The 64,673-nt window shown below is 41.0% G+C and overlaps 1 protein-coding gene across 18 annotated transcripts; it reads right to left on the reverse strand.

Annotated features, from left to right (window-relative positions):
- Positions 1-3,307: 3,307 nt before the first annotated feature.
- Positions 3,308-53,246, reverse strand: LOC102054640 (melanopsin-like). 18 transcript variants are annotated; one of them, XM_055715942.1, is made up of 16 exons: positions 51,755-53,246; positions 50,192-50,257; positions 49,481-49,694; positions 47,953-48,076; positions 46,238-46,324; positions 45,080-45,187; positions 29,150-29,292; positions 26,689-26,822; positions 24,947-25,150; positions 24,363-24,534; positions 22,456-22,611; positions 21,221-21,328; positions 16,049-16,223; positions 13,859-13,945; positions 12,008-12,157; positions 3,308-6,763 (listed from the first exon to the last, which is right to left on the reverse strand). In XM_055715942.1, the coding sequence occupies exons 6-16, from the start codon at positions 45,101-45,103 to the stop codon at positions 6,374-6,376; spliced, it is 1,743 nt and encodes a 580-aa protein (XP_055571917.1). In that variant the 5' UTR covers positions 45,104-45,187; positions 46,238-46,324; positions 47,953-48,076; positions 49,481-49,694; positions 50,192-50,257; positions 51,755-53,246; the 3' UTR covers positions 3,308-6,373. The 18 variants fall into 18 exon arrangements, 14 of the variants coding, with proteins under 14 accessions (XP_055571917.1, XP_055571924.1, XP_055571932.1 ...); XM_055715949.1 differs by lacking the exon at positions 50,192-50,257; XM_055715957.1 differs by lacking the exon at positions 49,481-49,694.
- Between the last annotated feature and the right edge of the window lie 11,427 nt (positions 53,247-64,673).

Raw genomic sequence — 64,673 nt, forward strand, 5'->3', positions numbered from 1 at the left:
GCAAAAGAAGGTCTTAAGCTACACTGCAATTGTAAACATAATTTGGGAGCAGGAGGAGAAGGTCAAACCAAGTCAGCTCCCAGCCTTAGAAAACCATGTGGGTTTTCGGCAGCATGACAGCAAAGAGGGAAATAAAACAAAACGCAGGCTTGTCCTTTCCAGGCTGCTGAAGCTCAAGTTACTTTCACATTACAAAATACCTTAGGGGACAGGCAATTTTCTGCTAAATTTTTCAAAAAGGATGACAGAGATCCTACTGGTCACTCAGCAATTTTTCCCCTCAGCAAATCGGAAGCGGTTATTTGCTCGATGGCTGTACATCATCAAGAAATGTGCTGCATTTCTCCAGTGCGACTCCTGCCTTGTACGCTCTCCTGATGGTCACCTGTGCACTGAAACTCAAAACAAGCTCAGCCTACTTAAAACCACAAACAAACTGGTCATCTCAAGACATTTGTAATACCAGGATTTGATTTTTGTGGGTATTTGGACTTTAAAAAAAATAAAAAAATATTACTTTACTGAAGCAATTGGTGTCTGAGACTGGCTGCTGATGGTTGCCACTGGGGCTACAGCTGGCTATATGTCATCACTTGTACGAGGCTTGAGCTCGGTATAAAACACAGTTGTTCCTTTTGTGTCTAAAATGCATATGCCCCAGGCTCAAAAAAAAAACCAACCAAAACAACCCAACACTTAAAACCCCATATAATTTTCAGAATACACTAATTCAGACAGTTTATGCTAACTTATTACTGTGCCAAAACTGACACCTCACTTGAACAGCCTCTTTTCCTCCCTAGACACGTGTAAAGATAGCAGTCATATCCCCCTCAGTCTTTTTCTGCTGAGCTTAACAAGGCAAATTAAGTTTGCTCTTGCAGATAAAAAAAAATTTTTATCCCCCTTTCCTCCACATGCTTGTGCCCAGATGGTTGAGTCTGGTGACAGTGACCCAAACGTGGCAAAGCTGCTGGTGGCTCCAAGTTAATTTCTGTTGGGTTATCCGTAGATGGAGTTAGACAAAAACACTTGGATGCATTAATTGGTTGGATACAGCTTTTTACATCTGTTATGAAGATGGAGTTGGCCATTTTGCTGCACTCCTGGTGGCTCCACAATTTCCACTATAAGCTGCTGTTTTCATTGACTGCTTACCCAAGTCAAATGCGTTCAGTCTCACATTTTCCACACTTGTAGTCTGCTCTGGGCTGGATTTTTTTTCTTCATCTCAGGAAATAGGGATCATTTGTTTCCAAGAGCACACCCGTGGAAAATTAGTTGTTAACGTTAAATACATCCATCTGTTCCTTTGAAGAGCTTTACCACCTGCTTACAGTGGAAAGGAACCTGAAATTTGCCAAGGAGAAACTCTAGGGAGGCATCTTCTGCTGTCCCTATGAAAATCTATCCACTCTTAGTTCCCTATAAATTTCTGGAAAATACCATTTTCATGTGCACCCACTAGCACATGTGTCTTACTGTTCCATAGGGATCAGACCAGCCCCTCAGCACGGATGGAAAGGGCTGGAGTGCATCACCCTAAGGGAACATGCACTGCTGGTAATGGCAGCAGTCCATCTCCTCACATGTTATTGCCTCTGTGTCTGGCTCATTCAGTCCAGCACAAGGTCCTGAAGATGACAAGGGTCTTCTGAAGCTTTGCTTTAAGGTGAAGAACACATCTGCCTTTTTAAGTAAAAATGCCTACAGATACATAACCACAAATAAAGAGTAAAAATGTTTCAGAATAAAAATGTATATGTCAATGTATTGTACAAGACTCTATGCCCTACAAAAATTTTCTCTCAGAAAAATTTACCACGAAGTATTGGCACTAGGATTGCTGGCACACAGATATAATCCCATACTGGCACACAGGAGAATTAGTAACGATGGATTTACTCCTGACGGACATTTTGCAGTCAGCTTTTCATGTCTTGCTACCACCTGTAGCACCAACAAGTGCAACCAGAGTGCAGACATGAGTGCAAGCCAGACACATCCTAAAGGAAGTAAAATATATGGACAGACATCCGAATTCTTAGTAAGCTATAGTGTATGTTAATACACAAGTAAATGTGACATGCACAGCAAAGGTGTCCCGGCACCAAACTCTCCACTTAAATACTTGTCTATTCAAGGTGTGCAGGCAGAACATTGATGTGTAGACTGAGGTTATGGATGAGGTGCAAAGCAAGAAATAATTATCAGCTTGTGTTGAGATGACCCAGGAGGGACAGTTGCATCTCAGCTCCTTCTGCCTTGTCTGACTTCACCCTGCAGTTACCTAGTACATGCACTTGCTGAATCGATACCGATGCACTGTGGTCAGTTTTGATCTACTTCTATGCGAGAAAGGAGTCCATGCTTAAAACACTGCATAATACACACCTAAGTTTCCAGTTCCCCACTAGCTTGCACAGATTTCACCTATTTGTGAAAGAACCAGACAAAAAAAATACCAAGCATAACCTACACAGGGAATCAGTGAAGAGCAGATGTAAAAAAAGAAAAGTGAGGGGTGGAGACATTTAAGGAAATTAAAAAGAAGGGTATTTGCCTCCCAGTATTTTCCAGTTTTGCTCATCACAACATAAATGTTTTTCAGGCAGCAGAGTGGAAACATTTTCTTGTTCAGGGGTATCTCCTGAAAGGAGGTAAATGGATGGATGTCTGGAAACTGAATGAGCTTTCTAGAAAAAAAGTGGTATTAGGTCCGTCCTTTAACCCAAGGCAGCAAGATTCATTAAGATTCAAGTAAGTAATTTTTTTCTTCTTATTTGAAACCTTTATCAAACCATTGATTTAACTATTAAAAAAAATTCTTTGTCCATTATAAAAGAAAACGTTTACATTTATGGTCTGAAATTTCTGTTACTCATCAAAATAGGAGCATATCCTATAAGTGTGTTATACAAAGATTTAGCAGAAAGAAACCATTTCTGGTTAACAGTCATTCAGATTTAGGAAAAAGATCAAAGATTGCTGTCACAGTTCAAATGTATTGACTGTGGTTAGTTTTTAAAACTTTTGTTTGCCTGATTCCTGACATCCAAGTTGAGGTCATCATATTTCAAAAGTTGCTGAGCAACTTCAGATTTTACCAGGTCGGCAGACTCTAATTTTAGATGCTCTGCACTCAAGTAGGCAAGTGCTTGGTTGCATGTGAGCAGTCTATATGACTTGAAAATAAAGTTATATGTGTACCTTACTGTTCACTGGATCAGAGCACAGGTTTCAAAAGCTTTGACTCAACCTTTTCATTCCTGAAATTAATGACTGAATAAAAAAAACAAACAATGGATAGTTTAGTTTAACTCCTAAGAATTTTTATTCCATTTCAGTGAACCAGTACATTCCTTTGTGAAATGGGAAGCAACAGTTAATATTGTACATTTTTATGTGCCCTCTATTCTAATGTGGCAGCAAAGAAGTTTATGAAGTTTTTCTGCATTGTGGTAGTCAATTTAAGACTCTTCTACTCTGTGACTGATGTTTCTGCAAAAATCTCACAATGAACGTAGTAAGTCTAACTGGTATTTCATACAACTTTATGTTTTATCTCTCTACCGCTATGTCATTTGGCATTCTAGCGTACATCAGTTGAAGTAAACAGTAAACTTGACATTAGCTTCAGAAGCAGTGGTACTAATTGTATATGACATTAACAGTGTACAAGTGAAACACTTCCTCGCATGTACCTCAAGCCCACTAGTTTTCTGAGACACTTTTTTAGTACCAGCACATATGCAAGAGATCACTGGAAAGTCATCTTGTAGACTAAGTAGAATGCAAAACTTTGTCTGGGTAAAGAGGAGTTTGTTGGCTGTTACTTTGGGTCTTACTTTCTTCATCCCATCAGAAACTACGGCAATATCCTGCCTACAGCCTCACCAGTACAAGTCTGTCAACATCTTGAGTGCAAAATCTGCTCTAGGGCATGTTTTTATATCTTGGAACAGCAAATACATTTTCTTATTGTTATTTGGAGTAATTACAACAGTAAAAGTCAGGTATAAGCCTTATAAGAACACTTGCTAAGCAACATCTGGCTCAAGAAGAAAGGAGATACAGCAGCTGAGGATATTACAAGCAAGAAGGTTGGTCACTGCACAGCTGACATAGGAAAAAAAACCCACCAAATCAGACAGGACAGGTTCAGCAACAAAATGAAAAGAATCAGAGATGACAGGACAGTATGCTTACCCTGGGATTAAGCCTCTTTCATTTTCTATGAACTTTGCATTTAATTAACATTTTATTACTCATTGTGGCCAAAACCCCACACAGGATGAACACCTGGCACCAAGGAGCTGCAGGCGAGCACATCCCCATCGCAGTCCCCAGCAGCTGCCCCCCGCTGCCTGCTCACTGTGCCAGTCCTCAAATGCAGGAATTACCTTTGGAAGTGCTGAACTGATTGCAGCTGACCTCGGCGTGATTCCTGACCCGGCACCTGATGGGCACAGCTTTCGGCAACTCAGCCAAAGGTACTGCAGCGCGGTGCTGCCCTGGCCCCGTGCACCAGGGCTGCGTGCAGACGACTACACACATGATGTGGCTCCACCACCCTTTTCCCCTCTTCTCTACAAGGTAAGGAATGTTGGTATGTTGGCCACATTTCTGATGAGGGTCTCTAGACAGCAGAGTACCTCAAATAATAGCAGCATTAAGAGTGCTAGCATTGCAATAGGCAGCCTGTCTCAGCAATCACCTCTGTAACCCAGCAGTGGATTTTTTTTCCCTAGAAAGAGCACAGCCTGTACCAAAAGCAAGTGTCTCGGACCTCTTGACGGTCTGCTGTGCTGACACCCTGCAAAGCCTCGGGTCTGCAAGTTTGGAGGCATTGGATTTCAGTTTGTTCTTCAGTGGTGTTCCTGTCTAGCTAGCGGCAAACAAGATTTGTGCTGTCTTATTTTTTAACAAAGAAATTGTTTTAAAAAATACTGCTATGCTTTCCATCTGTTTTTTTGCATCAGAAGAACAGGAAAAGAGAAATTACCTTTCAAGACCAGCCAGTGCATACACAAAACTTGGAAATGCTCTCAGTGGTCTCTGTGTGATCTAGGATACAGTCAAGGGAATAAACTGAGACTCTGAACATAAACTCTCCCTCTCGTGGATGTCTGAAAGCTACTAGACTCGCTGGATCAAACATTTGCACTATTATATCCAGAGAAATGCCTGCTTTCTACTAAGCTATACTGATATTATGTGGAGAACAACATAGTTTAAGTTATCTACAGTTAAAGTCAGAGACTGAAAGGGAGGATGTGGAGAACACAGGAAAATGAGTAACAAAAGGAGGAATGCAGTTGGGAATAAAATGCTATGAGAGTCTTGTGAACCTGACCCATAATGTGAAGCACAGATAAAATAAACACAATCAGTAACCACAGGTAACGATGTGAGCACAAATCCTGTAGCAAACACCACAGTACTGTGGAGTTGTCTCCTGGATATGATGTTTTACCTGCTCTGAAGGCCTCTGGTAAATGACCTGTAGAAGACATCTGCTGGGTCGTTTTAGAGAAGAGAAGAATCTCCTCTGGAGAGACAAGTGATACGTAGCAGCCAAGGCTTTATTTTTATCAATGACTTGTCAAGCCAGCTGTGAACATTCACCCTTTAAATCACAGACTCATTAGGATACACCCATATTTAGTCAAGATTGTAACTCTGAAGGTGCTCTAACTGCTTCTACAAGTAGTAGTGTATGTTTTAGGGTATAGCACCTTGCCTTTGGACATTCAGGTGATCATGCTAACACTGAAGTAAAATCCAGACTTCTAGCACTAAATTTTAAAGGCAAGCAGTCACTTCCCAGTTATACCATCAATTTATTTATGTCTAGCAAGCTGCCTATTTAAAAAACCAAAACACAACAAAAGCAATGCTGAAAATAATTTGATTAAAAAACAGTTCACATCATCTAGCCATTTGCATTACTGCTGGGGCTGGTGGAAGCAGTGGTCTTGTGGGGCTTCCTATCACCACCCAGAAGAGAGCTGCACAGGTAGCAGAAACATTCAGTAGCTGCCCCTGCTCCTGCTCAGTCATTTTTCCTTCTGCTGGCACCTCTCTCTGTGGTTACAAATCAGGGCCCCACCAAAGCAGGCGGCCAACTTGACCGATGCCACTCAATCTTGCTGCCAGATCTTCCACTGCTCATTTCCTGCAGCACAATCTGAAAGCCTGTTTCCACGCCTGAACTGGTCTGGACAAAGATAAATCTGAAGGCTGCCTAGTGACTACTGTATAAACATACAAAAAGCCTGATGATCTAACCTACAAGGCTTTGGTTATTTGGTATAATTAAGTGGAGAAGATGCCAAGAAAATAATTACCGGAAAGTTTTCTTCTGACAAACTTACGATAGAAATTTCTCAACAGCTTCAAGGAACTCCATGGATGAGCTAAGCCCTTCCAAGTCCAGCAGATTTCCCTTTTTGTTATGAAACTGGAATAATTCAGTCTCTTCCTCTTCCAGTTCCTCTTGAAATAGGTTGGTCTCTGAGGTAGGAATGATGATGATGCGGGGGACTATATTGCTAATGATAGAGCCCAGGACTCCATTAACTTGACTTTCTTGAGTGGCCAGATGTGAAGTGCCTGAGTCTCCTCCTCTGCTGACACTGCTGCTATTCAAATGGACAGGCAGAGAAGCTGTTCTTAGGCAGCTGTTCATGAGTGTTGCAGAGGGACTGTGTAGGACTGGCTGCCCAAACACCTTCTCCAAACAGCTGGAGGAGAGTGAAACCTGGAGTGGAGACATAAGCTTTAGTGTTGTCATGCAGCATATGACTGTGGAAACCAGTATTTAAAAATCTTCATTACCGCCAGTCGCTATTTGAGTTACCAGTCATATTTTCTAAACACACTAATTATTGACTAGAACGAGGGAAATTCATGATGTGTTAACATCTACAGCTTGGAAAGCAGGATGTTAAATGAAGCAAAAGACTACATGTTCAAATATCAGCAGAGATCAAAGAGAAAAAAAAAAACCAAACAAACAAAACAAGAAAAGAAAAGCCCATTCTATACCTGATTTATTTTATGTTTTAAAAAAATACATTTCTCCATTTTTTATACATCTCAAAGTACTGGATAATTGTACATATCTCTTTCTCATGGAAGACATCTCAGATAAGACCCAAGTACACTGTAATCTTTATTTGCCTAATGTTTCATCATCCTTGTGACAATCTCTATCATGGTGTCCCCAAATGGCTCTGGTACTGCCTCGGAGCAGTCGGGGGGTTTGCATTCATCTATTGGACAGTACTTCCACCAACAAAGAAGGGAGAAACAGCAGCTGTGATTTTGCTTTGCTAACCATTCCCCATCTGCCTATTTTGAGAGCACGCTAATTTCTAAATTGGCCCGGATGACAACTCCCCTGTGACCTTTCCATAACTCTTCGTGAATAGTATGCAAATCCAGAGTAAACTAAGTAAGCTTTGAAAGTGTCAGTTAATATTTAAATACACTAGCAACAGTAGGCATGAGTGATCAGGTTTGGCTTGCTTTAAAAAATGACTGTTAAGGTTATAAAATCACTGTGCCAGATACAGCGAGAAGTTAGAAGTCCCTTCTTCCTGGGGAAAAATCAACATTTAAAGTAAAACACAGTTTTTACTTCATTACTATGTGAATTCCCATGAAGGTAATAAAATTCATAGTATGACTAAGCTTTACTTAGATTGCTATAAAGCCCCTTTCAGAGTTATAGTTCTATTTGTTTTTCTTAATGCAGTTGTAAAGCATATTAACTAGCTATACCAAGTCTCTCTCTAGCTTGAGCTTCCCATAATCATAGAATCATAGAATGGATTGGATTAGAAGGGACGTTAAAGATCATCTAATTCCAACACCCCTGCCATGGGCATGGACACCTTCCAGCGGACCAGGTTGCTCAAAGCCCCATCCAACCTGGCCTTGAACGCTTCCAGGGATGGATCATCCACAACTTCCCTGGGCAACCTGCTCCCATACCTCACCACCCTCACAATAAAGAATTTCTTCCTAATATCTAATCTAAATCTACCCTCTTTCAGTTCAAAGCCATTACTCCTTGTCCTATTGCTACAGGCACTTGTTAAAAGTCCCTCTCCAGCTTTCTTGTAGGCCACCTTTACGTATTGGAAGGCTACTATAAAGTCTCCCTGGAGCTTTCTCTTCTGCAAACTGAACAACCCCAACTCTCTCAGCCTGTCCTGTCTTCACAGAAGTGCTCCAGCCCACTGATCATCTTTGTGACACTCCTCTGGACTCACTCGCAGCTCCACATTCTTCTTATGTTGGGGGCCCCAGAGCTGAAGGCAGTGCACCAGGTGGGGTCTCACTAGAGTGGAGTAGAGAAGGAGAATCACTTCCCTCAACCTGCTGGTCACACTTCTTTTGATCCAGCCCAGCATACTTTCTGGGCTGCAGGCACACATTGCCAGGCCATGTTGAGCTTCCCATCCACCAACACCCTCAAGTCTTTCTGCTCAGGGCTGCTCTCAATCTATTCACTGCCCTGCCTGTACCTGTGCTTGGGATTGGCTCAACCCTCATGCAAGACCTTGCACTTGGCCTTGTTGAACTTCATGAGGATCGCATGGGCCCACCTCTCAAGCCTGTCAAGGTCCCTCTGGATGGCATCCCTTCCCTCCAGCGTGTCAACCACACCACACAGCTTGTGGTGTTGTCAACACATTTGCTGAGGGGGCACTCAATCCCAGTGCCCATGTCACTGACAAAAATCTTACACAGCAGCGGTCCGAGTACTGACCCCAAGTTTTGTAAAGTTTTTTTCTCTATTGCAGATATTCCTGTTCTAGTCATAAGCTTCCTTACTTCAACTTCAGTCTCCTTGAAGTGTTCAGGCATTTAATTCTCATGGATTTATAGGGGTTTGGTGCTGAAACTTCTTTAAAAAAGTTAGATCAGTTTCTAGCATGATTACAGCTCAGCAGAGGCTGTAATCTTGGTCCCCTTTGTCTCCACCTAGTCCATGGCCTGTGATACTACCTTTATACTGACTAAACGGTTCCTTAAATCAAAAAGGGAAGGCAGATGGTGGGGTTTTTGGTTTTTGTTTTTTATTTTTTAAGATTTAGGGATCATCATCTCAGTCTTAGCAAGTAGATTGAGAGAATGTTATTGCATAGCATAGGTGTAGCCTGATTTTACAGACAAAAACCCAAATGCTTTTGGTTTTCACAAAAATTTTCATTTTTTATGTTAAAAAGTCAGAATTTTTAGTCTCTCCTTGCCTCCACTCCCCACGTTTCTGTCAATCTGGGTTTAAAACTAGATACTGATATACTCTGAAGCATTGTGTAATTCTGCTCCATAAGCAGGAATCACTCACCAGTCCCCATCGATAATGGTGTCTCCAGCTGCCGTACCTACCCAAGTGCAGGCAAGCACAATGTACTGAAAAAAGTCATTTAAATCAATCTGACAAAGAAGAAAAGTCTGTTTTTCCAAATCAAATATAGCAACAGAATGAAAAAACTCAAAACCACTCCTCCCTTCTTCAAGTGCTGTTTTCACTGCTGCAGAAGGATGGGTTTCTTTTGGATACGGCTTAGTGGGAAGGACACCACTTCCAAGTATTTTTAATAGTTGTCATGCTGGGTAATTCCCTTGACACAAAACCTGGATGCACAGAGCACACTTGGCAACTGTCCTTTGAAATCAAGTATCCAAACCTATCTTATCCTCATGATACATGCCTGCATTTTAATGCTTCCAAAAAGGCCTCTTCCCTGCCATGCCAGGTTTCTAGGTGTCAGTCTACATCAAATCTGTTACCATCCTAATTAACTGCAATAAATCATGGGGCTGGATCATACCTTTGTGGCAGCACAGAAAAGAGTCCCATGTGGTTTTTATGCTCTGGAAAGCACCAAGCCTGGGACACCAATTGGCTTTTTTACTTTCACTTGAGGGATGTCTTTTCTTTTTTGACAACCCATCTGTAATGGTGCATTAAGAATCTTGATCTCAGTCAGTTAAAAGAATTCAGAGGTACATCAGTTTTTTAGATGTTGTTGAGATGGTCTTCTTAAAGAAAACAAAGGAAGCATAAGATTCTTTTCCTAAAAAAAATGTATATTTTGTTAAATCAAAAAGTTAGGTGACCCTTCACCAAAAACACACCTGGATTTCCATACTTGACCATTTTTGGAAGTGCCATAATAGAAATTCAGTCATAAATAACCCAGTAATGCTATTAAAATTCTAAAATAAATATATAAAAATGCAGCGGGGTTTCTTTAGGGTTGGTTGGGTTTTTTTTTAAGGATAAGTGGGTGGCATCATAATGAAAATCTCTAACTGAGCTTGACAAACAAATATTTATTCTGATAGCATGAATATCAATGCATTGCATTTAGCTAACACACAATGGATCTTCACACCACACAGGAATCTTCACCGAAAATACTGAGAAAAGCAAACAAGGCTTTGAGAGTTCAATGTAAATAAACTCCGCACATCTAAGTGACCACCACTGAAAGCCTCAGCACAAAGGTACTATGTTTAAAGACTGTTTATTGAATTAATCCAACAGATGTCTTTCAAGGACGAAGTATAGTGTCTGAGCCTTCTTGTGGGGTACACAGTTGCTAAATTCAAGAAATTCAAGAATACAGGAACATTTATTTAATAATAATTTAAAAAATGTTATGCAGAACACCTCAGACTTATTTTGCTTCTCCTTCCTTGTGAGACCAAAAGCCAGTGGTTCTCCAGAACCTGGAGACAGTCTCTTGTCTTTCGCACTTGCCTACAACCTTGGGCACACTGGTCTAGTGACGGAGGGCAGTAGATTTGAACCCATGTTGCCTGCCACATTTGAAGCCATTGTTTTTCCATCAATACTATTCACAACACTTACAGGAGAAGACCAAGGTTTCTCAGGACTTGATCTTAAGGAGACACATGAAAGAAGACAAGGCAGACACATGCAGGAACTGGATCATCGGATGGCTGGAACTGCTCCTGCTTAAAGCTACGCTGTCTCTAGACAATTAGCCTTGGAGCTGGAAGGGAGCACAACAGACAGAAGCAGATGCTGTAGCTGTCCAAGGTGTGGGTGTTTCATTACACACACTAGAGTCATCCCGTTAAAGGGTGCCTCCATCAGAAAGGGTGCTACTCAGTCTAACCACTATCGGGGGATTGTAAGTCTATGTTTTTTCTTGAAAATGCAGCACTTATATATGCTTGGCATTGTGCCAGCCATACAAATAGTCATTTTGAAACTTGTGTTATAGTTCTGGCAGAAGCTGACTTGCAGGTGACCTACTGCTCCCATCCTCAGCAGTTCCTCAAGGAAATGAGGTGCTCCTCAACAGCATGACACCAAACCTCAGTGGTTTGGGCAATGAGCATGGTGCATCCACAGAAGATGCACTAAGTACTCACCATCTCCTCTTTCAGTAAGGGAAGGGTGGCAGCTGCCAGACTCTCCCACCCTTAGGGAGAAATGGGAGTTTCTTTCTTGTCTTCCCCCTCAACAAAAGTAAAACATTGTAATGTACACTGAAAAGAAGAAAAAGGGTGGTTTCTATCATGTCAAACTCTGGTTTGCAGCCCTGACTTTGTAATAAAAGGATGCTGCCACAATGTGGGCACAAGTGTCAGGATGGGAGGAACCAGAGCTGGGGTAGATAAACAAACAAAGAGGCAAAGACGTTAGCTTACATTTGATGCTACTAAAGGTTTTAATGAAGCTTTAGAGCTATGAGCTGATGCTGGCTTTCCAATAAAACCAGGCAACATATCAGTGAAAAAAAGTTAATAAGACATTATTGGCATTCTTATTAGTCACAAAGAAAGTAATAACAGCAAAGATGAAAAGGCCACTGGAATCCGTATAAATGAAGCCTACAGATGAAACATCTGTATAAAGGTATAAAGGCTGAGCTATTATTCCAGAGATGATGTACTGTAGCAAGATTAACAGTAAAATGGAGAGTCCTCAGCAGAGACTTTTTTTACTTACCTTTTCTGCACTTGCTGCATCACAGCTCCAGGTCTTTGGGAGCAGGACTTTCTTCTCCTGTCTCAGACTTGTTGAGAAAGAATGACTTCGGTGAGGCTGCAGTTTCTTATGAGCTGGCTCTACCGGGTCAAGCTCTACATCGCTCCAGGTCTAATCACAAATGATGAAGGATTTCAGACAGTTACATACTTTCTCCAGTTCTAAAAATTCACAAATTCTGGCAGAAACCATGCACAATTACAGAAAACTAAAGCTGTTCTTACACAGGGCTCACACTCAAAACTCTCCTGGGGAGACGTTTGATTTTTAAGCTTGTTGCTTAACCTGGACTGTTTTTCTGAACAAAAATAAAATATTTTGAAATAATGAAAAATTATTTAATCTCTTTTCACTAGGATTTTTTCAGCGTTTTTATCTCCTTGCTTGTGCTAGGCTTATAGCTGCATAGCACCTGAAGCCTAAAGATAGGAATGAGTACAATCAATCTGTTTAATATGGGTTATGGCATTCCGTGTGACCATCAGCTGGTACAACACCATGGACATGGACAGGTCCAAACCCACATTTATATACATCCCGGCTGGATTCCCAGAACACCCAGGGCTTCTCAAGCCCCATGAACTTGCTTCTTCTCTGAATTGCCATTAGGAAATGGGAGGCAACGGCTGACCTCTGCACTGATTTTCTAGGAGCATGCCAGTAATGGAGCACCATTGTGACATTGCAACCATGCCATTCCACTTACAAGCTTAGGCAGGGGCCATTCATCACCCCTAACTTTGTGGTGACTTTTTGGTTGAATATCAAAGATGAGATCATTCCACTGTTTTCCATACCAGCTTTTAGATCTGGATGAATGGATAAATAGATAGGGCTCCACACAAGTGGGAGGCTAGTGCACAATTCCACTGCATCACCTTGCTCATACATCTATGTATTGCTGCCCGTTTATTCCTTCTCCCTTGTAGAATCAAACTGTAAATACAACTTTATATGACTCATGAACATGTTGGCTCCCTACACTAACATGTGCACAACACACAGAGGAAAGTGTTCGTGGCAACAGCTGTGTCTTTTACAATGGTGCTGGTGTCATTCCTGCCCATCAATACTTTATTGGAGCATTCCAAAATTGCACTCAGTCTTGCTGTCATGCAAAGGCCATTGAGCTTAGCTTTTATTTCAGCAGCTGCTGTTGTAGCTAAAATCTCTACAGCTGCACTGAGCTGTCAGTTGCTCCAAGGAAAATTACCTTTGGCTGCATCATCTCAGCACAATGCAGTGCTGTGCATCGCTAACAGCAGGTGTTTTAGTTGAGACTCCTAAGCCAAAGTTGTGCCAAAGGCTGAAGCCTCTTACCCACGTTATCCCATCTCTTTAAACAGCAACCCCAACCAAATGTGCACAATAACCTTCTAACCCCAATGAACTAAAACCAAGTAGTGACCAACAGTGAAGAACTGAAAGCTTCTTGAATCGGGATGGGTGATCCAACTGAAATTACCTCATTTGGCATCAGACAAAGGATTAATGGGGAGAAAATTTAGGAATAAACTTCAATCCAAGGAAAATTAAAAGGTAAAAGGGGCAAAACAGGTTGGAAATAAGTAAATGAAGATCCTCCATGTTTTAAACTATGTCAACACATTTCCACATCGCTACACATGCTATCTACAATGAGAGAATGAAGCACAAGTGTAAGCAGCCAAGTAGTCCCCATGATCTCAAGGGGGATACAGATGTGTGTGGGTGCTCTCTTTGCTCAAGCTGTTAAACAATCCCAAACAAAATATAAATATACTCTTTTTTTTTTTTTTAATGATAGAATATTTGCATGTTGCATATACTAACCTCGTATTGCAAGGATAATCTGGGTAATTTGTGGTTTATGAAATCATCACAGTTGATACTTTCATGCATCATTGTGTCGTCAGTGGTCTGTGAATGGAATTAAATCAGTAGGATAGATTATCTCATTCTTATTTACGTTGCCACAGAAATATTATGCATTTGTTTATGTTTTCAAGAGCCAAGACAAACGCTAAATTTCATAGCCTATACAAAGTGAGTCACTTTTTTTTCTGTCTCATTAAGGTCTTTTGCCCTGTTATAGCAACAACCAGATAAACGTGAAAGTGCTCCCCATGCCCTGAAGACTATGAGAACCAAGGCGAGCAAATTTGGGGATTCTTGTGCTGTGAGGTGTGGTACAGTAGTCAATCACACTCCACAAGAGTCCCATCACACACTTCAAAACTCCCTTGGGCTCAAACCTGAACAACAGAATGCTAAAAAAGCCTATGCCCAGACTAAGAGAGGCCTTTCACTCTTCTATGTACTGGTTTAATTTAAAATAAATTTTATGGCAGATATATTTTATGAAACATTATTGAAAAAGCTTGTCAATTCTGGACAAGGCCTCTCCTGAGAAGCAGCTTGTCCATTGCATGGTATTTCAAGACCTTCTAATTTTGAATGAGAAAACACGCCCCATTTAAGAGATTTCATGATACTTAAGTATCATCATTATTACCCGTCTTTAATACAGTAACCTGTAGGCTGTTCAGTGATGGCCAGGAATGCTGCTGTGATACATAATATACAATGATAAAGTGGAAGAGGATCCTTGTCTCCCAACAGCTCACTACGTCACCAGCCGTATGGCTGAGGCTACCCAGTAAAGTGCAATTAGTCATTTTAATCGTAACTCTGCCTGATGCAGCCGTATGGTTCATGTGCGAGAGACGCAGCAGCACGGACCGCAAAGGAAACTGTCTTTTGTAATGGGATAGAGTTTGCTTCATTAGGGTTCAGGCACTTAAAGTGGGTTTTCTGTTTTATTTTTTGATTTCACAGCCCAAAGGCCTGAATTTCTTGCCAGCACCCTGGGCACAGCGCTGGCAGCGTCTAGGACACCTGGTTTCCCGGAGTACAGTACATTTTTCGTTCAGGTGTGTTTGCTTTACTGTCTGTCAGCCACAAAAGAATTCAGAAATCTCCCTGGTGCTGCTGCCTGAAAGGAGCGACTTCCATCCTCCAGCAGAAAATGCAGTGCAAAATTAACTTGTTCGAGAGCGGTGCACTGTTCGTGCTGGTTTTCCTGGTGGTCCTAAGTCCGTTCCCAAATGAAGGACTTCCAGCCTTCCCAAGCCACCCGGGAAGGGCCAGCCTGCAGGTGACCACACAGGACAGCCCAGCTCTGGCCTTGCCCGCCCACTGCCACCTGCCTCGTGGGGACAGCCCAGGGTCTGCTGCTCAGCCCTCACAGTGATTTAGAGCCTCGTGAAAGGTTACCGACGGCAGCCATCGTTCAGGGAGGTTTCTTACGGCTGAGCTGAATGCGGGGCAGCCCAGGCCCACAGCTGCCAGTCCTCCCCAGGAGCCCCCTTCCCAGCACCTCTGCACACAAGGCCAGCCTCCTGTGACGCAGAGAGGCAGGCAGGGTCGGGCTGAGAATGGCTGTGAAGAATCTCAAAGGATCCTTTTATTTCTAAGTCCCTCGGTCACCAGCCTTACTGAGACTTGGGGTGTGCTGCTTACAAAACACCCCACCTCGCTCCAGGTGCAGGACTCTTCCAACTCCTCATGATTAAAATCCGGGGGGGGGGGGGGGGGCGCGTTGGAAGGGGGGGAGGGGATGGAAATCAAAGTTTCCTATCCTCCAGAAAATAGACTTCCTTTAAAATAATAAGAAAGCTTTTGGATAGACCACTCAGATACTGGATTATGGGAAGTGGTTGGTGACATAGGGAACGCCTGACAATAGCTCTTTTTTATTCATATTAGACAACCTGAACAGCCATAGTCCCAGTAAGCATCTGAACCATGCAGATATGCTGGCCTGGATAATTTTTGAGATGAGAAATCATGCACAAACTTCCCAAAAAGCTGCAGAAATGACCTCACATGACCCCGAAAATGTAGTTACCCCCCACCGTTTTCCATTCTCTAATTCTGAATATGTATTTATAGAGCTGGTTATTTTGGGAGTTTGAGAAACGTTATACTCCCTTTCCTTCACAGAAACAAGAAAAGACTTACAGCTTCTCCAGTGGAAACTGACGAAACACAAGTGCTCTTGGTCCTGCCAGCAAGAGACTGATGGCTGGAGAGAGAGGTCCTGAATGATGACTCATTTATGGAGCCTCTCAGGAGGTCATTCTTCGATATTCGTATTAGGAACCTCAAGCAGGGAACAGCATTGTGGATGGTTTTTCTGAAGGAAAACAGGAGAAGAGAAAAAATAAACGGCACGTTGAAGATGCAGCTTTGAAAGTCATGTGAAAGTACTGTCTCTTTCCATAACTTCAGCATGGCTTCTGTTTTGATTGAGGTCGTCTCATGGAAACAGCATGGTATATCTAGAGGAAACTACTCAACAGGCTGAAAGGAAAATAGCAGGTGGCTTCTGGGCCTTGCGTCAAAACACATATGGAAGAGCTGCATGGATAAGTAGTAAGAAATGAAAATATCTTGAAGACCATGATTTGTTTCTGATTTAATTAAAATGTTAACCCCAAAAAACTTTCAGGTTAGCAGGTATGAAGGTCTTCACTGTGCAAAGGCACAGGACAAGGGAAGAAAAAGGGAGGGGGAGAAGGCCAGAAGAATCAGATATTGTTATTTATTTGTATCACGGCAGCTCCTGTAAATTCCTATCAGGAATTAATACTCTGCACAAGCATAGAGGAGAAGGTCCCAAAGAAATTAAAACCTGCCTTATTTGTCAAATAATAATCTCAGTCATGGCTGTATGAGTGTTCTTCTCCTGGCTCCAGGCCTGGCCCTGCATGGAGCAGGAGAGCCCAAGAGCCTCCCCTGCACAATGCCAGCTGGCCTTGCTCCTTGCTGTCACCGAGAGCTGGCAGGACAATGCTAGCCAGAGCACTGCATTTGGTATAACACCTCCCCAGTGCCTCCCATTCCATTATTTCAGCCCAACAGACAAAGCTAATAATGGCACAAACCCAAGTGAACAAGTCAAGAAGTGAGGCAGCAGGGAGGCATATGGAAAACAACTGATACACAGGATTTATGGATCAGTGACAGATGTTGCTATATTGACTTTACACTGAGATGCAAGTCAAGTAGGTGTATATTGTAAAATCTTTGCTTCTATAGATAGCAGGTTTGTTGAATAACTAGTACATTTTAAGTTATCATTTCTATTCTCATGAATGATCACACGTGTTATAGCCTCAGAGACCTAATTCTGGGATCACAAGATGAGATTACTGGTTTGTCAATTAAAAAAGCAAGCAAACAAACAAAAACCAACAAAAAAAACCACCAACAAAATAAACTACTGCCACCACCACACCCCAATATGTAGCATCATCAGCACTCTCAGTATACCAGACTTCTGTGTGTCTTTGCTCTCTAACTTCAAAGGCAACTGAACAGCAACTCTGTGCCTACAGTGGAGACAAGTACTGAAGAAAGCTTTCTACCTGCACCATCATTCCTGATTCTGCCAAGACCCCTGCCAGTGAGCTGGCAGACCCCCACCAAGCTGCTTGGAGGTGCAGGAGTCTGCCCATATGGTGCCGGATAAAAAAAAAAAGAAAAAAAAAAAGAGCTAATGTGGTGCAGGAAATAAAAAGTTTTGAGAATCAGCAAGGGTTTACAGGACATAAGAAAATGCCAAGCCCCCATAAGTTAATTTTCATGTTGAAGACCTCAGGCTGGTGCTGAAAAAGCATCGGCCAGCTTTTTTCCCCAGCTGAGAAGGCTAAACCACTTCCCTCCGACATAGATGTAGCTTTTTATGTCTGCCACAGTCTACCTGGGGCTGGAAACTAATCAATAACTTCAAGTTGGTGTAAAACATACCATCCCATTTATTAATTGGGATTTCATGCAGAGACCTCCTCATGCTGGAATTTCGGGAAATATATTTTCAAGGACAACATAAGAACATTTTTGATGTCTTGAGGGACCAGAGTTTTAATTTTACTAACATTTGGGAGCACTGTTGAAGGACATTTTGTTGGCTGGGATGACAGTACAGATTTTGAAAGGAGTTTTAATACTGTACGTGTGAAATACATAATAGGTACAAAGCACTTATTTAATGATATTTTTATAAGCCACTGAAATAAAATTCACCTAAAGTCAAATATGTAGTAATTGCAAACAATTCTTTGATAAAATACTGCAGTTCAAAATTATTTATGATTATTCAGTTATTTATGATGGAACAATTTTGAATAAGTCATTTTGTATAAGTGTGTTTCTCTTGGGAGCAAGTTGGAAACATGGAGATGCAGAATTTCCATTTGCTATGAACAAATGATTAAAAACCCTAAAAATTCCAAAAGGTAAGGAATTTTCTGCAATAACTAACACAGCCAAGCGATGTTCTCTCACATACAGGTTGTTAAAGGAGTGAAAACTGTCTTCCCCCACAAAAGAGCATTTTGTGAATTAAAACTTTGCATACATTTCCTTACCTACATTTGTTACTTCCAGTGATACCTGTCAGGGAAAGAAGTGTTTTTCTCCTGTGTGCTGGTGGGGAGCGGGTTTGTCGGGGGTAGTATAGCAGGTAACTTCTTAGACCAGTTCTTAACTGAGTACTATCATAAAGATCACTGTCGTATTTTCAGTTACATTCATTGCAATGTACTTTTTTGATTGCTTAAGGAAAAGAAACCCCACAAAAAGACTTATTCGATCTGTTGGGGTGTTATGATGCAGGGACAGCAATTCTATGCCAAAAAGTATCTTGCTTTGGTAGTGGCATGCCATTGGTTTGAGCCATATCTGAACATTTTAGGTCCTGATGTCTAGATGCCCTTTCCTAGAAAGTTAACTTAGTTCAGTAGTTCCAATGGAAAATTGCAATTTAACCCCTGCCCAAACCCTTAAGTCTTGGACCTGAGCAGACTGACCCATTTATCCATCATTGGATAAATTACTTTCAAGGCATAATGCGAATTATTAGAAGATTTGGAAATTATACAGCAACATTGATCTTTACATACATATTCATTATTCACTGTTCAAACAAAATTGCTCCTGCCAACATATTTTCACCAGCTGATTTCTTGGTGTACTGTAGCTGCTTTTTCACTTTTAAAACCACATGCTTGAGTCATCACGGGGCACCCAATGTTACTTCTTTTCCTGACTGGATGACTCCTAAGTCTATGAAATGCCTTCACAACAACTCCATAAACACTTCTCTTGTTGATACGTCTAGAAATATAAATTAGGAAGCAGGAAAAAATGAAACAAAACACTTGTTAAGAGTGTGTCTGAAATCCTGTTTCAGACTTCAGCCTTTTTCTTAATAAAGTCTTACTTATAAAAGCCAAGGCTGATAGGAAAAAGACTAATTGAAGCAGTTGGATGTATAGTAGCTGCTTTGAAAACACTCACTTGACCTTGCAAAATTACTGTAAGGAATCACCAAACATAATACCTTTGGATCAGAAAAAAATAACAGGTTCATAATGCATCAGCCAGACATGCAAAATTTGTCATTCAACTTCCACAAGCTCTCAGAGATTAGTCATTGCCCTGTTCTAAACCAAAATGCTCCACAATCTTCAAAGAATAAGATGGACTGAGGTTTTTGGAGGATGCGAGATGGTGTTAATTACAATAGCAGACATATTCAAACAAAATACGTATTTTCACCATTTCTGGGTGTATTGCCACTGGCCTTACGACTTTAAACCACCACACGACTGTTCATCAGACATTCAAAAAAAATGAATTCAACTTCCAGCTCCCAGATCCTATTCTTCAGGCAATATAAGTTAGCAGCTTTTCCCCTTCTTGGGCGAGACAAACCTCATACCAACGACTAACCCTGCCATCTAGTGGCACTTATACATTTATCACCACAGCATTGCCGTTTTGTCGGAACTTTTGATGCAGCATCCCTTTGTGGTAGATACACTTTGAAAGACTTGCAGAAAAATCTAAAGATATGCTGAATAGCAGCTCTGTTACAAGCATTTCTCCTTTTATAGAGTAAAGTCTTTTTTTTACCACCAGTGTTTAAGAAACACATTACATACAGCTATGGGAGGAAATTGCAAGCTTTGAGCTGTATCTTCTGTGTCAGCTATAGCTTCTTCTAAGTATACTGCTGTGAGTCATAAAGGTGAGAAAAAAAATATTTAGGAGCCTACATAATGCTGGAGATAGAGCTGAGAACACAGCGGAGTTGTATCCCTTTCCTTACATCAAACAAACAAAAAATATCTCAGAAAGCCACACACACACACACAAATATTTTTGCTGGATTTTTAGAAACCAAATATTTCAGAAGTTTTAACAGAAGTGACTGACTTTGCCAGCACTTGAACACATTTCTCAGGTGAAGCTGGGAGGACATTTCTAAATGAAATGTTGACTTCAGAAAAGTTTTAGCTTGCATAGCATCTGGGATGTGCAAGGTAAGCTTGTCCTTGCTTGAAACCATTCAGCAGAACACCATGCCAGCTTATTCCCTTGTAAAAGCATTTTGTAACTCCTTTTAGGACCACACAGCTGAAGACACAGTAATTCTTCATGCGTCAGTACTACGCATGCCTTAAGAGCAGGTGACCTTTCTGAAACACAAGGTGGTTCCTTCTCATGCTTTCCCTACATGTTGGGAAAGGCTGAGCTGGTCTCTAGAGGGCAACTGGGATATTCTAGAGAAGTTGTTAAAGGAGATTATAAAGGACATTCTTGTGCAAAGGGAAAGGTTTCTGATTCTTTGGAGGAGTGTCTTACATTCCCCTAATCTTGTAGGTTTCCCATCGGAAAGGTATGGAAATCTTTTTTTACAATACATTGTTACCTTTCTAATTATCTACTCTGTAGGAACAAGTTATCTTTATACTCTCCATCCCTTACTTTACTGCAGTCAGAGGGCCTGGATGAAAAGCAGAATTCATACCTTTCAGCTCAAACTCATTCTCTGGCTGCAAGACACTTGAGAAGGAAATAAAAGGGCAAAGGGTTGTGAGGGTGAAGAAAGGTGAAGGGAGGGACTGTTCTCTGTTGGCCACCCCTGGGCTCCATGTCCAGTCTGGGATGCCCTGTACCGGGTGGACGTGGCGCAGGGTCTGACCACCCAGATCCCATCATGGGGTGGCCAGGGCAGGAGCACCGACTGCATGGGGTGAGGCTGAGGGAATGAGGGTAGTTCATTCATTGTAAAGAAACACATTTGCATGTACAGTTATACACATACCTATATGTTTACTGTACCTGTATCTTGGGTGAATTATTGCATATATGATGGGGTTGTAGATTGCAGAAGCTTTTGCAATAACTGCTGGCACAGATTTGGAATATGGTGTTAGGGTGTCGCCTCGACTAAAACAAAGCAAAAATATCACACACAGCTATGCCATGGATTAATATTAAATTGCTAAAACATAATACTCTTTTCAACTGGTTTTGTGCTGTGATCGCTTTATAAGAAATACCCCTGAAATGTTAATTCATTCAAATTCATTCTTTGCTCAGACGAAAGGCTTGCATTTGATAGTATGTACTTGGTTTCAATCATTTGGAGATGAAGGGCATGCAAATAATTAGTTATCTATTTAAGGATGACCAGGAACACAAAGAACCACCTTCCCTGTTTCTACACTAGGCAAAAAAACCCCAACAAACCAAAAACAAAACACCACCAAAACAACCCCTGTTGTGACCATCTGGGAAAAGGGAATGTCAACGGAAAAGAAAACAGCATCAAACCTAAAATTCCACGCTGCACAGTAATGGGTGTCAGTGACTCAGCTGCAAACGCTGCAGAAGGAAGAGAGGACTGGAAGCGGTTTGAAACCAATATTCTCCTCTTGTCATTAAGCTCCCAGAGTCAATCACATGTGATCAATGTCAGTGCAGGATAACCACAATTAATACAGAATAACAGAATGGTTTGGGTTGGAAGCAACCCTTAAAGACCATCCAACCTCTCTGCTGTGGGGACAGACATCTTTCATTAGATGAGGTTGCTCAAAGCCCCATCCAAACCGACCTTGAAATCAAGAACATGCACTGAGAAGACAACAGGTCCCTTTGAAGTGGAAAGCAGTTGGAGAAAGATGGAAGTTCAGGGTGAATATGAGGGAATATAAACTCTTTTCTGCCTTCTGTCAGAGGCAGCAGTGTACGGAGTAAGCTTCTTGAAAGAACAGGTATCAGGAGAGAAGAGGTAAACTCCTCCAATTCATACAAAGAAAGTATCATGGGGGAGAGAAAACAATGTGTACCAAAAATGCAGGTAGAAAATTATAATAGTTTTAAAATACATAGACAAATAGTCCCTTTTCTGGCTTTATCCACAAGGACATAGCGAAGAATGCAGTATCACCTCCAACGTAATAACTACTAAAAACCCTTTCAAAAGGGAGATCTGCTTCTTGTGGGTGACAGTACGAATCATATTTACATTTTAGAATAATACATGCTCTTTTGATTACATGTCCACTTACCCCGCCCAGGCAATCAAGGTGACACAAGCATATGGAGACCAGGACAAGACAAACACAATGATGACCACAAAAGCAATTTTTGCCAGTTTCCATTCATTCTTCATGGACTGAGAAAGGTAGGATTTCTGGCTGCAGGACCCCAGCCTTTGAACATCTCTAAGAGGGGGGGAAAATGCAGATATGTCAGCAGGAGGGAGAAAAAGTGAGGTGCACTATCTCTAATATGTTCTCAGCAATACGCAAAATGAAGCGGATTTAAACTTTCCTTGCTCTAATGCTTTTTTTGTTTTCTGATATTTAAAACTCTAGAAGGTAATTAATGAAATAAAATGGTCCCAGGCATTCTGTCTGAGCTTTGTTTACCTGTGGGACTGAGCCAGAACCCCTGGGACTAGAGGACGGGAATATCATACCCTTATCCTAACACAAGGAAGGTTTCATGTTGGAAAGGTGAAGAAAATGGTACCCCTTGCCCTTCATTGCTTTCAGAGGTGGAGCGAACAGAGGCACAGCTGCAAGCAAAAATCAAATCTTACAGCTCTTGCTTTCCAAGGCAGGAACAGCTTGCAGAAATCCCAGCTGATGAGGTAACGTGAGCTGGAATACTCTGAGGAACATGACCCCAAATGTTTATGGGGGCATTTTTACTTACTTGCACATTTATTCACTAGAATGTTAGTATTTTCAGGGGGGGGAGTACAACAGGCAGTCCTAATACTTTTACCAAAAAAATGTCCCACCAAATTGTCTTCTCACATCAGGTGAACATTTTTTATTAAAAAAAAAATGGTTTTATATAATTTGGCATAGAAATAACAACTTATGCATATCAGCATTGTTACATGAAGATATATTTCAGGCTGAAGACAGTAATTACCAGCCAGCAGGATAACAAACTCCTTCCTGGTGCACTGTGAACACACTTGTGAAGTGAATTTACTGTATTAGAGAGCAAAAGGCATAAAAAAAATCTTGCGGCCACTGTGCTTCACAGGTGTGCAGGACACCATTGTTATAAGCATGCATTATTTGCTCCTTCGCTTGGTACCAAATATGCATAACCAAAGCATAGTAAAAACCAGGACCAAAAACATAGAGTTCAGTAAGAACTTCACTTTAGGCTTGTAAAAATGGAATTTAGCTTTGTGAAGCCAAATGAATTCAACAAGTGCCTGCAGGCAGATGCAAAGAAAAATCATGTGAGCTGATGACATTGCAAGCAATGAGAAGGACCCACAGCTCCAGCTGGTGTTGGATCAGACCAAAGTCATGTGCTCATGAGGAGAAAATAACTGACAGAATGAAGTTACTTTACAGGGCTAACACCTGCTGATTTTTTTCCTTTTTTTCAAATATAGACAAAGAATTTGGAAAAAAATTGTCCTAACAAGCATAGCCAGATATTGTAAGTGCAGTTGTGATGCTTGAGTGAACCACAAGGTTTTCTGGGATGCCTGCCTTAAATAAAACTGTCAAAAAATATGAGGACAATAATATATTTACGGAGCAGCTCAAAGGCAGATGATGCCCCCATTGCTACATGCTGTTTATCATCCCTTGGGGCCAAAAATTGTGCTGGAATGCACAAGGACTGTGTTCCTTATATTGCAAATCTGAAATACAAATAATCCAAACTATTAAATTACCTGATGTAGTATTAATTATCACAGTCTGCAATAAGATTAGAACCACCAGAGACTTCTTTCCCTACTACAAAATATATACATCCATTCCAGTTTTTACATTGGCAAAATTATTTCTGCAGTTACAGCTGTTAATGATCTGCCACTTTACCTCCAATTTCAATTCAGATTAATTTTTGATTCAGATTTTTCTGCAGCTAAAGAAATTGAGAAAATCTTCTAATACAAGAAAAGGAGATTTACTTATTTCACTACATTGCTTACCTGCCAGTACGTCTTATGGCCAGGAACATAGATAAATAACAATGGAATATTATTATCAGGGGAATAAAAAAAACGCAGCAACACAAAATCATGGTGTAACTTCTGTTTGCAGGGGAGTAGGTTACATAGTCCCATGTACAGGATATCATCAAGCCCTCAGGCACATAGGAACCTATGAAATACATGGAATACATTATTCGCACATGCACCCAAAGCTTCTGCAGTTGCTGATCCAACAACTGAGCACTTCAAATAAACCCCGTACTGTATATGTAGTCTTAAAGAGTTATGCTGGCCATATGATACATGTGGTCTGAATGCAGAGAGGAGGTCCTGACTGCCAGACCCTCAGATACACCTAATACTCCATCTGCAATTTATTCTGCTTGAATATAACCTGGGGGTAGGGAGGAGGGTATCTGCACTGCAGTAGGTGCAGATATACAGTACAATGACAAGCCATCAGGTTTGGCTAGGCATTTCCCTGAGAACTTACCAAAACCCCCATTTTTTTTATGCCCCGAGCAAGGCTAAACCAGACCACGTAGGGAACACTAGAAGAAGATAGAGAGCAGACAACATACTCCACCCCAAGAGCGGAGCCACACTCCATCCAAGTGAGTACAGCCACACAAGAGCGATGATCTGCATGGTGCGTTTCTTTGAAGTCCACTGTATGGATCGCAGGGGTTTAGTGATCACAAGGTAGCGGTCAACAGAAATAGCTAATAAAGTCACCATTGAGGTTATTCCGAAGAGTGCCCCACAGAAAGCGTACAAATCACAGCCTGAAGCAGAAAATGGCAATGTCAGGGATTTTCTTAAAACACATGCATTTTTTTTCTCAGAAACTGACAAGATAAACCTCTTATTTTTTTCCTGGTTGAGGAGTTGAGGACTTCTCTCCCATTAGAAGAATTTTCTTAGCCTCACAATCTCATAGTTATTAAATGTTTATTAGAAAAACCACAAATATTAGTGAAATACAAACCTATGTATTTAAAAAGTCCTACTCCACTGCGGGCTGCAACTGGGAACCTTTTGTCAATGGAAAACTGCCTCAAAGAAAATCCAATCTAATTAAAATTACATTTTCCTGGACTGTTGCCCAATATATTGATCTTAACAGGCTGCAGCATGACAGATGGGTGTTTCAAAAAATGACTTTGTTTTATGTAGCTTAAAATGTAGAAGTGGTTTAAATTTGATGGCTAAAAGATCAGCTGCAAAACATAGCTCTGGCTCCTACAGTTCACAGCAGCAGTTTTAAAAAAATTGACAGTTTTTATGTGAAACTAGTTTTTTTCCCTCTTTGCATTCAGGCATTTTGGCAGAGATGAAAACTTGCAGAGTTATACTGCCCCTAATTTGATTCAGAAACCTGAGTCAGTTTTTGCGATGTCTCATTGTCATCCTGTGTGGTTATAGACAACAGCCCACCAGGAATGGGAGGCAGTCAAAATATCAAATTTAATCTTAAAGCATACTTCTACTTTATAAGCCTTTATTAGTAACCTGCAGTTAAGGACCACATCTTACTCAGCCCAAATCAATCCCATCATTTGTGGCAGCAGAATAATTTACACTGATTGCACCTAAGGGGTTGGGGCAAGACTAAAAATATCCTCAAACTAAAGAGCAGCCCTTCTGTGCCGCTAAATAATACATGGTCTCCAGGCTTGCTCCACCAATACACAGCCACTACTTGGTGCAAATTTTCACCCAATGATGTGATGAGCAGTACCAAGCAAAGCATCAAGCCTTCTGAGAAACTTGCTATACCTACATTTCAGCTACAATTTGAGCATGCATCGCCGTATCTTTCTTGCAGTTGGAAAGAAAGAACTTAAATTTGCAGACCTCTCAACTGGTTATTGTTATTTAAATCTCTGAATCAAATGTGACATTCCTAGAAGCATGCTATTGGCTATCAACATACGTGAGATTCCTAGAAGCATGCTAATGGATATCAACATACATTTCTAAAAAATATTAACTCCCTCTTAAACTAATACAAAGAAAAATATTTAGAACTTAATAAAACTTCTCTAGCCATCTTCAGCCATAACCTCTGCCCTTAAAAGCTAAACGGTAACATGATTACATGTTGATGTTGACTCCTCTCTTTCCAAAATAAGTAAGATGAAAGAATCAAACCTATAACACAAAACATGCGCTATCAAGCTGACTGATGATGTCAAGAACCGCGGCTGTTACTCAAGAATCTTGTGCTGCTGTCTCTACAGCACAAGCCAAGATTGTTACGCCTAAAATAGGTTGCAGACAGTGTAGAGTTGGTGATGTAAGTATTAATGTTGAAAAGTACCTATTTCTCCAAGTATCCACTTTCTGTGCAAGCTGTTGACAAAGCACATGGGTGCCTGAGAAGCTGACATCAGGAAGTCGCTCACAGCCAAATTCATTATGAAGTAGTTTTGGGGCGTCCTCAATTTCTTGTTGCTTAAAAACATGAGAAATAAGTGATGTAAAATAGACAAAGTGAACAGTTAACTTTATAACTTTGCTCACCAGCATAAACAACTGTTATCCAGGTTGGAATCAATAGTTACTTACAGTCAATCAATTGCTCATCATCAGTCAATTACTCCAGCTACAGATGTAGTCATTTCAAAATGACTGATAATAGCAGGGGGGATAAAACTGACTGTTTTTTCTTCAAACGGAGGAGAATTCCAGCTGTGTTGAAATACGTGGATTTGTTCAGAAGAGCAGTTCCCTATAAGCACAGTAACACTGAGCATGTCCTGCACTGCACAAGATCAGGATCTGAAGCAGGGTATTGAGCCAAAGAACCTGCTTTTGGGGAATTTTTAAAAGCCCCGAGCTGAGGAGTTGCCATATTACCACTAACTAAATGACCCTTTCCAAAGTGCTACAGCACAATCAGAGCATGCACAGAGATTTGAAAACAATGCCTTTGTTCATATACATCTCATAAGAGAACAAAAGCTCTCAGCTGCAGATGAACAGGCAACATTAAATGCCACAACAAGGAATGCGAAAGGGGCAGCCAGTCCGCAAGCAAAGTTAATCCAAAGATAAAAACCACCACTTCTAGGTTTTTTTCCACGGCATCTCACCACCTTATGTAGTCTCACTTCCTAGGGATATCTGGAGTTACAACCTCTTCGGAAACTTTCAGCTGGCATTCAAGATTACCCTTGGCTCTGGCTAAGAGGAATAAAGATACTGGTAACATGATAAAGAACCTCTTGCTTTTACTTGGTGTTATTTGGTTGAAAATGCCTTTGTCGCTCTGATCAAATACTATGTCCCACCAGGAAAGTTAAATTAATTTGTGAGTTTGGCTCACCCAAGTCTACCTTAAAACTGGCATTTTTGAAGGATATACTGAGAGGTGTAATACTCAGCTAGTAGTACCTCAGTGTTAACCACTGTATTGGTTGCATGGTGAAGTTCAGACCTTTGATACCTAGAGTTTGAATTCAGGACTTTTCACAGTGTTAGGTACATATAATACAAAAAGAGGTGACTTTGCACACCCTGTGAGACACAGGGAGGAAGCCGAATTTTATAAATAGCTTTGTTCTTGCAACCTGCATGTAGTAATTCTCAATAGTTAGAAATAATTGTTTCTTTTCCCCCAAATGCCTCCTTCAGTGTACAAAGTTGAACAACTGAGGCCTTTCTGATGTGCCTTAAAATACTGGTATCTGCAGCTAACATGAATTTCTTTCCTCAAGCTGATAAAGAAATAATGAAAAAGAAATTGAGAAAGCCATCTTAATGCTGTTGCAATTCTAACAAAATCTTGGGTTTTGTAACTGCCTGCAACAACTGGGTGAGAGAGGGTGCAGAGTTCACACCTTTACATGTGCTCACCTGTCTGAAGGTTTTTGTACTTTGGCAATTTAATGCTTTTATTACACCAGCTAAAAATCAAATTTCAAGAGAAATGGAGAGCTTGCACTGCATTTCAAAAACCACGATCGTATCTACAGTTGCAGGGAATTCAGTTTCTCCTCTTTCTCATATTAAAAGCCAGCTATTCAAAACAACTAAACTAACCTATTCATCTTAAACATTTAACAATAGGGAGCTAATGCTTGATTCATAACCCCACCAGTGTTTCTAGCATTGTAAGCATGATGACAGCAAGCAGTGAGTGAGAAGGATATTAAAATCCAGCTTATATCCCAGTGAGTGTGGGACAGAAGGAGGCTATTTATTTTTTCCATGAGATTTCTGCATACTCTAGCTGCAGTAGCTTTGGCTGTCTATTACACTGTCAGAAGCCAAGCGAGCATACAAACTGACAGAAATCCTATGAGCTGCCTGAAGCAGGGAATACACTGATGGCATGAACTTATGTAGCATATTGCTTTCTTGGTCCATCCAGGACATCTGGGCTGCTGGGAAGAGCATCGGTTTTTGTCAAGTGTTTCTGCACATTCTAGAGAATAAGTGAAGAAGCCTGCAACAGGGAGACTGAGGTTTCTGCCATTAAAAGTATTAAACTCCTCTTTAAACTTTCATTTGGAATTGTTTCTCAAACAAGGTATTTATTTTCTCATTTTCTTTGATTCCTTAAAACATAAGTAATTTACACTGAGGTTATCAGTGTTGTGCATGGATGTATGGGGGGGGGGGGCGGGGCGGGGGGATGGTTGCCTTTCCCCACTACTTATTGCCATCAGCCTTTGCTTGGAGATATAATCCAAGAGGGAACCAATGCAGAACATCTGCACACAGGCACACATGAACCTCAAGGCCAGTCAGATTAACCGTAAAAGGAAGTTTTGTACCTGTAAAATGCGTAGAGGACTAGGAGGTTTCCAATGATGCCAATGAAGCCAATAATGAGCACACATGTTCCTACGGTGTAAAGAACATAGTCAGGGATCTCTGCCTTGGTCACAGCGTGTGGCTGGGTGCCCATGTTCAAAACCTGAATGGAAGACAGAGGGAAAGGAAAGCTTAGCCCATTCAGGACCCATTCCAGGGGACATGGGCTCAGCCTGTTGAAGCAAGGCAAAAAATTCACTTCCACAGTTCACGCAAATCAAATACACGTCCCTGAGCTCTTTCCACATCCCTGTAATCAAGTTTCCCTCAAGTAGCCTTCATGACTTTAACAGTACATATTTATATTTTAAAAACATCAACAGGGAAAATAGAGTGGAGAAAAGTACTAAAGCAGTTATGATGATGATATGAAAAAGGCAAAGATGTGCTAGCATAAAACTCACTCTGGGTAGCTGCTGCACTTCGGGGTGCAGAGCTAGCTGATGACACAAACTTGGATTCAACATGGAATAGCTTGTCATACTTAGGTTTTATTAGGACCACTGGTATCAAATCCCACACTTAAAAACATTGAATTCCATGGGTCTCCCCAAGCTTCCTATCCACTAATTTACAGTGCTGCAAACCTGGGAATCCCTGTGGAAAAGGTAGGATACAGAGGTAAAACAGCAGCAGTAACATCACCTGTGTAAGAACAAATACATTCTATAGTCCTGATACTTCTTTCACTGCTCTTTATCTCCAGCACATGAATAAAACCCCACCAACTCTCTACATTGGCGTTTGGGTTTTTTTTAAACAAATGCATATTTATCACTGGCTAAATTCAGCAGCAGGGCAGCCTACAGCTAACCCACTCAGCTCTCATTAGCATTATTTACAAGAAGAGTCTGAATTGCCTGATGGAGATCCTTATTTACCAAGTCAGAAGCAGCTAAGCAATGCAGAGCGCTCACACACATGATCAGATCTGGACAGCTTAGTCAAAGGTATGGCACCTTGTCACAGCTGAGGACCTGCTTTGCATTGCCATGTTTTGCCACTGTACAGCTCAGCCAGTGTGGGGTATGGGAAAAGGCTGATACGGGTCTGTGGAAAAGGAGCTAGGTGATAGAATAGGTTCAAGATTATAACTATTACCCCACTGTAGTATTTAAGCAGCCATTTGAAAATGGTGGGAACAGACTTTCCCGCACCCCCCCCTTTTCCACCCCGCTCTGTTGCTAGCTCCTAATCTCCCATACCGCAGTTTCTTCCTTCTACCTTCTATTACACCTTACTCACCTATGAAGTGCACATACTACAGGTCTTTCTTTGTACAACAGTTCTACCTGTGGGCATTATCCCCTTCACTGTGTGGTCCCATTGTGGGTACTCCCCAGGGCAGGTTGGCATTCGGTGGTTGGGAGCACCCGATGAGATGCATCACACACCCTGAGCATCTGCAAGAGTGGATCTGGAGCAGAAATGCTGACAGCAAAGCTCCTGGGACTGAAGCGATGCAGTAAATGGTACAAAAGCTATGGCTTCAAAACAGAAAGCTGATTTCAAGCCTTATCAGCCATTTGACAGATGCTACCACAAATGTGACACTTCACCAAAGGTAACATCACTGTAAAAGCAGAAAAAAATGAAAGGGAGTGTCTGCTGGTGGCTGGCTGCACGGGAGGACTGTCAATGCTATTCCCAGTGGTTAGGCAGCAAGAAATAATGTCACCCTGTGTAGCACTTACCCTTGAAGAAGGTGTGAGAGTATAAGGGCAGACAGCACTCGGAGAGGTGGCCCAGAGGGGAAATGCTCAGTGGCACCAGGCACAGACGGTGCTGTGCTCTCAGAGTGGGGCTGCCTGGGCACGCAAATTAACCCTGTTAAACTCCTTTCCTCTTCCCTCAAACCTAATCTTCTTAGCAGCACGCGTGCACTACATCGGAACCCTGCCTCATTTCTGGCAATGCATACCAGAGAGGCTAAACCGCAGAGAAAGGAAAAGGATCCCTTTTTTTCTTCCTTTCCAGCTTATCTGTTAGGCATGCTCAGGATTTATCCCTATATAGAGGTTTATTATGTAGCGGAGTATTATATAAATGTAATTCAGGGCAAGCAGTACTTGTCGGTCATATGCATTATGCTTTACTTCACCATATGGGAACTCACTGCTGCAGAAACTCATTTGAGAAATGGACTATGAATTTCACACCCAAAGGTGTCTTGCTTTATCCCTCTGCCGAAGAGAAGCTGAATTGGACGTTTTGGCCTGGTTTATTCAGTTAAGGGTGGTAAGCTGTGTCAAAAGCTGAAAAAAGTCTTCTGACACATTTCTAAGCTGAAATTACAGTTTGCTGGCAATACTGGCTGAAATGTAAAATATTGATGCTTACAGAGTGGAATTTGGAAAGCAATAAATACCGGAGATTACACAGAGCCTGCAATCTCAGCGAGAAGCTGAAGTGAGGGATGTTTAGATTACACAGCCCTTGTAGAAGTCATCATGCTTTCAACGGAGTTCATAAAAAACTACGATAATTTTTGCTGTAATGTTAATAGCAGTAAGAACAGCTTTAAGATCTGAATGAAAAGATGACTATTACTCACTCTGTTGGTGTTACCCTGGGACAGCAGGATGTGGCAGGCATCCAGCTGTATGAAATGTGGCAAGCTGATAAAGACAGAAAACCATTCTTACACTGCAATTTGGATCCAAGAAGATAAATGTGCATATCTATGTGTGCGTGTATATATATATTTCAACAGAAAAACCTGAACTCTGATAAAAAATAATTTAAACTAGTGGACATTTTCTACATAAAACAGTACAAATAGCTGCAAGCTAATCAAATAGAATTTATACCTCATTTAACTCACAATTTATTTCACTACTTTGGCATAATTTCACAATAGAAAAACAAAAATAAAGATTTAAATACTCTTAAGGTTGAGAATTTAAAATCTACTCTATTGAACAAATGCTGCTTTTCTAATACAGACCTGTTCTTGGACAGAAAAACACAAAAATGGAAACAAACCATCAGTATCATCAAGGCTTTAAGATATTCACAACATCTAAGATTTTTCTCTTTTCCTAGAGTATCACCTTTGAGAAGCTGGCCTTTTTGGCAATTTTGATTTACAAACTAAATACTCGCTAACGTCAATATTTTTCTGTATGAAGATGAGGCCCGGAAATATGAAAAAAAATGTCTAAGCTTGGTGATGAGCTCTAATGAGAAGCTGTTTTTTGCTGATGTTCTCAAAAGCTGTTACTTCACGCATTTTTGGGGTACTTTTAGTTTCTCCCAAGTAATAAGAATAAAATTAAACTATAGGAGACTATTCCAAGTTGCTGTCACACTTTCCAAAACAAGAAAACCCAAATAACTATTACAAATCTTTCCAGATGACTTGTTAAGCAGGGCAGCAGCTAAGTAAAACAGGTTGCATTTGCCATTGTCACTGCTGAGTCTTACCAGGTTATGTCTGTATTAGCTTTTCTCTTAGCACCAAAATGATGTATGGTCAATGACAGCTGGTATGAATCAGCAAAAAATCAGTTTATAGTAGTGGAAGGGTCCTGTCATTTAGACTTGGTAAACCATGGATTCTGGACCCATCTCATGCCACCGCTCTCTAAATGCTAGAGTACACTGTGCAGCTTTACTTCAGTCTATTCCTTTTAATTTTAGTAACAGTGAACTTGGACCCCTTGAGAATGCTATTGGAAAACTTACAAAGTTAGAAGACATGCTGTGAGATGCTTTCCCAGCTTCAGCTGTTTCACACTGCCATGGTAACGGATGGGTGCCCTGGATTCAGCACGGCTGTCTCAGTAAGTTGTGTTTATGGGTGCTCAGTATCATTGCAGCCACATAATGCAGAATGAAAACCTTGTTCTGTATAAGGCACAGTCTTTCTCCTTCTCTTCAACAATGTGATTTAACGTAAAGATAATGAAGGCAGGCATTACTTTTTATTCAACCACTATATTGAATCTTTAATGGGTGAAGCAAGTTTTCCAGGGCCCATGTGAGGTGTGTTCACCTGTCCATTTTTCCCTCAGATTGGCTTTGCCTCCCTCCATTTGTGCTCCTGGAACAGAAGCTCAAGCACACTGCTGAATGCACATCCACTTCCTAAATGAAGATTTTAAAGACACTGTCCAGAACAACCTGATGGCTTCACTCAACAATACCAACGTAAACGAGCAGCCCATAAAGATGTTAGTAATTGCAGCAAGGCCAGCTTCTGGCATACTTGGCTATCCTGCTTTGTTTGGCTCCTAAATTAATTCTACCATCACTTGTGTTTTGACTCTATGAGATGTTGGACCTGACAACTCTCATAAATCATGATATGGCCTTACCATTACATGCGATGTGACTACAACATCAAAATGCTGTCACCTACGTGACTGCTTGGAGGGTTTTCATGGCAGGGCAACTAACAGATCTGCAGGCAAATGGAGGACAAATAATTAACAGCTGTCCCTCAGCTAGCTGGCAAAGGAAGCAGGCACCAGATATAAAAATAAACTTTGTCTATTTCTCCCAAAATAAGGGTGGAAAACAGAACAGATGAGAAAAGTTATTCTATGAGAGCTTTCGTAATTTGATTTTTAGTGACAAAATGATGTCCAAATAATTAGAGCCATCTGTTTCTGCTTTCCAACTGGAAGATTGATCAAGAATGCAATGCAGAAGGCAAAAAAAATAGTGGCTAAAAAAGGAGGGCAAGGGCAGATCCCTTTTAATGGGTAGGGGTAGAAAATAATGGAAAATGGTCGTATGATTGGCATTAGGTGGATATAAGAGTATCTGAAGCTTTATTTATGCTCTGATTTTGGTCATGGATGTAAGCTTATCTTGTGGAAATTATTTAGACTGAAATGAGCTTAAGTAAGGGCTTGCTTACACAGGGGATTAATGAGCACTAACAAGAGAGTGAATTAACAGCATAGGAGCCTCCCTGTGCTGACCTGCTACATGGATTCACAGTGTAGGAGTTTGATTTTACTGTAGTAAAAAATGAAGTCTATACAGTTACACTTAGAAATTTTAAAGAAAAATGGTAAACAATACTTATGTATGATGAAATAGGAGCAATCCATGTGTACCAGCTATTAGGTAGTAGTTGGTAAGTTCCTTGTAATTTCACTGATGGTCAATGTAAGAGGTAATTTCAGTATGCAGCACCATCTGGTTTGAAATGATGAAATTTGGGGCTTAATGAATATCTTGTATGTAGGAACTTTTTAATCAGGAAACAGAAGACCATTGCTATGTGGTGACCATAGTAGAGCTAGTGATGGTCAGATATTTTTCAAAATATGATCTATTTAAAATGCATACTTGTTGAAAACATTGTTATTACCTTTGGGTATTAAAAAAACAAGCCTTCCCCCCACCCCCCCCCGCCTCAAATCCCCACCAACTTCGCTTGTTAACCAACTTCTGGTAACAGTACTGCATTACAACACTACAGACTAAATACAGATTAATTTGGTCCTCAAAAATCAAATCAAACCGCGACCATCCACATGTGGAAAAGTTATTTTTCTTATCAGTCTCCGGATGACACTCTTCTTCCACAGCTCGTTCCAACCAGTTCATACGCCAAGGCCAAGAGCACTCAAACACGTATTTATAGCATGCACTTAATCAAGAAGACAATTGGTTTAGCAGATGGAACTGTGAATTTGATGCAGTTCACCCAAAAGCGACAAACAAGAACAGGAACTTCCAGTGCTGTGTAGAACAGGACAAACAGCAAAGGTAGTTGGGTACCAAAGTCTGGCATCTGCTTCAGACCTAGGCAGGTATTTATACAGACTGAGGTCACTGCAGAAAAACCTTGAGAATTTTTTTCTATAATAAAATATGTATCTAGTTAATTCCATTCCAGCAAGTGCTTCTAGGCTGTTACTGAAATGGATAGTTGAAAAAAAAGCATTTAATGTCTGACCTGAAGACTCATTTAGGGTATGTATCCTGAAGATCTCGTGTTTAGCACAGCCCCTGCTTTGACAAGATGCTTTCTTTCAGGCCCTCAATATCTGTGCTCAAACTTCTCATAGTTGCAAGCAATCTAATAGCATGTGTCGGGGGTGGGGGGCTGGGGCGGGGGGTAGGAAAATCTTAAAAAAACCAAAGGGAACACCATCAAACCCTAATCGGGTTCTCAATATCATGAAACTAAACCAGTCAGAAACTCAACAAGGTAGGCAAACCCAGATGTCTACCTTGCCAGCCTTACGAGTCAATGTAAACAAGGGGTATTAATAATTCATATGTTTATAATTAATAAGGAAATATAAAATTATTCACATGAGAATACAGAAATCAGAAGTAAACAATAAAAGTGAAAATATGTTTTAATATTTGTCTCCTTGTTACAAAGCCATCTCAAAGGCACGTTTACTTCTCTCTGGATACTGACAAAAAGCCTTAAAATGCAAAGTCTTTTCTGGAAATCATACGGACACTGTTTGCTATGTGCATCCCCAGCCACACCACCCAAACCAGTGCAAAAAGACACATTTGCTTCTCTGAGTAAAACAAAACCACAAACACCAAAATATAACTCAGTAAGAAAAAATCAGCCCAACTGAAAAACAAGCTGTCTTGTGCCAGCTCCAGCACTATCTGCGCTGCTTGGACAGGGGCCAGCAAATGTAACAGCTTACTCAGTACAAGGTACTGAGCTGAGTGTGCCTGCACAACCCGACCTTGGGAGGAGCACTGTGTTACTTGCTGCACTGTTTTCATGGGGAAGCACGAAATAGCACAGGTTTTTTTTCCCTGCCGTAATTCAAGTTACTATAATGAAACCTCGAGGCAATGGATTTTTATTCCAAGACCTGAAAGTTTTAAAGCAAGATACCAAAGGCATGTTTTCTGAGGACATTTCTGTTCCAGTACTGGTGTATTTGTGTAATCGAGACCAGTAGAATTAACCAGATCTTCATAACATTTTCCTCTACATACATTTTATTTTTATTTAAACACATCCAAATCTAACCTGAATGCATAAAACCTAAAAGAACCAAATTCAACCATGACTTAGGCATTTTTGAAAAACAAGCAATTAAAAGCCCACTACCAGAAGCTGTTAATACTCAGTTGAGGTGAGGGCTCAGTCCATCGTCACCTTCTCATCTCTCACAGGTTTGCACACCCAGTCAGTTCCTTAATGTGACCCCTGAGATACCATATTGTCCCCTTGGGGATAAATGCCTCCACAGTTATCTGATGCTATGTCCAAATGCACCTCAAATTACAACACAAGCTAGGCATGCTTAGGCAGGCCGCACGCTGAACAAATCTGATCAATGCTAACACTGTACCAAATTAGCTGGACTATTACAGTTCAGTGCATATTTGCTTGGCCATGAGGCAATGCATGACTGTTAGCACAGTGCAACAACAAAGCAGAAGGCAGAACTCTCAGAATATATCTTTCAGAGCATTAAAGCATGTTAGAAAAAAGCATGTGTAGTCAAAACATGATATCAGAGTTATTTCCTCTAATATAAGAAATTTTGCATTTTTCAGGGAAAAATCATTTATACACTACAACAACATTTTTTTCTCTTATCATTCATCATACTTTCATAGGTTGTTTTTCTCCCTCCGAGTGCCTTAATGCTACCTGCAGCTCTTTAATAATCATATAAAGTCCACCTGAAAAAAGAGATCCCTTTATTCTACATTTGCCACTCTATGGCAAGAGTGCTCTGAATTTGCTGGTGCTGTAACCCTCTGGCATAACGTGGGCTCTTCACCCGACCTGCTCTCCCCTCTCCACCTCCTCTGAGCTCCTGTAGCTCACGCTGGTCCACTTCACTCATCCCAGCCTGCCAGACCATTGCTGCTCCCATTTCACCAGCCACGGATGTCTGACCAGGATGTTCCCGCTTACCCGCCATGCACCAAAAGCAATTTCATGGGCTGCCACTGTTTGCTGACAGCAACATGCTGCTGCAGCACGCACTGCCTGCCTGCACCAAGCCCTCACCCGTGCCCAGCCCCAGGCTTCAGCCCAAGCAGCAGTGAGCACAACTGCTGAGTGATGCTCACCTATTACTGGTTTTAACAGGAGTACATGAAGAACTGTCTTTGCCTGTCCACAGATGTTTGCACCACATATTGAAATCCTGATCTCTGCCAGTAGGTATAACATCCTGCCCTGAGCCTTCAAAGAGCTTGAACATATACTCTGTCTTCTGGACATCTTAACTTTCATACTTTGTTTTCAAAAAAACCTGATTTTTTTCTTCCTCACTGTTGATAACTGAGAACAAATCCTTCACCAGCCACCTTTGGCTTTATGCATCTCATCTAAATGTTAGCAGTCTTTTCATTGCACTGCCTTGCTTCTCAGGGAGACCCACACAGCTGCTGCCAGAAGATCTGTGTGCAGAAACCTCTCTGAGAAGTGGGCTTTACATTTTAAATAGATCCCATGAAAACGCGTGCTTATTTTTACAGGACTCTGGAAAAAAAAATCATCAGCTGACATCAGCTTTTCAAAGGGTGATTACAAAATGAAAACACATGCTAATAAACCAGTTAAGGCAAGAAGTTAAAAACTTACACTAATACTATATAGTCCTTCTAATGCCATTTTTAAAAATACATCTAGCTAATATTTTTCATCAGTGCAGTCATCTGGTTCCTGCTGGATTCTCTTCTCTATATTTTTTCTAGTCTGTCACCTACAATGAAGTATGGTGAATGATGAAGAAAGCACAATGCTAACAGAAATACACTTCCCCTATTAACTACATTTCAGTGAAGTTTTATGTACAATTTCTACTAGCTAAGCGTAAAGAATTGCAGGTTTCTAAAGAATTCATCTCACTCTCTACATTTCCTTATTTATAAATAAACAGATTTTTCTTCTGCAGGAAATACTCTTAACTGAAGGCCTGAAACCAGAGACATTCTTCACCAACTAGGGTAATTTCCATATTTCAACAAGAAATTTTTGTCATGGGTGGTAGGGTGGGGATGGAGAGCAATTAAAAGCAACCCCCCAGCTTCTTGACACCATTTTAATCATTCCATCATATAGATTTAAGAACATGAAAACTGATAAAAGTAGTCAGACCAGAAGCCCACCAACCACTATATCTTACACCTGGCAACAGATGCTTTTAAGGGAAGAACATGGGGAACACAGCAAGCGCACTCTCCATTTGTTAACTTCAAGAACATTTGTGATATTAGATGAATACTGTAGCATTCAGTTTCTGTTAAATCAAAGAAATATCTAATCACTCTAAACTGAAGATTACTCCTTTGCAATATCTGCTTCCATCTGTTTAATATTCCTTTATGCATGGAAGGGGGGTATGCAGAGGGCAGAGCCAGAGGGGCACAGCGAGCAGCCAAGAGGCAACAGGCACAAGTCACAAGTCACAGCAGGCAAAATTTTCAGTGAGATTGGTGAAGCACAGAAACAGGGGCCCAGAGAGGATGCACAATGTCCATCCACAGAGAATTACAAAACGTTGAAGTTACCCTTGCTTGGAGCAGCAGGTGGGACTTGATGACCATGCATCCAACCCAAAATATTCCATGACTCCAGGAACAAATCCTCCAAAATATATAGTTAAAACCCTATTGATTTAAGCCATAAGGAAAACAAAATATTATTTCAGTTACTTGAGGACAAGTATGCTGTCTCAGTAAACTGAAAATCTTCCTGCCTATCTTATTTTACTTCCACAAGGAACTGGGTCAGACAACAAAAGGCAAATGAACCTATATGCATGTTATGCACCCAGATGCTGTAGACTAACTTCAACAGATAATCTGTAGAGGGACCATATTTCTTGGATGAGAAGGCTGCAATAAGTCTTCCACTTCATTTGTAACAGTTTCTTCTACTGTGGCTCTATGTCCTACATGAAAAGGCAGATTTCCAGAGTTTTTTAGGCACATCACACCTATGATTGCACTGGTGGCAATACACCTACTGCTCTTCTGTGGTTTTGAAAATATTCCTTGTGTTTAACTGCACTGGTAGGTGCCTAAGTATGATGAAAATCTGGATTTGGAATATTTTATGATTAATTTTAGAGACATTTTAAACTGGATCACTGATACATTGTCCAGTCCAATGGCCTATGTATTTTAGTCTGACAGATTCCCACTAGATACTCTAAATACTCTGTTTAGAATAAAGCACATAGCTGCCACAGTTAACAGAGGTAATGGAGATGACTGGGAAAAGGAGGACATTATCAGATGAGATATATTCAAGATGACCCATCTCTGCAGCAAAAGGCAAATCTTTATTGCAAAACGAAAGCATTTGGCAGTAACGCAACCTCCCTTAACTCTCCAAAACAAGACCAAAACATACTCTCATACAAGAAGGAGATAATTGTTTTTCTAGCCACCTGGAGCAGGAAGCATTTATAAATTCCTTGTGGACTTAGCATTGCTAAAGGAACAAACAGACCCACATCCAATGAACAAGTGAAACTGGCAACTCCATTTACAAGTAGCAAGCTACGGCAGTACTGAAGATTTATTTCAGAGGAAGATTGAAGCAGCACTAGCAAACTAATAAGGAACTGCAACATAAACTCACAATTAGAGAGAACTTACAGCAATCAAAAGACTTACAAATTTATAAAATACTAAAACAATGGAGCATGCTTTGACACATTTGGTGGGAACAGGTGTGTATATTAAAAGCAATTTCTGCACCTCTCAGAAAATGTAATTATTTGATGGCAGTGCTCATCTTGGAGGAACTAACAACATCTCACACAAAAGCAAGTGCCTTTACTTTGGTCTGGAGAAGCATCAAGACGACTATGTGTCTTGATAGTGAAGGAGTTTCATTCTTTCCCTCTCCACTGATGTGTGTAGTACACTGAAAATAGGGACAATGTAGTTGTTTCAACACGGTCTCTTGTTTTAGTTCTGCAGACCACTTTTCAAGCCTCTATGAAAGGTTAGAATAGGTTTACCACATCTATACTAGGAAACAACATCTTCTCCAACCCTCACAATAATCTCCAGATATGGGGTACATTTGAAGCAACTCCCAGATGGTCTTTGCAACACCGATTTGAACCATGATGAGCTACCAGAAAAGAAAATCTCAGCACAGGACAGCGTCCTCTTTCGAGTTAAGGAGGAAGTGCCATTTTACAAAAAGAGAAGCCCACAATCTGGTTAGCTGAAAAAACACCCTGGTTTTACTGTGTCAAATCAGAAAGCCTCAGGGAGTCCCCACAAATTTTTTTCTACAGAGCCCTACGTCTCATCTGAGGCAAAAACTAACTCCTTCTGAACCTTTATTTTTAAAAAGCAAATAAGCAATCCAGGAAAGTAATATGCACCAGAGAATCTCACAAAACAAACAAAAGTAAGTCTAATCAAGCATGGTATGTGTCTCAAGTCACATTGATACCAAATTTAAGCTCACACTGAGCCTTTCTCAGTCCATCCAACTCCAGAAAAGCACCGCTCTAAAGAGCATTTCTCCACAGAAAAACAGGTGAAGGGACAATCTACTCACAAAAACTCTGGGGTAAGAGGGTCATTTAAGATTTCTCCACAAGTAAAGAGCCCATTGAAAGCACTGTTAATTGCAAGCTCATATTGAACTTGAACAATAGTTTATTACTGTTGGTTTTGTTGTGACCAAACAGTAAACACTGAGCTAATAACAGTGTTGAAAAGCAATTTCACAGCACTTGTACAGTCATTATGGCTGAATACAAAATAATTCTATTGCAAATGGATTACCTAAGGGTCTGGAAGCATCATCCAGGACACAATCAAACTGCTACCTCATGCACTATTGAGGAGGGACTGCAAATACTGCAGATCTTGCAGCCCTTCAGCATTTGAGACAACCTGCCTTCCCCATCAGCTACTTTAGGAGTAACTAACTGGCACTTACCTTCAGCAGCGCCACTAGAATTTTCCAAAGCACCAGCATTAATCCAGGAACTCCCTGGTTGCTCTTGCTGTCACCGCTAACCTTCATTTGCCAATGTCCATCTTCTGTGCAATGGTCTACTGCAATGCCGCGAAGGGAGGGGCCTCTTACGTCAGCGAGGGCACGGTGAGGCCAACACTGTGTGTTTCTAAACCATGATCACTCTTTTTCTATCATGGTGAAGGTTTCCTCAGCTAGGTTTTCTGAATATTGGCACAAGTTTCAGTATAGAAGTTGTAGCAAAAGATATCAGGTATATTAGAAACTATGCATATTTTTCTTTCTAAAAAAAAAAAAAGGCAAGTAATTTATTGATCACTAGAACTATTTGCAGAAAGTCCAGAGGAAGTACTTTGTGATTTTTATAATTAAAAAAACAAATACATTTCCTGCTCACTTGAGATCAAGTCCTTTTCCAGGCATTGCTGACTTAACAAGACACGAAGAAAACACGCTCCTTCCTGTTGCTCTTTTAGCTCTAGACTAGCTGTAGCTGTTTAAATCGTGTTCATCATCTAATCGGTGTGGGCTTGGTTTCACCTAGCCAGTCATTTCATTGGCAGAACAGCTATGCTGATGGCAGTCAGTAAATTTCCATAGGCATCAGGCACATATCCCCACCTGACATTCAATCTTCTGGTCTGCATCCTCCAATTAAACTCAGCAGCCTCTCACAGTGCCCTGTCCTTTTGCACGGCAAACATCAGAAAGGTCCATCTGACTATTTCTTGGGCTTTGCAAATGCTGTCACACGAAGCTGCTGACACCATTCCCTGGGTCTGCTGTCAGCAAAAGAGTTGGTGACTTCAGGCTCAGACCTTACTGCAACAACCTGCCCCAGAGGCATATCCAGCTGCACAGCAGCCCAAGTCTGCGTATTTGAACCATGCCGTGCATTCTGCATGTGTCACATCCTCTGCTGAACTACCACCATCCAGTACCAGACATTTCTGACTGGTTAGTTATGTACTTGTTAGCATGCTCCTAAATCCTGGTATCTACCAAAGCTGCACATAAAGTCTGAACAACTTCTTTTTATTTCAGTGTTTCCCAGCATGACTGTCCTCACCACAGAATTTATAAGAAGTGTCTACTGGCCATATTTGTGAATGCTTTAGCAGAGTGCAATCAGTTCATGCAAGTCAGCCTGATGGTTGCCTCTCAGCTTGCCTTGCACCAGTATACTAAAATTTCCTACTTTTCAGGGCTTAGAGAGCTTGGCTTGTATTGCAGTTGTCATGTCTTGCAATTCCATGTTTCTTGTTATGTTTGCATAATTTTGAGAAACCCTTGGGTACATTGATACCAAAGGCTGAATCATCTCATCTAGTAACATTGCTTTGTCATGCTTTGGTAGTTCAGGAATGTCATCAGCCTTGTTTAATCACCTGCAATGATAATGCAGACACATTTCTATTCTGGGCCCAGTCTTGCATGTGCAATGAATTCTGCTTCAAACTCTGCTTGGCCAAGGACTGCTGGATTAAGTGGACCATCTTCGGCAGTCACACGCTTTCGGCAGGCTGGCACCCCAGCACACTGGAAGCACACGACATCCTGGGGAGGATAATTTGCAGCCTCTGAAGGCAGTCAAATAACGGAAAGAAATTTTCAACTTTAAATCCCTTGATCAACTTACTGAGGTATATTTCCACATACACATGTTTTTGTACAGTTAAGTTTATGGCAAGAGAAAGTAATACAGAATGTGAACTAGTTCAAAATTTGGTGAATATATAATGACACTGAAAGAAAACTTGGGACTTCCTAGGAAATTTTAGAGAAAGTTTAACAGCAAACATAGCCCACACAGCTACCATGATAAATATATGATTAAAAAGACAAAATCAATTAAAAATTAAGACCTCTAGCAGTGCCAGAATGCACCCAGTGCATTTAAATAATTTGGAGTTATAAATTACATGCTCAAACACCTGTTCACTTGCCACTTATTTATTACTGAAGAGGACTCTATAAAATGCTTGTCCAACTTTTTTCTTTCTGATTTATTCCAGGGTAACAACCTGTTGCAATGAAATGACACCCACAGCTTCCCTCCCAAGCTGGACTTTCTTCCATACTGTTCCCCCATAACCCTTTCTCTTCCACTCTCTTAAGACTAGAAAAAGAAACAAATATATTAGTATTCTCTGAATGCCTGGGTTGGGCTGGATAATGAAATGAAGTCCAAGCAAGTTATCAAAGATTTAGGAGGAAATCTTCTATCCTAAAATTTATAAGGTATTGTAATGGTATAAGGTTGGGATATACAGTGACAGGGGGGTATGAGGACAGGGATACACAAATTCTTTGTATTTGGTTTGCTGACCTACCTCAGACTTCTGCCCCCAATCATCATAACTAATTTGCAATGCACAAGAAAATCCTCTTTTCTTTATGAATGTTTTCAAATAATCCTAGATAAACGTATGAACAATTGACAAACCTTCCTACAGCACTTCATTTAGGTCACTTTACATTACATTAATCGGCTCCACCAAAGGATAACAACTCTGAAATCTGCTTTAGGACTTCATATATATTTCCTTTTTCATTGACATTTTCCTGCTATTAATAACCAAATCACAATAAGGTTTAATCAACTAGATCTTGATGATGCAACAAGTACCATCATAAGCAATCACCTGCTACGTCCTCCCCTGCATAGCCAGTTTTCCCACTAGCCAAAACTCCAAGTCCATCCTAAAAATCTAAACAAAACAGCACAAAGAAAATACATTTCCCTTTGGTGACAGCTGGGTCAGCTGCACAAAAGAATAAATCAAAATTCATTACATCAAAACAACTTCAATGAGATGGTTGGTTTTTTCCCTTTTAAAGGAGAAGCTATTAATTTAAACCATTCCTTAGAAAATGAAGCAGAAGAGAAATGCTCCCTTCCCTTCTCCCTGCCCAGCTCCCACTTTCTGAAGCCTTCCTTTTGTCACGTACTTTTTGGGTTCAGCCGAAAGCATCTCCCTTCCCTCTGCACATCCACTCTGTGCGGGACTGCCGAGCTGCGACTCATCCCGAGAAGCATTTGAAATCCCAAGGTTTAAAAAGCAACTCGCAAGCAAGCCCTCCTCCGCTCGCAGCCTGACAGCTCTGGAAGCATATTGAACTGCAGCATTATCCCCAGCAAACCACCGATCCCGTTATTCAGCCTGACTGGCCCCACCATGACTGTTTCAAGCACAAGAAAATTACTTAAAAACAAAACAAAACAAAACAACAAACCCAAATACCCCACAGTTTTACATTTTTTTTCCTTTTTTTTTTTTTTTTTTAAAGGATAGACACCCAGAGGAGCTCATTTCCAGGGCATCCCAGCTGGCTAGCTCTGCCCAGCCCAGCCTGTGAGCATCTGCAGCCCCCAAGAGTACCACCCCCGAGGCGAGGCATCCTTGGGCAGTCAGCGCCTGGGGTTCTGCCTGCTCCATACCTCCTCCCTGCAGTCCCGTGCAGGCAGTGTGGGTAGCCAGGGACGGAGAGCAGCGTCTGGGATTTCCCTTGCAGTGACTCACACCCATGGCCTCTTATGCTTTTGCTGCAAGAAGCCTGGCTCTGCCTTCCCTGTCACCCCCCTTTAGGTGGCTGAAAACAGCAGCCGGCCCCCACCGCCCACCCCCAGCCTCTCTTGGCTGGTCAAACCCAGCTCTGGCTTTCTCTTTGCACACTCTGTGCTCCATCTCCATGGCCCGTGAACCCCCATGGCTAGGTTAGAGTGGCCCTGCCTGCTGCACACGTCAGCAGCCACGTGCCGAAACCCACAGCTGGGTTTCTTAGAGGACTGTCAAGAAACAGGGGCTGGGTATAAAACGTAGCCGTTTCCCAGCAACTCACCCTGGAGTTATCAAAATTTCACCTGCAGCATATGCCTGGAGATTCAAGCATCATCTGTCCCACAGATGCTTGAATAACCACAGAAAATAAAGTGAGTGGCATTGAATGGGGCACAGGAATTTCTTACCTCACAGGCTCCTCTTGGCGTCATGTTTGTAAAGCTGAGCTCTTCAGAGATGCTGTAACACGATAAGAAGAGCAGGCCTGCTCTTCAAGAGCCTCTTTCTCCTACAGTCTGGCCAGAAAAACATCACAAAAACAGTTACATTTCTATCCCTGGGTTTTTTTTCAGTGTATTCACAATATTTTCAACATAATTGGTTTCAGTGCTCCCCTTTTCAAGGGCATGAATGGAGAGGATTTGTGAGATTGAGCTTTGTCTAGAGAAAAAAGGCTCGAAGTAGCAGAGAGAGGAGCCAGAAACAGCAATCTAAACATGCTGTTGCAGGGACTTACATGCCTTCACCATCTGGGGCATGACAGAGGTCACAGCTTTGCAGGAGAACCTTAAACCTATTTCTGCCAACATATTATCTCTGATAATTTTAAAGATTATAGAAATTCAACTACAGACACAAAACTTACAAATATGGCAAACCTATACCACAGAGATAATTTGTAAATGCTGGAGAATGCAATAGAACTTCCTGAATTGGAGGCCTAGATTTCAAAACAAAGTTTGCTTTGGCATTTAATATCCTAAAGACATGATGGATATGTTACAATAAAATGAATAATCTGCCAGAACAGGGGGGGGGAAAAAAAGTGCTTCAGTGAAAATACAATATGCTGTTATGCATTATATTATAAAAGACAAAATGATGGTATCGTTGTCATACATAAAGGTTTAGACATTGGTATTGTATGTTCATCATTATTACTTCATCCTTGGTTTTCAGTCTTTGTTGAACTACCTTGTTTCTGGCGAATTATTTGACTTGAGAGGTTCTACTTTCCTTCTCTGAAGATGCCCAGTAAAACAAAAGATCAGTATTAGCTGCTGTCTCTTACAGATCCACCTATTGACTTGATCTCTTATGATGTGCTGGTTGCAGATATGTCTGGAAGCAAACTACGGTTCTCTCCATTCCTTTATACTCTCCAACCTCAGATCCACCAAATGACACATACTTTAGACATCATAACAGTTACATAGTTATTTTTTCTTTGTTCATTGCATCTCTGTGTTATCTAAATGAAGTGATCCATTAGATTACCTTTGCTGCCCTTGAAAATAGTTTGTTAATGTTCTAGATGTATTGTGAGGGGTAAAGTTTTTGCTTACCTTACAACTTTTTCCATAAACATTAGCTTCCAGAGGAAAAATTATACACAATTCCAGTAGTGTACACCGTCTTTGCAGTCTCAGAACCTGTGGATTCATAATTGGTTGGCTGACAGCATATTTTATCACTGAGGAGTTTTAAATATTTTTAAGGCAACTGAGGCCACATGAGAAGTCATCAGCCCTCTAACACCTGCAGGTGGGTTCCCTCTTTTCTTTACTTACAGAAATGTGGAAGTGCTGCTTTCTGAAAAAATGAGAGACCTGACAAACCGTTCAGATGTCCTTTATGAGGAACTGCTTGCTTTGCTTATGTTGTTGTTCACTGCTACATCTGCAAGCTGGAGCTGAAACTTCTCTGAGATCAGGCCACTACACACAACGCCTCACAGAGTTGGACTCAAAATGAACCCTATTTTGCGTGAGCTATTCTAATTAAAGACAAGAATTGGATGCCAAGGGAAAGTTAAATGCCAACTAAAGCAAACTCTTTCAAACTTCAGACTTGTTTAGACTGACAGGATTTTTGATTGACAGTTTGAGTTGGCTCCATGAATGACAGCATTTAAGTGCAACTAAGCCTCCAGCTAGAGGCTTACTGGAGCTTTGTCTCACACATCTCTTTCCTCTTTCTCACACCAAGATTAGTTCTTTGTCAGGCCTTTCTATTTCAGCTGTTTGTAATTAATCCTGGGACATGGGAAAATACAGTAAATCAATCAAGTGAGTATAACCAGACAGTATTCGGACTCGCTGAGCATTATGAACTGCATTTGCATGCTTAAACTCACGACCTGTTTAGGTAAAAACCACTGCAAATCAGTGCCTTACAATTAGTCACTGAGAATAGATTGTTCAAGTAACTAAAGTAGTAGGTAATGTCAACAACTGCCTAACAAAGGTCAGAAAAATGACCTCTCTGAGAGTAGTTGAGATCCTAGGCTAAGGGACTAACAGTAGTAGTTCCATGTGGAGACTTAAAGAAACCAGTCTAACGCTGAACAAAATGCAGGAAAGAAGTATACATAATTTTTTTGTTTGGTTGCTTGGTTGTTTTTGGTTTTTTTTAGAAAATGGAGCAGAGTCATTTAGGATGAATAATAGCACTTTACATTTCTATGACACCTTCCATCCCACAAGCTCCCAAAGCAGCTGGCAAATTTAACAGATTGAAGGACATCATCTACCGTACACCGAAATCATTTTATGCCACTAAAGGCATTCCCACTGAAGCAAGAAGCAGTGTCTAACAGGTTTGATCTGTTGTGACAAACACCATTATCTAAGGAAAACCACAGGGAGAGCATAATTGCCAACAGCTGGAACTCTTGTGCTGAATCCTAGATTGAACAGTTGTTGGGAAAGATTCTGCTAGTATTTCTCCAGTTACCACTGGTGATGAAGACATGATCACAGATCTTTCAGACCTGCCATGCTCAGGGTAGGCATTCTTATGAGCCAGCTCCTTGGGGCTCTCGCCTCAGCACGAGGTGCCTTCACAACCCATAACCCCACTCCTTGCAGTGCCTGAGTGCTATATCCACCAGACAGGGAGAGAGCAGAGCTTGACCGTAAACATCCAGGCACAAAGACAGATCCAGCGGTCAATCAAGAGAGGCTGCACACTTCAACAGTCCACTTTGAGCTGAGCCTTCACCAAAGTCATCTTTCTTTCATTGCAGCCTGAACATGGACATTCCAGAAAAAAACATTACCTCTGACGACACAGTGAGGTTCAAAGGTGTTTCACATCCAACAGACTATTCACACATGCTGCTTCCTAGAGCACATGGGTCTGACAACAGACTGCCTGACCAGGTCCTTGGAAATCTCTGCACACTAGCAAAACAGGGTAGAAAGGCAGGCTAAATTTGGTGTATGTTAAAGGACTATTATCTAGAATGGCAAAGGAGACAGAGTTGCACCAAAAAGCTCCACCAGGCTACAGATTCAGTGGGATGGGGGTGAGTTTCACACTCCCCTTCTCTCACAGTCATGTCAGGGATCTCAGTCTTTTTAAGGAATTATAGTCATACTTGTGGCCACTGATGCTATGATCACTGAAGAGTGCAAAATAAGGTGAGCACATCATTATTGTTAAAAAAAAAAAAAAATACCCAAAACTGGCAGAAAGAAGAGAGTGCAATGAAAGAGAAATATATGGCCACTGAACTGGTATATTCTAGCTTTAAAAGGAAAAGAATAGCATCCAAAGCCCTTTCCAGATTTGCTGTCAGACCAAAGGAAAGGCTAGGCTGTCAAAGATTGATGGATAATCTACAGTCACATGTTCATTTTGGAATGGCACAGAGGCACGTTTGGAAATGTGTTTTGAGCTGCAGAATAAGGAAGAGTGAAATAAAAAGTGGAATGGAATCCTATGCCAATGAGCAAAATGGATTAATTCAGCAGTCCATGTCTTCCAGTGGTTTAAAATCAACCAGCTACAAGGTTGATCCGGGAATTAATCTCAGGATTGTTATAAAATGCAGTGCAAACACTCAATGACATCCTACTGAGCTTCTGACAACTCTGAAAAGTCTCACATATTCGACGTGAAATATTTTAATTACAAAGTGAAATGAAATTCAATTACAAGGTGAAACATTTTAATTACAAAGGAAAATGAAGAGTTAGTATGGGCCAGGCTAGCTTGCCTTGTGCATTGCCTGGTCAAGTGTTTCTCAGGTAGGGTTACTCATCATGGAAAACCAATGATTTTTCAATTGCTGAACATGTAAAGTATAGACTAAGCTTTAGGATATCAATGAAGTCAGTTAACAGCAAGGGATGGGTTAGATTCAATCACAGGATTAGAATGCCTGTCTCATCATCAAAGTTTGCTCACAAGGGACAAAGACGACATGGCACTGCTTATCTAGGGTACATCTTAGGTAAAGGTCATCTCACTAGCAAAACTGTAAAGCTGTACAAGCTTGACTCTTCTCTTCTCCTCCCCCACTAACAGAGGGCATATGTTAATGCCAACAATGTAATTTCATTATGCATTTGGTTTTTTCTTTCTGCTTTGCCTATGCCAAACCTACAGAAACCCTTGCATGTTGTCACTCTGAGAGGAAGAAGCTAGAGATACCTAAGGTGGTGGCCCCTGCTCAAACAGGGGCTTTATCATAATTCCTACCCTCTTCCCCCAGCCTCTTTCCACTTTCCCCATAGGGGCTGATATCCCTCCTATCCCCATATCCCACCAGCAGGAATGAGTTACCAGGACTCAGCCATTACTTTTCATCCGAGGTTCACCCTTTCCTGGAGTCCTTTCTGTGGAAAGAACAACCCAGTCCAAATTCACTCCCAGTCTCACTCTTCAGGGGAGGACATTCATTTTCTCAGGTACAGCAGAAGATTTTTAGCCATGTCTTAGAGTCTTCATGGCCTTTGAAACTCGTGCCTCCCAGGAGAGGGGCTTCAGCACCATGCCACAGCCAAGCAGTGTTACCTGTGTTGGAGGCAGACAGCAGCAGAGGAAGAAATGCAAGTGTCAAAGGGCCAGAGGGCAAGGGGGGAGGAATTCAACTTCATAGTCCCCTGGGGAGACACTCCCAGCTCTTAGCTGCTGCTTCTGGCACTGTTACGTACCCTCTAGAAAGGCTGTTTGAACTGGAATGGCAATGGAAATGGACATGTCCTGGAACATGGTCCTCAGATCAACATCTTTGCTGCCACCAGTCATATAAACCAACTCCAGATTATGGTGGTTCGACAAAATTTCAGTAAACAAAATACTGTATTTTTACTTTTAACATTCATTTTGGTTGAAAGCCACATTTTGTGATACCAGAATTTTCCACAGGAAAGACATTCTGATTTTTTTACTAACTCACAAGTTTTCCTCTGGCCCCATTCAATCACAAAGTTTTCTCCAACAACTTATGGAAAAACCCTAAAAGTCACAACTTTTGCTGTCAAAGTCATGGCAGTGACAGCCACACAGACCTTTTTTTGTTGTACTGTCATCTTCTATACTGAAGTTTTCCATTTCTGGTCAAAGGTGACTTATTTCTATAAAGGGAAACATTTTCGCACTTTAAATGATTGAAACAAAATCCTTTTGTGTAAAAAGCTGGCCTGGAGAATTCCATCCTGGAAGCTGAATGCCTCAGAGTCCTACCGACACTTACAAGGGCTCTTGGTAATAAGGTCAAAAAAAAGAAATCCAAACTTTGTATTGGCTCCCTAATTCAAACACTGTTTTAAAAAGAGATATACTGAAACAAGGAAGCCCTTATAGGTCTTCAGTTTCTATATGCTAATGAGGGAAGAATATCCTTGGATGTAAAGTAACTGTGACTGGCACGTCCTTGAAGAGCCAGAGGGACAACTGTTGAAATCCAGAAGGAATACATGTTAGGAAACAGCCATATTACTGCCCCGATGTCCCAGCCCCGACCACTTAGCAGAAAATGCTCTGCCCTGTTAAGTGTCTGCTCCAAGGGACCCACCATGGCAGCTGACACAGCTCTGACAGTCCCCAGCGGTATGGTGACGTCAGCTCTGCAGGCGCTGGGGAGCTCGCAGGTAATGGTCTGCCATGTTCTAACTATGGCACTCTGCAGAGTGCAGAGATGGGAGCACGTGTGACGTGACCTTCTTGAGCTGTGCCCCAACAGATAGCACCTCAGCGATCAGACACCAGCTCTGGCTCGGCAAGTCCCTTCATTGTGATCTATTCCCACCAGCCAACTCTCAAACCAGGGAAACTAAAAAATCCAGTTCTCATTAAAAGTATAAGATCGTAATAAATTTCAGAAGCTCTCAAGATGTACTGTGAAGCAAAGACCAACACATAGCAATTTCTTCAGCCATTTTAGGCCCAATAGTCCTGTGTTTTGAATTGTTCTTCACATAAAGTTTTCTTAAAACAAGGCTGACCCAGGCCTTTGGGTCCTGGGTTGTTACGGAATGGAATTTAAACTACAAACTCCTCTAAATTGTTTAGAGTCTTGTCTTAAATATCATCAAGACTTAATGGCGAATACAAAAGCCACTGTTGATTCTTACCTCAGAAAACAGAAGCAATAGTGTACAGTAACTGAATTAGATGCATAATAATACATTTATCCTGAAGCGAGGAGAAACTTGACTTTCATTTCTGCTCTGAAAACAACCCATCAGTTATACCCTCTGGATGACAATTTGACATGTGAATCTGAGACTGGTTTTCAAATGCTGGTGCTAAAATGAAAGAAAAACAAACTCCATTTATCTAATCTTTCTTTCAGGCAGGATCTTCTGTGATTTTTATCTCCACAAATTTCAGTTCTGCTCCAGAAAAAGAGAAACACCTTAGAAAGAGATTTGATACTTAAATTCACATTTTGTCCAGAAGAAACAACAGAAAAAAAGAACGCTGTTCTTCCCTTTACCATATAATCTCCACTCTATAATCTCTTCTTTGTCATGGACTGAGCCCATTTCTGGACTTTTCTTGGTCTAATGTCATATGAGTTTCTGTATTCCCTATCCCATCTGGTACAGAAGTCATCAAGGTGCACTTACCTTCTTCAGAAAACCAGATATTACTGAAAATCCAGCACATCACTAAAATCAAACATTTAAGATAAAACCCTATTCCTAAGAGCAGGGCATACAAATCAAGAGACTTGATGAATACCATGAAGGAAGCTGGTACGGGACTCTGGTGTCTGGGCTTCTGTGACCAGGCTGGTGTCCTTCCCTTTGCAACAGGCATAAGCAGGAACAGCTAGTTCTAGAGCTGCTTTCTTGCATTTCTCACAGAAACCAAAACACCAAAGGCATGTGTTCCCTGAGAAGGCGATGAAGCTTTGCTTCCTCTAGAAATAATTCATGAGGAAAGCTTTGAAATGACTTAAACTTTTTTTCCCCCAAACACACAGTGAATAAGGGATAGCCAGAATGTAAAAGCAGCTATCAGCTCTAGGCGGCTTTAGGGACAGACTTCACCAGAGCTCAAAACTGCAGAGCAGAGAGAGAAGCAGATTGGAATAAGATATTAAAAAAGGCTAAAAGGAGATATTTGTCAGGAGATGGAGGGAATATGCTACTTTGAGAACCATTTCAGGTATATCTGAAACAGGGTTCATATTTCTTGTAAACATTTTAAATAGAGTGGCTTTTTTTTAAACCACAATTTTATGCGTAAATGTTACAGAAAATTTTGGATTAGAGCTATAAACAGGTCGTATTCTATGCCCTAAGCTGCTGGGAGTGCCTGCATCTGTGTGCATTTGTATGAACACTTTGATAAAAAGTCATTTCAATTAAAAAAACACTTCCTAATATAGTGAAAAAATTCTCCTTGCTGAAGTTAAGTGGGCCTTTACCAATTATTTCTTTTGGCAACTGCAGTTTTGAACTCTCCACCTGACTGTTCTGCTCAGGAAAAGGCTGGCCTACAGAAAACAACATTTTTTGCCATTTCAGAAAAATAATGGGATGCTAGATTGTAAAGTAAGCTTTCCTACAGCTAAATTCAAGAAATATAGCTGCATAGGATAACAGCAAAACAATATTAAATAAATACTCCAGTTCTCTTACTCTTTCCCAATGCTTTCAAATATTCTCCCCACCTTTTTCCCAAATGATACAAAGAACAGGAATTAAATGTTTCTCTGTCAGAGGTACACTCTGGCAGCATGGCGTGTGTCTTTGAGGTTTACACACTTCAGCAACAGCTATACTTCAAACTAATTTCCAGATGAAAAGAAAAGAGTAGAACAGTGAGAAACCAAAAAATACAGAGATGGAAAAGGTCCAGCTATATCATCTAAATATCTCTTACCCACTTCATCAGTCAAAACTGTGTAGTGCCATCATTCAAGCAATGATTGGAAGCATTCATTTTTATACATGGAATACAAGAAGAATTTACCAAATTTGCTTCAGAGGAATGAAAACAGCTAGTGCCTAATGCAGATTCTGTCAGGCAGGCAGCATAGGTTTGTGAGCTCTCAGGTATGTTTAATGTTGTAGGATTTGTCCAGCTATACCGTTAAGTTCAGTGTGGCAGCTCTGTCAGAAACCAACAGCTAATGCCGAGGAAAGAGATGAAGACACCTCATGCAGCATCACAGCAACCATGTCGCTTCATAAGCCAAGGAGGGGGAAAAAGTCCTGTGCTCATCCGGCAAGATTTGCCATGGGTTTTTTGTTATTAATAAAATAAAAATGAAATTAAACTGTCACTCCACCCACCTCAATCTAGTAAAGACAAATAATGGCAAATTTGGATTTGGTACGATACACAGAATAAATGCTAAGATGTCTTTCAGCAAAACCTGTTCATACAAATTCGGTTTTGTTACTCCTCCTGTCCATTTCTCCTTTAGCCATTGGGACCTGAGTAACAAATCACTTAAATCACACTACCAAATTCTACTGTTACATCACAAGCTTCATTTGGGCTCATATGTTTGTATTAGGGTAGTGAAAACAGAAGCTGGTCTACAGCATTGATCACACGCAACACAGCCTTATTCTATTTTCATGTTGCTAATGAGAGCTATTTCTCGGCACAAATTGCTGACTGTTAGACTTTACTACTTTTTCTAACTTCTGCACTCTGCTCACTTTTATCCCTTGCCTAATTTCTGAATTTAAAAGCCTGCCCAACACAGAGCTGTTCTCATCAAGAGCCTAGCTGGGGGTTTTGGGTGATACAGTAGCTAACAGTCCTGAAAGAAAATGAGAATCTGCCAACAGCTTTGGAGGAAACAAATTTTCCAGGATGTGATAGACCCTGAGTAGGTATTGAGATGCTTGCAAAACTGACGATTTAGGCTAATACAGTCAACTACCAAAAGCAATTAAAAGTTATTGCAGAGCAATGTGCTGTACTAGGAACCCAAAACACGATTATTTGCTCAGAGCTTCTGAATTTCAGCATGAAGGTAGGTAAACCTAAGCCTCTGCTGCTTGCCCAAAGAGCCCAGGATCCCTCGGGACATCTAGTATGCTGCCCTAAATCTATATTCAGTGACTGGCAAAAAGTACTTCATTCCATCACCAGTGAGATCTGCTCAGGTCAGGTTTTGTATGGAGGGTGCACAGTAAACAACCAACATCCTGAGAGAGAAGGGCTTTGGCAACCTGGCAGTGGAAAAAAAAAAAATAATTTAGAAATTGCTACAGTTCATGTTTCATGGCACTGCCTTGCCGATTTTAGAAGCAAGACAAACACCTACAAGTGTCATGTAGCCCTTCCCTCTCCAGGCTTTTTCACAGAAGCTCAGCGAGCAGCCCATACACAACTTCAAAATACAAAATGGTTATGTACTGGCTAATACATTCAGTAGCTAGCTAGGACTGAAGAGCTGCTAGAGCAAGGATTAAAATGCTTTCCTCTCTCCACTAGATGTCCGCTGAGCCTTTGCTGCCAGATCTGCCAGGCAGGTGGGGAAGAGCCAGCCATCACACCTTGGCCAAGCTGGTCCTTGATAGTGCTGACCTACCAGCTTCCAGCTCCCCATCATCAGCTTCAGTTTTATACTTCTTCATATCACCGTGGGGTTTTTTTTAATCCCTCAGCTTCTGATATTGCCTGTCTGCAGTTTTACCTTTCTTATCTTGCATAGCTCTCACCTCTGTACTTCCTCACAGTTAAGCAATTTTCAAAGAAGTCCAAGACAAGGTTTTGCACCTGTGCTGTATCACAGCAAGGTCTTGGACCACAGACAGCTGAATCCTTCAGAAGGGGGTCATGGCTTTAGGATCAGGGCTACAAAAGGCAACTGGAAGGAACCGAAGCATCAGCTGAAATGGCCAGCAGATGATTAAGCCTTTGAAAAGCTAGCCAGAAAAAGGCTACCAAGTAGGTAAAAGGGAGAGGAAGAAGTGAAAAAAGGAGATATATTACCAGTTAGCTGGGCTGGCAGGCTGGAGACAGAAATTAAAGTCATTACACAGAAGAATCGTAAAGAAAAAAACAGCAGAGCAGAAGGCAATCTCTGCCTGACTACAACAACGAAATAGAGATGAGCAGCAGATTGGAGAAGAAACTAAGGGGTCAGGGAGAATATGGTCAAACACAGAAACAGGCAAAGACTATTCAAATATGGGGCTGCTCTTCAGAAAACAGCCATCTCAGACATGAATATGCCAAAAGGGTCTTATTTAAATAGGGCTTATAATGGAATGAGAGAAAACCCCTCTGCTTTCTGTCTCCTTTATAGCTGTGAATAACTACATAGAGATTTGAAATACTCCCATATATGCTTGTAAGATGGGCAAGGGAAAACCTGGAAATACCACATAACGATAACAGAGATGATAGCTGAGGATGTAGCTTGGTAGGACCAAACTGCGTCCAAAATGATTTGAGAGATTTAACAGCAACAAGAGTTGATAAACGGAGATTTGACCAGAATATTCCAGGCTCTCTAGATCCCAGTGTCATCAAATGGTGAAGAAATGTGTTCTTGTGCAGGCAGCTGAATGTCTATGACCTGCTGATCCTGAAGGACCATCTGGCCAGGGGAATGCCTCTCAGGACACAGGGAAACAATAACACCTGACAGTGTTACCACAGCCTCATGAGTCCCTGGCTCGGCTGAGCAACATAAGCTGCTTACACCTTTGTTCCTGGTCCATTGCATATCCATATCTCCTTTTCAGTGGATATTCACACATGGTAATTTGCAGCCAAAATAGGCTAGAAGCAAAGGTGCAACTGCTCAGTTAATTATAACGTAGTAGACTCCAATAACCAGGTCAGCTGCCTTCATCCCTGTCTGGGCAGGGACATAATACAGCCCCTTAAGAGTCTGTTCCCACCATCTGCTGTTGGGTGCATCTTGTGGTTCCTCCCCTCTGCCTGGGGAGTATGAGCATGGCCGAAAGGGTTGCTCGAGTGACTAATGTTGGAGCTCCCAATGGTCCTTGCCCAGGCAGGCTTCAGCCTCCCAATAACTGGAAAACTTCTCCCAGCGGCTGACTGCCAGGTCTCCTGTTGGGAGATGTTTCACATTGTGTGTAGATAATACTGATGAGCCCCAAAGCAGCTTTCCTACCAGTAAGTGGTATGAGAAACACATGTCCTGGGGCTTGGGAAAGCCTAACCCATAAGTCACCTGACTATAAGTACTGGGAAAAAAAAAAAGGGAAAAAAGCCAAGTTTTTTTCAATAGAGTCAAGGTTTACATTCTGGCTTACAAGCATGAAAAAGCTAGAAAAGAAAAACACAGACATGACAACACTTAGAACAAATCTAACCTCGGTCTCTCCTTTAAGCTTGAGCAGGGATTTCTCCAAGGTATATCTTGGCCTGGGAAAGCAGGGTGGTGATGCAGCATGCCATCCATCTCCACCATCTTGTCTTGCCTGCTGAAGCCGACCTGTGGCCTTGCTCCCTCACAGAGCCAAGACAGCAGCCCCCAGACCTATCTCCCTCCCTGGCATTGTCTTTCAGAGCTGACTTTGCAGTGTAGCAGGCAGCTCTGCCCCAGCTGCCTCCAGGCAGCATTGTCTGAGATGCAGCTGAGGATATCTTCTCCCTGTTTCTTGTTTCTTTCAACACCTCTCACTTCAGATCTCCCTGATCCTGTTTTGGTCTAAGGATGCACGATCCATAGTGCAGCACAGGGCAAAATTGTACAACATTGGTTTTACTCATGCACCAACTTGTTGGCATTTCATTTAGGTGGCCTCATGGAAGGTGTGACATTTTCATTACCATTGTAACACTTTATAAACCATACATCAACCAAAGGATTAACTACATAAACATCTTGTTAAATTTGCTGTCACTATTTCACTGTGATCTGATGATAACCGCATAACTTACTGCTAATACTAATTATTAGTCTTGACAGATTTGGCATGTATAACAATTTCTACAGCCCTTTCCTGGCACAAGCATTTCCCTTCCTCCTTATCACCACTGTCTTTCTGTCACCTGGAGAGCCTCCTGCTTTCTCCACAGGATTTCTTAACTCTTTCATCTGATCCCACAGCTGCTTTACATCCAACTAATTGAAGTGGACACATCTGGAAAGGAAATGTAAGCATGAGTTGATACCATATGATTGCTTCTGGACATGGTATTTCCTAGTGATGTCGTACATCTCATGAAAAGGAAGCAGGCAAAATGCATTTTAGGCAGAATTGAAAAGAATGAAGAAGAGGAAAGAAGAGGAGTTGATGAAGGCTTCCCCCCCGCGTTGTGGCAGAAAAATCACAGCCACTGACCTGGTTTAATAGTTCTCTTGTTAAAAGATGTCCTACAGTCAAAACTCCAAAACCATAGAACTGTTTTCTGGTTTATAAAATTTACTTTAATGATTATAAAGTATTTTTGTTTAAAAGTGGTAACTCAGCATGCTTGACAGCCAGGGTTCCAGCAAACTGATAATTTTAGATTTACAAATGCTGCTATGAAAATATTTTCAAAAAAACTTTTGGCTTCAAGGTATGAGAAGTTAGGTACCTAGAAAACTTAGCTTGGGGTTCAGATTTAGTTTCCAAAACTATGTTTTTTCCACTTCCTTATACTGACAAATAAATTTCATGGTTAACAGAGGTTTTAAAAGGCACTGCTAAACCTCTGGTTTGGAGAAAAGGATATTTGGTAGATTTTGGACAGAAGTATAAAAGCAGAATTTCTGAATGCGAGCATGCTAGCTAGTGCATGTCCTTCCCATTTTATAGAAAGCAAAGGATTCCCAAAAAGAGACCAACAGTTTCCAACTATGAGTTTACTGCATAGACTTATCTTGTACCTTTTTAAGAATGAAATTAATTTTGCCTCAGAGCAAAAAAACTATCCATATGTTTACTTCTAACATTAACTATTCAAAAAGTTGGTTAGACCTTTAGAGTATTCCTACTATAGCAAAAGCCATATGTCTTAAAATATGCTAGCATATGTTAGCTAACAGATTTTCAGAACACTTTAAACCCTTAGGACTCTAGCCTCGGGGTTCTTGCTTAGTATAAAGAACAGAGAAAGTCCGTTGACAAAGCCAGCGTTGTTCTGTTTGTAAGGTCTAGTGTCAAATGGTATTACATTCGTAAAATGGTATTACATTCACCTACTGCTTTGCACTCACCCATAGCTCAAAATGTGGCTACAGAGCAATATGACTTGGTTCAATATAATGGATCTGTGATGATTTCACTGGGCTATAAAGAACTGCTGAAATTTAATTAACCTCTGAAAAGCAAAGAGACAATGAGTTATGGAGATAGCACTTTCTTCTCCCATAGTAAAGAATCTGCCACATCATAAAAGTGTTACTGTTCAGGAGGGACTTTTCACAAAAGAATGGACACCTTACATGTCACATGGTCTGCCCTTCAAAAACCATAGCTAGATGACAGATATCCTACCTTAGCAAACAGACCACTGCAAAAGTTCACATCCCAGCATTAGTGGCACATCCTTGTCCATCAGTGGCAAAATCCCATCCAGCCTAGCTTTAGAAGCTTGTGGATAAATGAAAGATAGAATCATTGTAAGTTTATCACATCTAAAAATGTATTAACCTGCTATATATTATTTAAATGGAGTGATTTCTGCAGCCGTATTTGATTGTATAAGTATTTTTTCCCTGATTTACCTGCCTAGGAAGTGTCTTAAGTGGTCTTCCAAAATGTGTTCGCTTATATTTTCTAAACTTACTCTGTTGCTGTTTTTCCCGTTTCCTACCCTAGCTAAAATTTTTAAACACTTAATACTGCTTCTTAGTTATAACTTAGAAATTCAATAATGCAACTAAAAATAATCAGTGTGATATTGCAGAGATGTATTAATATTACTTAATAGTCAAAGTTTGCTAAAAACAAGAACTCAGTAAGGGACTAAATAAATCTTCAATGTATTACAGAGAACTAACCAAATTAGTCTTTTTTGGGCTTATTTCAAACAGAAATGCACTTTCAGTTAACTTCTTCCAAGGAAGCACAGATTTTATAGGAAGTTTTCTGTATTAATTTAGAATATTAAAAAAAAAAAAAAAATCTCATTTTAGGTTGGCTCATACATTCGTTAGTGTATTTTGTTTTGCTGAGCCAACTGACATGATTTACTTTCTGGCAGTTACCAAAACAGGAAACCACCTCGCTTTTTCCCCCAGAGGAAACACTTGACTGCCATTCTCATCCAGGAATGACATTACAAGTTCCTCTCTGGCTGAACTCCTTGATGTGTGGAAGTCACACAAAAACTATTTTGTAAGGGAAACCTATCTATAATAAAAGATTTTTTTTTAAGGGACACTTTTTCCCTTACCCACCCCTCAAAGGCATTCAAAATGGGGAACATGTGGATAAGTACTGAGGTTACAAAGTGCCTTGGGAGATTTCAGTAATTCAAGTCACATGCAGTTTATGAACCTTGAAGTATTCAAATATCTTGTTGAGACTGAAAATATTTCTACATTTGTAAATTCTTGATTTTTAAGGACTTTGAATCCCAGGGAAAAAATTGAAACATGAGCATTTCATATCAGCAAAACTCTTCAAGCAAATACCAGTCTTTCTTGTGCAGGGCAATTCCAGATCCTGCTTAGCTCATAAAAATCCCCTTCAGTCTGAGAGATTTCTGTAGCATGCATCAGGTGAGTGTAATTATTACTTTCCTATAAATTCTTCTACTAACACTTTCTGCTTATTCTTCAAGGTAAAGAACATTTCCTCACCCAGGCTACTACTCAATGATACAACTGCAGTTTCCTGGAGCTCATATTTCTTGCATCACTCTATAAACCAAAAAAATATCAACCTGATTGTGAAAACACAAGTCCATAGGGTTTCAGGTGGATGAAAAACTTTTCCCAGGTAGAGAATCCTTGCACTCTCAAACTTACTTCTCCCAGGTCACCGTTTGCATGGAGAAAACTAAATAAAACCACACCTCAGAGCAAAAGCCGTTGGGCATCTTCAATTTCTTTAGACCTATTGTCCATCAAAATGATTTTAAACAAAAGAAATTCAGAAGCAGTCTGTCTAAAGTATCCTGTCCAAATTTTTCACCAAGTACTCTCTGTGTTTACCCATAAGGACATTCCCTACTCCAGTTCAGTGAAGAACTTACTGCCTGATGACAAGGTAAAGTGCCCATTGAAGTTTTTTTGCAGTCCCATTTTTGCACTGACGAGCCCTAGGACTCAATCATTGCTCATGTATCACTAACTAAACCCTGTCAAACTGTTCTACAACCGCTAAACTAAGACTAATGACTTCTTCAGCAGCAGCGCCTGGGCTCTAATGAGCAGAAAATGACATTGATCTTAATCAGATCAGACACCAGCATCTCCCAACTCTATCTCAAAGTCTATTTGATTTCATGCTTCATTATAAAATCAATTAATTTTTCATTGCCTAGTCATTGTATGTGTGATTTATAAAACATATTGTGTTGATATTCAAAAGACAGCAGGCAGTCAAGATATTTTGTACAAGTCCCACAGAGTATGCATGGAAAACAGCATTATTTTTAAAAGATGCAGCACACGTAAACCAATGCCATGAATGAGTTCACTTGATGATCTAAAGTGGTGTGATCAATTGTACCAGCCAGGGGGCATTTCCTGCATGCCTGAAAGCCCTGCTTTCACAGAGGCTTCCCAGCCTTTGACAAGGAGAGAAGTGCTGTTCACAAATCCATCCTCAGCATCACCTTTTGCCAGTGCACTCACACTTACTTCCCTGCAGAAGAGCTCAACCTGCATAGAGCCGAAAGCTGAAACATCTTCAGTGCAGCAAGGTATTTCAGAAGCTGAAACTAAGCATGGAACACCAAGTTAATTAGTACAGACATTACAAAATGCTGGACCTGTGAAAAATGTAAGCCACAATGAGACTCTTTTGTTGCTTTGCAATAATTTTTTTTATTTTCCAAGCAACTTGGAAATTTGAATGGATGTTTATGGAAAATAGGATCCTTCACTCAAGCATGAATTTCCAAATTAAGTTTATTTTTAATGAAGTTCTTTATAGTTTACTCTATCAATATTTTCATTTACATCCAGATTCAGTAAAGCACTTGGCCATGATGCACTTCCTTGAATATATAACTAGAAACATTCATCTCAGACAAAGAGGATTCTAACATTAGCAATAAAAGAAAGAGTTTGCTAAGCTTCAACCATGCAAAAAACGTGCATATATCTTTTCTACTGCAGACAGTCATTGTAATGGGTGTGGGGGAAGACTGTATTTCTGGTTGATTTTATCTTAACTTTTGTCCCAGTTGCCATGCACATGTTCCAAAGAGCACTTCACCTTACCTTTCCTAAATAAGTACTTCTATAACAAATATTGGATTTTTTTTTTACCTTGGATTTAAATTATACAGTGTAGTTTTATCCATTGTTCCTTAAGCTTATTTGTCAATAATCTGTTGTGTTCTCTCCTGCGATTTAAAAATTTTCTTTGGAAGTGGCACAATGACATTACTTTAACCCTGCCCTACTTTTGAGGCATCAATACTTGATATAATCCTGTCTTGCAGCTCTTCTGAAATCATTCTTTATTCATACTGAAGCCATGCAAGTCACAGCCAAGAGCCGAGTTTCACCCAGCACAGTATCCTGCTTCTGACAATGACCATCACTGATTTTTTCAGAGGACATCCACCAGATCTTACAAAAGGCAGATATTGAATAGCTTGCTGCCTACAGACATAATTTTTTGCCCCATTAATCAGAAGCTGATTTAGGTCTCCTCCTACACTTTTATTTCATTTAATCAATATCATGGGAGATTTTGACGGCTGAATTATCTGTAAATGCACATACCCTTTTCTGGAGTCCTAAAGCTCTGGGTGTGTAACAGGGCATGTCTGACCACTCTGGGACACCCAACAAAGGCAGTCCACTGCCTTTCTCAGGCAGGATATCTCATGCCTGTCAACATGATCCATACCGCAGACTTGACGTCAGTTTGGCAAGTACCCTACTGGCAATGCAGGGGAATGACTGAAATTACAAGTGACTGGAGGACGTTCAATAAGCTAAGTGATGTTCACCCAGAACACAAGTGTTTAAGGCAGAAACACTAATCTCAAACCAGCTTAAAGTGTCTTACATTTTAGGTGTTCCTCTGTCTTTTAGACAGAGGCAGCTGAAGCCCTCAGTGCTTCACACCCTCCCTGCTAGGTCCATGCCTGCTGGTCGGGGTCTCATTTCTGTTCATTCCTGGAAAGTGACCCTTACACAGATGTTATATTTCTTGAAGCTTCTTCACTACTGTTCTGTCCTCCTTTCCCAGTACAAAGTGTGAACAGCTGCACTTACCTGCATTGCTTAACTGCTGAGAAATTACCTTAATCAAATTTGTCCAATTAATGAAAACCCCAAGGGCAGAAGTTGAGGTCACATGAGGAGGACCATGTCGCGTGGCAGATATGCCCCTGTGAAGGGGACGAGCCCCCTGCAATGCTTAGCTGCTGCTAGGGAGCCTGCCTTCAAAGGACATGTTCCACCAGCTCACATACAGCCTCTCTTCTGACTCTCCAAGGGGCCTGACATATTCAGCATGTTGAGTAGAGCCCTACCTATCCCATGGGCTCCCAGAGCAGAAAAGCAGCAAAACTTTCATGATAAAAAAAGTAGTAAATGCCAGCTGGAAAGCATTAGAAAATGGTGTCTGAAAGAATGAGTCGCACTCTGAACACCTGAGACTAGATAAGCCAATTTAATAAGTCCTTTAGCTTCTGGAAGATGAAAACTATTACTCTTCTGGAATGAGGATGTGCATATTACAGGTAAACACTTGGCCTCACCAGATTACAAATAGTTTCCATTGACGTGGTGAGGGATTTCATATTTTTTTTTTTATTTAAACTGTGTGCTGCTAGGAGACATTTTTATTTAAATATCAATTTCCAATTTTTCTCTGAGGCGTAGGATTACTTATTCAGCAGTCTTTATTCTCTTTGCTTGAAATACCCATCTCTACAAATTAAGTAAAATATTTCTTCTGGCAAATCTACCTACAACAGCACTCTCATAAACTTCTGTAAGTTAGGTTGATTGCACATAGTACTCATAAGCTGAGAATTACATTTCCTCGTGTATGTCATGCATAAGAACACAAAACCTTGCTTCCAGGTTTCTGCCTTCACTATCTCAGAATCAAAGAGTGATTCAAGACTTGCTAAATAACCCTCCCGTCCTATGACTAGGAAGATAGTCAACTGATTTCAAATGCAGGGAAGAGACCACTTTCAGGACTGTGTCTCAATAGGGAAGAGGAGCTATAGCATAAAAGCTGTAGAGCATCACGTCAGTGGTTCTGACATCCACTATCTGTCTTCTCTACTCAGTTATTGCATATGGCCACTGCAAGGATGCCACTACTGGGTTTAAGTCTAACTTAATCAGGAACAGGCCAGGCTGTTTTCACATTTCTGTTGTGTAGGATTCAAAAGTGTTTTCCTTTGTGCTAAGAGCCCACATCAAGTGCTACAGAAATTGAGATTGTACATCAACTTCCTGGAATAAGTCCTAAATTAGCATAATTTACCTAAGTAGCAAAATTTTCCCCAGGGGGTACCACAAGTCCACAAACAGTTTTAGGTTCTCAGTTCCGGTGAGTGTACCTTCACCAGCTGCAGTCACAGTTCTGGGCACTCCAGTAGAAGAAAAATTCAGACTTCCTGAAGTGAGGGCAGCCCAGGGCCACAAAGGTGACTAAGGGACTGCAGCAGCTTTCATACATGGAGAGGCTGAGGGAGCTGGGGCTGTTCAGCCTGGAGGAGAGAAGGCTCAAAGGATCTTTTCAATATTTATAAATACCCAAGGGGAGGAGGGTGAAGGTGCGGGAGTCAGACTCTGCTCAGTAGTGCCCATGGACAGGACAAGAGGCAATGGATATATATTAAAACACATGAAATTCCATCTGAACACAATAATACACTTTTTTACTGTGAAGACTGTCAAACACAGGAACAGGTTTCCCAGAGAGGTCATGGAGACATTAAAAACCCAACTTGGCATGGACCTAAATAACTGGCTCTAGGTGTCTCTGCTTGAGCAGGGGAGTGGAATTAGATGATCTCAAGAGGTCCCTTCCAACCTAAATGACTAATAATAACACCATAATCCACAGCAGCAATACTAATAAATTATTACTGCTATGTTCTTGTACATACAACATCATTTTTTTTGCATCTTCTGTAGTTTTCATTGGGCTACAAGTAACTGCAAATCATCTCTATTGATTAGTCTCTAGTTGGTGGGCAATGTGAGGAAATGAGGTCAAAGATAGCTTCAGCAATGGAACAAAGATGTCATCTGCAGCATTAGCAGTTGGCTATAGTGTCTGCAGCCAAAGTCATACAAAGGGCAAATCCTCTTTCCAGCAACTCATTGTGCTAAAAGAGAGAATTCTTGCATTGCCTGGGATTGCTTTTCGTTCAGTTCCCTGCTTAGGAGTAGAAGGACCTATGTAAAATAAACCTTGTGAGAAAGTGCACCTTACTAAACTTTTTCCTCTG

The sequence above is a fragment of the Falco cherrug genome, chromosome 1 (assembly GCF_023634085.1).
Source record: "Falco cherrug isolate bFalChe1 chromosome 1, bFalChe1.pri, whole genome shotgun sequence".
Taxonomy (NCBI): Eukaryota; Metazoa; Chordata; class Aves; order Falconiformes; family Falconidae; genus Falco; species Falco cherrug.

Excerpts from the sequence above, each read along its gene's own strand:
- LOC102054640 (XM_055715906.1), bottom strand. The coding sequence starts at position 41,157 with ATGAAGGTTAGCGGTGACAGCAAGAGCAACCAGGGAGTTCCTGGATTA. Across the intron at positions 26,823-29,149 it reads GTCCTCTACGCATTTTACAG|CAACAAGAAATTGAGGACGC; the intron begins GTACAAAACTTC and ends CATGTTTTTAAG. Across the intron at positions 12,158-13,858 it reads GATTATCCTTGCAATACGAG|ACCTGGAGCGATGTAGAGCT; the intron begins GTTAGTATATGC and ends ATTTGTGATTAG.